Source organism: Manis pentadactyla, chromosome 2 (assembly GCF_030020395.1).
Source record: "Manis pentadactyla isolate mManPen7 chromosome 2, mManPen7.hap1, whole genome shotgun sequence".
NCBI classification, from domain to species: Eukaryota; Metazoa; Chordata; class Mammalia; order Pholidota; family Manidae; genus Manis; species Manis pentadactyla.
The window spans coordinates 32,656,503-32,728,591 of record NC_080020.1 but is presented as its reverse complement, the minus strand read 5'-3'; the positions used below and the strand labels follow the sequence as shown (position 1 = coordinate 32,728,591).

At 40.2% G+C, this 72,089-nt stretch overlaps 2 protein-coding genes across 4 annotated transcripts; both read right to left on the bottom strand.

The window, feature by feature from the left end:
* Positions 1-24,144: 24,144 nt before the first annotated feature.
* Positions 24,145-36,741, bottom strand: LSM11 (LSM11, U7 small nuclear RNA associated). 3 transcript variants are annotated; one of them, XM_036914493.2, is made up of 5 exons: positions 36,286-36,729; positions 31,063-31,202; positions 29,082-29,165; positions 28,351-28,689; positions 24,145-25,563 (listed from the first exon to the last, which is right to left on the bottom strand). In XM_036914493.2, the coding sequence occupies exons 1-5, from the start codon at positions 36,722-36,724 to the stop codon at positions 25,555-25,557; spliced, it is 1,011 nt and encodes a 336-aa protein (XP_036770388.2). In that variant the 5' UTR covers positions 36,725-36,729; the 3' UTR covers positions 24,145-25,554. The 3 variants fall into 3 exon arrangements, with proteins under 3 accessions (XP_036770388.2, XP_036770486.2, XP_036770297.2); XM_036914591.2 differs by having other exon boundaries at positions 28,431-28,689; XM_036914402.2 differs by having other exon boundaries at positions 24,145-28,689; positions 36,286-36,741.
* A 2,764-nt stretch (positions 36,742-39,505) lies between these two features.
* Positions 39,506-45,963, bottom strand: THG1L (tRNA-histidine guanylyltransferase 1 like). The gene is made up of 6 exons (XM_036914277.2): positions 45,744-45,963; positions 43,813-43,989; positions 43,131-43,300; positions 42,265-42,353; positions 40,986-41,093; positions 39,506-39,947 (listed from the first exon to the last, which is right to left on the bottom strand). Exons 1-6 carry the CDS (start codon positions 45,932-45,934, stop codon positions 39,786-39,788), a joined length of 897 nt encoding a protein of 298 aa, XP_036770172.2. The 5' UTR covers positions 45,935-45,963; the 3' UTR covers positions 39,506-39,785.
* Positions 45,964-72,089: the final 26,126 nt, after the last annotated feature.

Below are 72,089 nucleotides of genomic sequence, written 5' to 3'. Positions count from 1 at the left end.
TGTTGCTGTTGTGGACTCTGATTAAAATGTTCCACCTTTCCCACACAGGGACCATCGTGGAAGATTGAGGGCATGTAGATTCTGAGATGAGAATCCTGGAGGGGTGGTGTGTGGGGAAAATGTAAATTCCCATGGCCAGGATCCTCACCTGACCCTAATCTGCTTGATGATATAATTGGCCTACTATGAGTCTAATGCTTATACGCCCTTTGGCAATAAGCCAACATTGCCTGCGTAAAGAGCTCCACCCAGTGCTTGGAGCAGCGCAGAGCCTGGAGGAGAGAGCAAGCGGGAGCCAGGAGCAGAGGCAAGGGCTTGGAAGTGGTGGGGAGGCCCAGAGGCAGAGATTGGCTTGCTGCATGCAGACTGCCCCAAAGGCAGATGGGATTTTAGCAGTTGACCTGCCACCACCACCACAAAGCTTGGTATAATGCCCTTTTTTGACTAAATTCTATTGTTATTCAGTCTCATGAATCCAGAATGAACTTGCCTGGGGGCAATCTTCCTCAGGCAAAACAATGCCCTTAAAAATTGAGGACTCCGTGATTTCTCTCAGACTGTTCAAGTTCAGTTGGACAATATCCACCATGTCATAGATAAGTTTTCACAAATGCCTAAGGTGCCTAACTGGTTTTCTTGGTTTCACTGGAGATGGCTGGTAATTACAGATATGCTTTGGTTATGTAACTATACTCCTATTATGTTAATGTGTGTGCGCAATTTAAGTAGTAGCTTAAAACCTATTCATGCTGAAGTTACTCTACAAGAAGATATGTCAAAGAAATAATCAATCTTCCCATGTTTTCTTCCGCCTGCTACTTCTATAGCTTTTCTTCTTCCTTCCTAATTACAACCCTTAAATAGAATTCGTGCCTCATATCAAATTTACCAAGTATCATAATTCTTCCAAGTGGTAAAGATACCTCAAGACAAATGCTGGGCATAGAAGCCACAGGGCATAAATATGCAAAGAAGTAAAAAGCTAACCTTTTCAAACAATAAGGCTTCTCTCTCACTTACCAACTTCACATTTCCCTGTATGGCCCCGGAAGATGACTGGTTAGCCAGAGACGGGTAAGATTCCTCAAGGGAGGAACAACCTAAGACAGGCACAGTCGCAGGGGGGCCATCAGGTGAGAAATTGGGGATCAACAGAGGTGAGGCTTAGAACCTCACCCCCCCGCTCTGAGAGAAATCTTCTGCATCCGTGGATGTTTTATTGCCCTTGTCTAGCTTGGATTAACACATAGTCTACAGGCACACACCTGATCATCTACATTTGCTCTCTTACAACACTAAACTATGTTTTCTACCTTTATCTTGTATCTACCTACCACTTCAGCATTTTATTAAAAATAATAATAATAAAGAGAGAAATGTAGTATCCACACATAAATCAAGTATAAAAACCAAATGAGTATTCATATTTGAACTGACTGTTTAGAGTTCATAATGCATGAGCAAAACTGAAAGTTTCTGTGATGACTGCCCTTGTACTGTTCACTATGTAACTTATTCATTATGTAAGAATTTGTTCTCCATGTAAGAACTTGTTTGTTATGCCTCAGAAGATTGGAGACTGACGAAAATTAGGTTTGGGGTGGATTAATGATTGTGCATTGAGCATTGACTCCCCTATACAGAATTTTATTGTCGTTAACAATCATTTGATCAATAAATATGAGAGATGCCCTCACAAAAAAAAAAAAGGACAGACTTCCAATGGTAAAATAAATAAGTAACTGGGATGTAATGTATAGCATAAGGAATATAGTCAAGATAATGTAACAGCTTGGTAGGGTGATAGCTGGAACCTCGAATTATGTATATAAATGTTCTACCACTGTGTTGTACACTTGAAACTAATGTAATGTAATACTGTGCGTCAACTACCCTTCAATAAAAAATAATTAATAAAAAAAAAAATTGAGGACTCCAAAGAGCTATTATGTGGGCCATATCTATTGATATTTACTTTATTTGAAATAAAAACTGAGGAACTTCTAAAACATTAATTTACAGTAACATCTGTCAAATTAGAATTTTATTTTTAAAAAATTTCCAAAATAGTTTGTTAGAAGAGTGACATTGTTTTACATTTTGAAATTCTATTACCTGGCTTAATAGTATATAGCTGGATTCTTTTATCTGCTTCTGTACTCAGGCTGCTGTGCTATGTCTTGGTGGGAGTATATGGAAAAAGTCTAGTGCCAGGGAAACACAGCTGGACAGGGTGGGAATGTGCAGGTCCCCAGAATGGGTCTCAGGTCTCCCCAGCAGCCCATGGGCCACACTGCTAGACAGTGAGAATTAACAGATAACATTATTTCCTAGTAACTAGATATCCACTTGCTTGATCTACCAGGTTAATAAAGTGATGTGTTTGAAGTACAAAGACTTTGGTTTTGCCTTTCATTTCAGTCACAACCAAATACCTGTCACATGAAATTGCTCTCTGGATACTGGGTATTAAAAATTGGTGAAACCATAGCTTTTGCTGTTTTCCAGATTATTTTTTCTGGTAGTGTACATTTACTAGCTTCTATAATTCAAAAGAATTAAATTTCTTACCACTTTGGGTGTTTCAGAAAAGCTTGGGCTGAGAAACTGGCTGGTGCGCATCTGGTGAATTATAAACTTTCCAAACCTCCTTTTCCATACTTTGAGAAGAGAGTAAAAAAGCTCAAACCTGAAGGCCTCTGATTTAGTTGCAAGGGGGCCTGGTATCATGCTGTGGATAAAGTGAAGTTTCCTGTGGCCAGAATTCTCACCTGGTTCTGGTTGGCTAGCTCACTACACATGTGTGGGCAATATGTTGTTATTGACTCTATATAAAGAGCTCTGCCCAGTGTTCTTGGTGACACTGTGGCATGGCTGCTGCACAGCTGCAGGAGAGCAGAGACTGGGGTGGTGGCAGTGCCCAGGACAGAGACTGAGATGGCTGTGGGGACAGAGGGTCCCAGAGGCAGGGACCAGCTTGCTGCCTGCAGACTTGCTCTGAGTGGATGGGATTCTAGTGATTGACCCACCACTGTGGGAATAAAGTTGGGTATAAAACCTGTGGATAAAATGAGAATTGCTGTGTCCAGGATTCTCACCTGGCCCTGGTTGACTAGCTCACTGCACACCTGTGGGCAATACATGGCTGTTGACTCTATATAAAGAGCTCTGCTCAGTGCCCTGGGTGCAACATTGTGGCAGGGCTGCAAGGCTGCAGGAGAGCAGAGCAGAGACTGGAGTGGTGGCAGAGCCAAGGACAGAGGCCCAGAGGATGGCTGTGTGGGATGACTGTGCAGACAGAGGGGCCCAGAGGCAGAGACCGGCTTGTTGCATGCAGACTCGCTCTGAATGAATGGGACTTTAGTGACTGACTTGCCACCTGGAAATAAAGTTGGGTATAACCCTTTCACCCCAAGAACGTTTTGCTGTCCTTTTCTTTGGTCACACTGAATTCATAGCAAACTTACCCAGGGCTGAAACCCATTGGCAAGACAAACCCTTTCACCCCAAGAATGTTCCACTGTCATTTCTTTGGTCTCATTGAATCCATAGTGAACTTTCCCGGGACTGAAACCCATTGGCAAGATGCTTTCAGCTCCAAGCAAGCTCACTGTGGATTCAGTGAGACCAAGGAATGACAATGGACCATTCCTGAGGTGAAAGGGTTTATTACCTGGCTTGTTCTCCCAGCAATAGGTTGAGCACTACAATTACATCTGCAACCAACAGTCTGCAGGTCTGTAATCCTTCATCTCTACCTCTGCCCAGAGCACTGGGCAGAGCTCTTTATATAGTGACTCAGTCAATAATAGTTTATTGCCTACAGTTGTGTAAGCAATAGCCTAGCAGCAGGCCAGTTAGATCATCAAGTAGTTTAGGGTCAGGTGAGGATCCTGGCCATAGGAACCTTCACATTATCCATACCTGGCAACTTTGTATACTGTGTTCCCTGGCAAACACTTCACAGAACATGACTATAGAAATAGTGATCCTCATTGACAGTGTTCTTCTGAATTCTAGATAAATCTGATCCCAAAGATCAGAATTCAGCGAGGTTTCCATCCATTTCATGAAATGGCAGTAGTGAGCTCTGCTGGGCACTGTATATACGTCAGCTCTCTTCATTCTCACAGCCTGTGGAAGACTGATCTCCCCTCACAGGTACAGAACAAGCGTGTCAGAAAAGAAATAGCGAAGAGTAGCTTTGAAAATGTTGCGCAAGATCTCCAAAGCAGACAATCTGTTGATTTCCAGTAACTGATTACCAAGGTCAGCCTTCGGTCAGTATTTTTGGCAGAGTTTTACCATGCAGAAGGGAAGGAAATCCTAGATTGAATCCCCTCTCAGAAGAGCTTCATTTTGGAAACTAATGCATACGGTAGGCACAGAATCAACTTTGCTAATAAATGAAGATTGAAGATGTGATCTATTATGTCTGGTAATTTATGAATCAGTTTTATTAAACTGCATTTTCTAAAATGCAGCTCAAATATTAGGTCATGAAATGGGTCCTGATATTCCTAGATGTTTTTTTCATACTATTTTTACTTCTCAATCATTAAAAAAAAAACAATACCAAAGCCATCATGATAAAAATGCAGACAGTTCAAACTCTTCCTGCAATGTGGTAATGGGCCATTCAACAGCAGACCACTACCCATACTGTCTTCTCTGCATTTACTCATGCTTATTTTGTACCGACTGCCTGTACTACCTCAAATTATATTCTATAACTGCAATAGAAACTTACCCATAAGATCTCCACATGGCCATGTGGGCGTTAATTGCTCCCAAGGAGATATCAGGTTGCTGAAGAGGCCCAACAGAGAGGGGAGCTAAGAAGGCTTCTCTGAGAAGGGAGCTTTTATGCTGAGATCTGCATACGGCTGAGAAGGAGCCAACCATGTGAACCACACATATGAAGACTCCAAGTGGAAAAGCAGCCATCACAAGTTAGTGGGTGTGTCTGGAGCTCAGTGTAAAAGGTGGGATTGGGGAGGTAGGCAAGGACACGATAATCAATGGTGTTCAGCGTCCTGAAATAAGTAATTGCTTCATGCACCCCAGAAGTTCCTCAGAAGGGACTGTGGCCACCAGAGTCCATACATTCTGAAGGCCCCATTTGCTTGGGCTGCCATGGCTGTTAGAGCTCACTTTGAAAAACTTGACTTGGAATTTTAAAAACATGAGTGGAAAATTGTATGGCAATAGTTTGAGATTTACTGTCAAACTTGAAATTAATTAGCTCCTTTTTGTGTGAAACATGACTTCTTATATCTAACATGCCATTTATAAATACAAATTGGGTATTTTAAACAGTATAATGTGCATTTGCATATTATAGTTTACAGATTGGATTCACACTCATTTCTCCCCTGATCTTCACAATAACCTTAAGCTAAGAAGGGGAGACAATCATTACCCCTTTTTATAGATGAGGAAACAGGCTCCTAGAGAGCAAAATCATTAGTAAAGTGAGGTCTCCTCAGGCAGGGCTTTGGAACCCAACTCTGATTTCATTCCACTATTCCTCATTACTCCTCAAATAATTTGAAGATTGCACATCTGTTCAGATAAATTGTCAGCTTTTTCTTGCATATCCCTGATCGCTGGCCACATCGTCCCAAATGCCATGTAACATTTCCCACATACTAGACAGCTAGTAAATGGTTGTTAAATAATCTGTTTTTTAAATAAGCACTGAATGTTTACAAAATGTATTTGCATTTTCTAAAGGTCAACAGCAGGAGATGAGCCACAGAGCAAATAAAATATGATCTCTTCTGAAGAGTAAACCTTTTGTTTGTTTTGAAGAAATGGTGATATCTTAGCATAGGACATTAGCCAAAATTTGGAAGCAGAAACTTCTGGCAGGTCTGAAGTAGTATAATACAGAGGAGCCTCATGGGATTAGAGGATGCATCCAGAGCAAGCTGCAGTGAAGGTGGGTGGCCTTAGACTGCTTCTTTAAGGAATCCACTCCAAAAAGTGAATTGCAATGTTTTCTAAAGATAGTATGCTCTGGGCAATTTTTTATTTCCTCCTGTAATTCTTGCATTTGAGAAACAGAATTGAGATGCTCAGCCACAAAATAAAATGGAGTTTCTAGAATTAAGGTGTTTTTAAAGAATATTTGAATTGACCTCTTTAGAATAGGGGTTTAAAAGGGCATTTATAGAAATACCTGGTTGAATTATTTTTTGAAATAATTGAACAATTTATTTTTGATAGAGGAAAAAAATATTACCTTATTGGAAAATATAAAAGTAAGTTTCGGGTATAAGTTATCCAAACCTGAAATGTCTGAACGATTGAAAAATCATTTTTCAAGTCATCTTTTACAGGAGGTGATAATACTACATAAAGGAAATATTAAAGTACCTTTAATTTTAATTAATTCTCTAGGTTTATCAGTGTCCTTTGGACCTAATTCCTATAAAGAGCCAAGGAAAGGATATTTTGGCTGAAAATTTTTCAGTTGTTATGAATTCTTCACACATTTTTAATTCCTCCAACATGGAAGTATGTGTATGTCTCCACACATATAGTATCTGTTTCTAAATATATATAAAATTTGGCTCCTAAATAATGTCTCTTCACCAAAATTTTAAATGTCCCAAGAGTTCTCAGAGTTGAATGATAAAAAGGGGGCCATAAGGTACCACTTTAGTAATTAACTGGTTCTTTAATAAGGCCTCAATTACTTTGTTTCATGATAAGAAAAAAAAATATGTTTCAAGACAGAGTTACATTCGACATCTGGGAACCTCCTAACAGCTGGCTACCTAATGAATATGCATCTGCTTAAGAGGCTGTAGACTATTAATAAACCAATAGATATAAAACAGAAACAATCTTTGTCAGTTTCAAATGAGATTGGGTGCAATGTGCTGTGAAGTGTCACTATCACATTGAATGGAGTTTGGGAGGTTAACAATCAACTGTTAGCTCCTGTGTATTTGTAGCTCTATACTCACTCTAACACCCTTGTCAAACTGGTGGCCATATTTCTGATGTACAGCCCTTTCTCCTGATGGCCTGCTTTGAGGCTTATAATATCTGTGTTTGAAAATGTCTTCCATTTTGTGCTATTAAACCACATGCTCCCCAAGTATCTTTAAGATAAAGTAGTTATCTCCAGACAGGGAAGTTGGGGAATATCAGGATCAAATTGGTGCAAGATGTACTTTCAGTGAATTGGAATATCTTTAGAATGAAATCTCTGTGTGTCTGTAAGTCACTTTGCAACTACTGGACTCCCACTCCCCGTGCAGGCAGCAATGTAGGTGTTGATAACAGTGGTACACCCACCTCAGAGTTGTGGGATTAGGCCCACACTTGCCCAGTTTATTGGTTGAGATTTCTTGAGGGAAATATTCACAGAAGCCTTGTTTGAGATCACATCCTGGGTGAGGGGAGATTAGACCTAAAGAGCTCGCAGTTCCACAACCAGATGGGCACCCATGGCTCCCTTCTCAGCAAAGTGCTCAGTTATGTTTAAGGGAATATTAAGGGCAAGGAGGAAGACTGAAATTACAATGCTTATAAACACAACTACCTTTTCTATCTCACTTGGCTTATCTTTTTAATAAAAGTGTGGTAAAAAATATATATTTGTTATATGTATATAATGTAAATATGTGTATATATGTGGTAAAATAACAAAATATAACATTTAACTCAGAATGACTTCTCACAAATGTAACAGCCTCCCAGCTGGTTCTGTGTTCTAGCCTCTCCGTCATGCCAAATGTCTTGTCCATCTCTCCTCCGTTCATCAACTATCAGTGGCTCCCCATCCACAGTGGAACCAAGTGCCAGCACCCCAGGGCGCCTCACCACGGCCACCTCTTCAGGATGTTACCCCTGCTCCTCTCACATGTGCAACCAAAGGAAACTGCTTCCCAGTCCTGGACTCTCGGGGCCACTTTCTCCCCCCTGACACCATGGCAGACGGGTCCTGACGTCAGCTCCCTGGAGGCCTTCCCCGGGACTCAGGGCTGTCAGTTGAAGTACTCATTCCTTTTGAAGACTGGATAACCTCTGGGGCAGTGATCTCTCTCTCTCTGCTCTTTCCTTGAATAATTATATTAGTAATAACCACAGAGTAGGCACTTGTAGATGATAGTTTCCTCTCTAGATAGAAAACAACAATAATAAAATTATGATCATGGTCACATTAACCTTTATTATCAGTGCTGTGCCAGGCACATGCTGGGAAGTTTACATATATTCTCCCATTGACGTCTCACGATGACCTGTGAGCTGGTGTGAGAGTGAATTTACTGCTTCTGTGAGGGCTTGAGTGTAGAAGCTGGAATTTGGGCAGATGTTGGGTAGGGTCAGAATTGCCCTTGAAAATCCCTTAAATGGCACTTGGTTTATGTATATAAACCTAGACAACAATATATATGTCTAAATAAAATACATCTAAGTGGAGTATAATTGTATGGCACTGAGTCTTTAAACACCAGGACACACTCGAAGTTCACAGTAGGAGAGGCTGGTGGAAACTGAACCCATCCAAGGAAAGAGCAGGCTCAGTTTCCCATCATCTGCCCTGGGGCCATGCGTGCAAAGAGAAGAAGGGGCCACAGAAGAGCCTGTACTGTTCCCACGGCCACTGAAATGCTGTGCTGATCTGCAGCGTCGGCCCCATTTTACAGATGAAGAACAAACTGGGGCTCAGCAGAGTTGAAGAAAATGGCTCCCGGTGCTGGCAGCCCCTGCAGCTATCTCCAGAGCCCATGGGGTTAGCCAACCTGCTGAGGGCGCAGGCCGCGGCCCCTTCTGGCTGCGCCCAGTGGGCGCTCACCGCATGCCGCCTTCAGCTGCGGCTGACCCACTGGCCATTCCTCCACGACTGCAGGCCTGTGGAGCGCGCAGCCCCTGGTGCCTTGGCCGCCACAGCACGCAGGCAGGGCTGCAGAGGGAATGTGATGTCTGGGCAGCCAGAACATTCACACCCATCTAGGTGTTAACACAGATTGGTTTTTTTTTCATCACACAGCATATATCTTTCATCTCAAAAAAAGACCCTCTTCCACCCACCGTGATTCAGTTACTACATAGACAAAATAGTGTGTTAGTTTCTTTTCCAAAAGAAGAAACTGAGGTCCTTTAACTATTGATAGATCTGGAATGAACACTGGGACTAAATATTTCCAGAGAATATAAAACTATATTCTCAAATATTTAGCACCACTAACACCAAATAAGATCATTTTTCTTAACACAAAAAAGAAGCCTATGATGTGGCAAGAGAACCATCAGCATTTGACAGAGCTGAGAGTAACCGCGACTTCTCAGTGATTCTGACCAGGACAGAGCTGTGGCCCTGCTCCAAGCGGCGCCATCAGTCAGTGACAGGGTGAGGCCAGCACTGTGCCCTGCGAGCTGCACACCCAGCCTCCAAATGCACAAGAAAGCATACAATGGAGCTGAGGATAGAATCTGTTTCTTGATTACAGGTGTCAAGACAATCAGCAAAAACCATTAAGTGAAGATTTAAGTAGCCTAAGGCAGATTTCCCAGTGCGTGGTGCTTTGAGTTTTTTGCTTGTGTGGCTTAGTTTGGTGATTTTTGGTAGCACATGGAAGAACTTTGGAGGGGACATTTTTTTTTTATCAGTAAGAAAGAAGGACATTTATTTCCCATTTTAGAGTAAATTGCCAACATGATGCCTCATCACCTCTGAATTTTCTATTTTAAAAGAACATTCTTCCACATAACCACAATACAAACATTAAAATCAGGAAATTGCAGTTGATATCTGTTCAGTCTTGAGGGGACATTTTTAAAGGCTTCACCACCCCACCCCCAGCTTTATTGAGGGGTAGTTGGCAAATGCAATTGTAGGATATTTAAAGTGTACATTGTGGTGACTTGATAAACATATACATTGTGAAACGATTCCCTCATCTAATCCAAAAACACATCCATCACATCACATGTTCAAATCTTCTTTTTCTTTATGAGACCATTTAAGTTCTACCCTCACAGCAACTTTCAATTATATAATCCAGTGTTACTAACTATAGTCACCTTGTTATACATTAGATCCTCAGAACCTTATTCATTTTATAGCTGGAATTTTGTACTCTTTTACCACCTCTCCCTATTTCCCCTACCCTCTCCCCCTAGCAACCACTTTTCTACTCTCTCTGTGTAAGAGCCTGGCTTCTCTTGTTAGATTCCCCATGAAAGCAACACCATGAAGTATTTGTTTTTCTGCAACTGGCTTATTTCACTTGGCATAATGCTGTTAAGATCCATCGATACTGGTGTAAATGGCAGGATTTCCTTCTTTCTCATGGCTGATTAATATTCCTACATACATGTATATATCCCACATCTTTATCCATTCATTCATCCACTGATGGACACTCAGGTGGTTTCTGTACCTTGGTTATTGTGAACAATGCTGCAGTGAACATGGGAATGAAAATATCTCTTCAATATCTTCTTTAGATGTATACTAGAAGTGGGGTGCCTGGATCACATGGTAGTTCTATTCTTATTTTTTGAGAAACCTCCAGACTGTTTTCCACAGTGGCTGTACCAATTTATGTTCCTAACAACAGTGCACAGAGTTCACTTTTCTCCATGTCTTCATCAACACTTGTTAGCTTTCATCTTTTTGATGACAGCCGTTCTAACAGGTATGAAGTGACATTGCATTTTTTAAAAAAATTTAATGATTACTTAATTTTAAAATTTCTTTCTATTAACAGCAAGTAGGGTTGGCATTCCACTTACGGTAGTGATACAAAGGCTCTTTTTGAATATATTAATCTAAGTGAAAATGAGAAAACTTAATAATATTTCTTAAATAACAATACCATGGTACTCTGACAAGGCAAAAAACGTGATGATAATATGAGAAGGGAAGAACCTGGAAAAACACTGGCTTATGAAATGACTGCACAGCATTTGAAAGCTTTGACCAGTGATCCCAAGAGAAGCTCCAGGGAAGGCCAAAGAATGTTCGGTTTAAGGCATTTTTCCCCATCCAGACTTTTTCACAAGAAATGCCCAAAATGCTCTTAAGGTGCTCCTAGCAGTGAACCTGTTCCTTACTGACATGAGACACATTTCTACAAGAAACCATGTTACCTCAGGTTGCTCAATTGTCCAGTGCAGTGGTCTTCAAAGGTAGGTTCACACAGGCCTGGGAAGCTACCAGAGGATCCACCACAGTGTGACAGGATGGAATATGTATTTGTACTTATTTTATCTAAAATAAAGAAAAATAAATTTTAATGGTGATTATTGTAAGATTGACAACAGTGAAACAGCTATTTTATAATTAGACACATTTGGGAGTGGGACATTGAACTCTACTTTATGGATAGGATGTTAGGCCGCTCAATCCAAACGGTTTGGTCAGTGTGCAAAAGGAGCAGCTCAGGCCCAGGAGGTGCCCTGCTGGTGTGTGAGCAGACGGTTGCTCAGGTACGCATGCTCTCACTCACCCCCTCTGTCCCTGACAGAGGGCAGAAAACCTTGCAAATCCAAACCAGAGGTCACCCTCCCATGTGAAGGATCATAGGCTGTTTTTCACAGTCCCTTAGAGATATCAAAACATTCAACTCCAGTTCCAAATTTAAAAAGGAAAGAAGAGAATAAAATATCTAGGAATAAACCTAACCAAGGAAGTGAAAGAACTATACCCTGAAAACTACAAGACACTCATGAGAGAAATTAAAGAAGATACCAATAAATGGAAACACAGTCCGTGCTCATGGATAGGAAGAATTAATATTGTCAAAATGGCCATCCTGCCTAAAGCAATCTACAGATTTAATGCAATTCCTATCAAAATACCAACAGCATCAATGAACTACAGAAAATAGTTCTAAAATTCATATGGAACCACAAAAGACCCTGAATAGCCAAAGCAATCCTGAGAAGGAAGAATAAAGCAGGGGGGATTACACTCCCTGACTTCAAGCTCTACTACAAAGCCACAGTAATCAAGACAATTTATTACTGGCACAAGAACAGACCCATAGACCAGTGGAACAGACTAGAGAGCCCAGATATAAACCCAACCATAGATGGTCATTAATATATGATAAAGGAGCCACGGATATACAGTGGGGAAATGACAGCCTTTTCAACAGCTGGTGTTGGCAAAACTGGACAGCTATACGCAAGAGAATGAAACTAGATTATTGTCTAATCCCATACACAAAAGTAAACTCAAAATGGATCAAAGACCTGAATGTAAGTCATGAAATGATAAAACTCTTAGAAGAAAACATAGGCGAAAATCTCTTGAATATAAACATGAGCAACTTTTTCCTGAATACATCTCCTCAGGCAAGGGAAACAGAATAAAAAATGAACAAATGGGACTATATCATGCTCAAAACCTTCTGTACAGCTATCAGCAGAACAAAAAGGCATCCTACAGTTCTAGGAATAAACCTAACCAAGGAAGTGAGAATATATTTGTAAATGACATATCTGACAAGGGGTTAACATCCAAAATATATAAAGAACTCACATGCCTCAACACCCAAAAAGCAAATAACGCTATTAAAAAATGGGCAGATGATATGAACAGACACTTCTCAGAGAAGAAATTCAGATGGCCAACAGGCACATGAAAAGATGCTCCACATCACTAACTATCAGGGAAATGCAAACTAAAACCACAATGAGATATCACCTCATGCCAGTTAGGATGGCCAACATAAAAAAGAATAGGAACAACAAATGCTGGCAAGGATGCAGAGAAAGGGGAAGCCTCCTACACTGCTGGTGGGAATGTAAGCTAGTTCAACCATTGTGGAAAACAGTATGGAGGTTCCTCAAAAAACTCAAAATAGAAATGCCATTTGACCCAGGAATTCCACTCCTAGGAATTTGCCTTAAGAACACAGTTTCCCAGTCTCAAAAAGATAGATGCACCCCATGTTTATCACTGCACTATTTACAATAGCCAAGACATGGAAGCAACCTAAGTGTCCATCAGTAGATGAATGGATAAAGAAGATGTGGTACATATACACAATGGAATATTATTCAGCCGTAAGAAGAAAACAAATCCTACCATTTGCAACAACATGGATGGAGCTAGAGGGTATTATGCTCAGTGAAATAAGCCAGGAGGAGAAAGACAAATACCAGATGATTTCCCTCATCTGTGGAGCATAAGAACAAAGCAAAAACTGAAGGAACAAAACAGCAGCAGAATCACAGAACCCAAGAATGGACTACAGTTGGCAAAGGGAAAGGGACTGGGGAGGGTGGATAGAAAGGGGGGATAAGGGGAAAAAGGGGCATTATGATTAGCATGTATAATGTGGGGGGCACGGGGAGGGCTGTACAGCACAGAGAAGACAAGTAGTGACTCGATAGCTTCTTACTACACTGATGGACAGAGACTGTAATGGGGTTTGGGGGGGGACTTGATAATGGAAGGAATCTAGTAACCACAATGTTGCTCATGTAATTGTATATTAATGATATCAAAATAAAAATAATAAAATAAAGGAAAGAAGACCCATGTCACAGATGGACTCTGTTCCCAAATTTTCTTAGTATTCACTTATAACTCATTTATAGTTGTTCTATAAAATGGCTGGTAGTGATTCATTTTTTTAGAAAAGATCTATTTAATATTCAATATGGTAGAAATAGGCATTTGCAATGACAATTCACAGCTTATAATGCTGCTAGAATGCTAGTGATTAAAGGGAACAAAAACTGAGTAAGAATAGTTTATTTTGAACCATGTGGTGGTTAGAGAGAGACTTTTGTGAAGACTTTGAAAAGGTCTTCTAGTCTTCAAGGATATGAAAAAGGCAGAGAACTAGCTTTTTCTTGTTCAAGTTCATTTGCAAAATTCACAACTCTTCCTTCATACTGGGATATCACTAGTACCCTCCTTCACTGTGTTCATGATCAGGATCCATTTGGGCTGGTGAAGAGGGGAAGAACTATCCATGATTCTGATGGGACTTCATCCACCTAAGTGGTTCTTTATTAATGGAGGGATCTGCTTATAGTTCACCTTTTTTTGGTCTCATTTGAAAAGAATGAAGAATACTCTTAACACACCTCTTACAGAAAATTCAGCTAGGGCTGGAAGCTGGGTATATATTGGTCTCCTTGGGTGTAAAAAGAAGCCTCAGTGGCTACCAGATAAACAGCCCGGGGAGGGCACACTTTGCTGGAGTGCTGTGGACGTCACAATTGAGAGCATGTTGGGGGGCCCTTTCTGATGTTTCTTTCCCTTAGGGACCCAGGCAGAATGATATTTTCCCCACATGTTTGAGCAACACCAGCATCAGATTTATTGTTTGGACTGGTTTGCTCTTCCCGAAGAACTCAGCATCTGTGGGACAATGTGGAAATTTATGAATATTTTTAAATTCCATCAACACATCATGGAGGTGCTAAAACAGATTGGAAGTAAAGAAAACGTAGTTGTAACCACTTGCAGAGCATGACAGTGGCAGGAAGACATAAGGGATGAGAAACAGCTCTTTGTGCAGTTCTTTACCTCCCTGGTCAATATTCCCTAACATGCATGCTAACAACAAAATGCACACAAGTTCACATCAACATCTGATTGCCTGCACTTGCCAAACATTGGTAATGATAATGACAGCAACACAATAATGCTATCTTTCAGTTTCCTGCAGTCTCTCTGGTACCTGCCACTCTCACCCCTGTCCCACCTCCTTGTCTCTCTCCCCAGTTGCCTTCACTGGTCACTCCACTGATTTGAAAAGAACACAAAGCAGAAAACAGCTGGTGACACAGGAGAAAGAACAAAGCCAAGTCGTTCAAGACCCTTCTGTCCATTTGCGAATGTTACTTTCCTCTGAGTAGCCTTCCCTGTGACTCAGTCACAAGGAGCTGCCCAGCACTCACCATCACTCCGCTATTCTCCTGTTGGATTTTTTTCATGGAACTCTGCATTGTCTAAAGTTATTGTTTATATTTTGCTTCCCTGAGTTGTAGGATTCTTGTCTCTCTTCTCCAGTAAAATGTAAACACCACAAGAACAGAGAACTTGTATGTCCCGTTCATCCCAGTATCTCCAGTGCCAAGAACAGTGCCTGGTCCCAGAAAGGGCTTAGAAAATAAATGTTGACTAAATAAATACCCTAAAATATCCAAGAAGATGATACAAGCTAACATCACAGTGTCTAGTAAGTTGATAGTAAGCTCAATAAAGGGTGGTTATTATGCTTTTATTATTATGTGGTTGGTAGCCAGAAAAATGACCTGGCCTCTAGAATTTGACAATGTTCTTTCTCAGCCCTGATTTGGTTCCTCTTGCCTCACCCTCATCCCAGAAATAAAATTCTACTCTGAGCCTGAGAGCTGCCCCCTACCAAACCTTAGCCACAGTCCCATCTCTTTGTATTAGCTGTGCATGCTTGGTGCTACAATCCACAGTCTCCTTTGAGAATATTGGGTGAACAATCCCCACAGGTCCAGCTTCAGCTTTCTTTGTTCACATTGTTTGCTTTGAAGGCCATAACATGGTATTGAGAAATCAATATGCAGGGATGTTGCAGATGCTGTATTATGTCTCCTTCTGATTCTCCTTTGGGAAGCTCAGCTACTCCAATGCACTGATAAGCCATGAAATACCCAGCTCAGTCTTCAAATTAAGGCCCTTGTAAGTAATCAAGGACCACCAAGTTTAGCATGCTGTGGATTTTCCATCCTTAGTGTCATTAGATGAAGGGAAAGTACACATTACAGGTTTGTGTAATGAACAAGCCTCAAGTTAGGTTTGCTGTGATAGGTTTATTAGTCATTGCACAAATTAATTATTTAGGAAAACACTTTTTCCGGTGGGTTTTCATTTAAGTTTTTCCCCTTAATGTATGTGTATAAAAATGACTAATCCATCAAACACTGCTATTGTACTTGTACATCTATCACTATTGGGCCTTTTTTTCATAATTGGTTTATTAATTATAGCATCTTGAGGATCTGTTTAAAATAAATAAACCATTTGCACCATTTCAAAGGTATTTTGTGTGGCTCAGCTGATATTAAAATAGCACCAGCCTTATGTGCTTCTTCAGCAAGTGACCTAATTAGTTAATAAAGTAATTGAATATTAAAAAGGATGTTGCAAGTGATTAAAATTTAAGAGCCTTCAGAATGTTATTAAAGCTATAAATCATACATCACTGTTTTAATTTGCATAGCTACAGAATTACTAATGGTCCCACATGCACACGGGGCTTGACAATTAGTCCTTTAACAAAATGTTGGTGATGTTGAGGTACCAAATTCTTTCAAGCTCTTTTGATAGCTACATAGAAATCTGCTTTTGCCAGATTAAATCTCTAACTGTTGAAATTGCAGTTTGCTACTTTTGACAGGTATTGACATTCATTCACTCAACAAATATTTATTAATACCTACTGTTTCCAATAACTGTGTTGGGTGTTGAGTGTAATGGGGAGCAAAACAGACATGGTCCTAATGGAGTTTATACTTCTGGAGTTAGCTGGATAGAGATACTAGTCATGCAAGTTCCAAAATCCATTTGTAATTGCAAAAGGAGATAACAAGTTATAAAGGAAAAACCAAGTATTCTCTGAGAGAATTTTGCAGTGAAATCTGATCTCTTCTGCTAGATTAGGGACAAAATACTCACTTTCGGGTAAAGGGATTGGGACTTTACCCAGTAGGCTAAGGTTGCTAGTTCAAGCAGGATGTGTAAGGACTGGCTGAAATTACTGGTTGTCTACCCAATAGCCCTTGCTTTTTCCTGACTATCAGAACCCCAGTTCTGCTTGGTATAGTACTAGTATTATGCGTAGGGAGTGTAGGCCCAGGCCCAGGGACAAATGATTAAGTCTAAACCAATTATTGTAATCCCCTTGCCCCTAGCCTGTAATTGGTTTATAATGGATTTGTTCTGAGGAACTTTAAGAAACTTTCTAGAGGAATTTTCCTCTCTGATAAAAAGAGACACACAAGGAGAACACTCCTTTCCTCCATGTATTTTTATGTCATCATTAGTGGACATGATACTTTAAGCTATGGCAGCCATATTGAGACCATGAGGGGGAAGGCAAAGCAAAAAAAACACACCACCGCACACACTTCCTAAACCCGACAGCCCTGATCTTGTTGAGCTGATGAACCAACTCTAGAAACTTGGGATGTTTTAATGTATAAAAAGGTAAGTTTTAGTTGGATATTCTGTTACTTGCAGCTTAAAGCATCTTAATTGAACCAGATGGGTCAAAAATGAAGACACTGGAAAATAAAAGACAAATTAAGAGACTAATATAATTGTTCAGATGAGCAGTGATAAAATGCTAAATTATGGTGGGGTAGAATAGGAGGAAAGGAAAGTAAGGTCAAGAACAGATCTGAGGCATTGCGGACAGAGAATCAACAGAACCTGTCAACTTATTCATTATCCAAGGTGCCAGATAATAGTGACTACCATTCATTGAGTATTTTCTATGTTCCAGACATTGTTCTGAGCACTTTACATGCAGCATCTCATGTAAGCATTCCAAAATATCTGTGAAATACTATTAATTGTCACCATGTTTAAACTCTGTTTCATTCATGCCTTTATTTCCTCAAGTAAAATTCTAATAGCCTCACCGCAACCAGTGGATGAAAGCAGATGGGTTGCTTCAGACTTCTTGAGAGAGCTGCTGGCTAGACGACTGCTTCTAACACTTTTCACTTCATAGTACACATAGAAAATGATAAAAATTTTAGGTATACACTGGGTGAACTAGAGGGGACTTGAGGCATCTATATGGGGTGTGGCAAAACTCTTCATTGCTCTTCCTTTGTTATATAATTATAAGGAAGCAAAATTCAAAATTTAGGGGAGATAATAAGTACTGAAATTGCATAAAATTTCCAAAAAATAATTTCTTTAATTTTTAATGAGAAATTTGCATTTGCTTTTTATGAATATAGCTTTTTCATATCAGATTTTATGCTCGAAATAGCAATTGCTAATGAAGGCTTTTTAAATACAATCAAGACTTTTTAAATCATAGTCTCTTCAAAGTCTTGATAAGCATTACTAACCATAAACTTTGTTCACACAAGTGATATTTTTTTAAAAAGTGTTTTGAAAGCATTCCAAATTTTACAACACTTGAGACATTTTAAAAGACTCTTAACAGTCCTTCCTTTTCTTTCACTGATAATTGCACTGTTGAAATTCCTTGAGATTGTATAAATGGACTTCAAATCTCTGGGAACTTTCTCAAAGTATTTCAAAGTAACATTTGTAGACCACTCATGTAGTTAAAATAGTTACTAAGAACAGCCGACTTGGACACCACTGAAAGGGTATGTCAGTCATGGGGGAAGAACCCAGTACGCGTGAGGACAGATTCAGTGCCATGCCTGCTAAGACCCGCCCCACCCTTTCCTTGGTCCTGTTGAATTTCTGACTGGCTCCACTTTGGCTTGGTGCTGGGCTTCCTGCAGGGCTGACTTCACGGGGGTGTGGTCTGTGAAGCTGAATAGGGCCCCACACATAGATGAACTCCATGCATGGATTAATGCTCTGCTGTTGCCATCATGAAATGGGTTTTGAACAAGTGGCTCTGTATTTTCATTTTCCATTGGCCCTTGCAAATTCTGATGTTGGCATCTGGGCCACCTGAAATGTGGACTCCTTCAGTAGCTCCCCTGTGCCTTTGCCCTTGATGGGCAGCAGCATATGCCACCACCGGCTTTCAGATGTGAAGACAACTTCTTAGCTGCTGCTCTCAGCTCCTCATCATGGAGCATGACAACCTGGATGTCACCAGGCTTGTCGGGCTCGATGCTTATGTGACCATGAGCCATGCCTCTGTACCTTGCTCCATTCAGCTACCCTCAAGGGGCCCTGATGAAGCTCTTGATACTTGTGGCTGAAGGTGATGCCCAGAGCTTCCAGCTTCCCCAAGAACTGAGGCATCAATGATGCAACTCAAGATGCCATGGCTTATCACCTGAGCGGTGCTGTACAGGATGTGTCCCCAGGTAAGTGACTTTCTGGTAAGATCTCTGTGATCTGAAATAGGTCTACTAGGTCCTTGCTAATATTTTTCAATATGAACTGTTAGTATTAGATTTTGAATACCCATTTGGTGTTAGAGCCCCTAGATGTGAGCTATGATCACAGAGGGTTATATCCCAGGAGGACTGAACTGGAATGTGGATCTAGAAGGATACATTCAGAATCCTTCTGGGCTCTTCCCCTGGCAGTTTTTCCCACCATTTTGGAGTTGGAATCTCCATTTAAGTCTTGGTTTATGTCATAATGTTGGTCTCTCTATTAAATGACACACATATATTAATATATAAGGGTATCTAAATGTGGAGATGTTCGTGTATGTGTATATGTACATATGTATATATTAACTAAAGTAAGTAAAAACAGTTCCAAACCAGTCAGGACAGATGAGTCTAGCACAGGAAAGGGCAGTTTCTGCCAAAACCTTTTCATGGAGTGACAGATGTGCTCAGATGAACTCTGGTCTGGGGACAGGGGAGGAGAAGGGGGCAAGGACTTGCTGAGGCATAATTGGATCTGGCAAGGGTAGGGAAGAGGCCTTAGATTTCTCACACAGAATACCAAATGAACTAATTGCTTTCTGCCCTCAGAGGTGAAGATCACAGGTTTGTACTGGTCTTTGAACAAGGCCATACAAACAGAATCCTAATAGATTATTTTTACATAAGTGTTATTTTATACTGTTTTACATGAACACATACACAATTTCCCCAGTTACCATCTTGCGGTTTCAGCAAGAATCATGAATGAGAACTTTGTAGATGTTAACAGCATGGAGTCCCTTCCCTACTCTTTACGGTGTGTGTGTGTGTGTGTGTGTGCGCGCAGTCATTCAAAGTAGTTCCTGTAGTTAAAGTAGTCATCAGGTCCACATGCAATGGAAGAAAGCTGTAACTGCATTTCCGCTTAATATTTTGATTTTCTGATTTAAGTAAATCTTCTGGCACTTATAAAATGGTTCTGGCCCCCCTGCTACCAATTAATGGCTTTCCAAGAAGATAAGAAAACTGTCAAGCAGCACTGAAATAAGTGGTTGCAGCAAGAATCCACAAGGTAAGAGACACATGAGAAGGAACGTGAAAGCTATTTACTTTCTGGCCCATCTATAGCTGGGATGACTTTGTGTTTCCACATTGCTAAACTGTTGCACTCTGCCTTATGGTATATTGAACCCAAATCCCTATGTAAGTTGATTTTCCTGGCAGAACCCATCTCTGGACCTGGAGGTGGGGAGGGAGGCCCTTTGGACATCAGATGCATAGACCTCACATACAGACTGTGGCTTTACCTTCAAGTAAGGCTACAAACCCACTCACAGAGAGGTCTGAAAGCTGTTCATCATTCGACTTGAACTTTTAAAATATACCACATTTACAACTCTGATTTGACATTTCTTCATTTTTTTAATGTATTGGGAACCTCAAATAATGAAATAGGCCAGGCATTCTCTCAACCCTGAAGAGGCCCAAGTGTGTGTATGTGTTCGTGTTCGTGTGTGTGTGTGTGTGTGTGTCTTTTTATGTATCTGTCCTCCAGTGCGTTTTCTTAACTGGATTGGATGTAACATGCTCAATTCATAAAGAATACATTTTTATTACCAGCACCACTATTGGTTATAACTTGATCTCCATAAGGAACTGGCCAATGAGGGATATTAGCATGAACTGGCTCATGACTGCAGAGGAATAAAGACGTGGAGTCGACATATCTGCCTGGCATGTCTGTGCTTTGTTTATCATAAAATAGGCGATAATGATAAGGATGTGTAAGCAGCACAGTGTTAATGATAGTGCAGTGGAGAGTGCGAACAAAAGCCATGACTTTTGAGCAAAAGCTAGATGTAAATTATACCCTGGATTTGTTCAGTTTAGGTTTTATAGCTACACATTAATGGCTATTAGGAAGACCTTTGGTGCTGGAATTTCTGCAAGAATAATTTCATAGATTCAAGTGTGAAACTCCCCAGTCACTGATCCCAACTCTTCCCACTGAAGCAATTGCTTCATAACAGTTTGCTGATGTGAACAATTTATGACAGAGCAGTGCGTGTGTTATGTAACACATGCAGCTTATGTACATTCAACATTAATTAATATGTAGTGCCTTGATCACCTGTGGTCAGGTGTTTGCAGATGGTATGAAGACATTTTCATTTCAGTTGTGCATTTATTTTAATATGCACTTTAATTTTAGGGCAGATTTCCTTATTTTTCTTTAATGGTAGTAATGCACAGCTTCCTTTTAAGTGTAAACTAAAAAATGAGTCAATTTATAGAAAAATACCAAATAAGCAAAAATGCAGGGATGTGCTTTGGATAAAGCAAAAATTGTGAAGGTGCTCTGCAAATGATAAATTTGGAAACAATGGGTTATGTAATAATAAGAAAGATGTATGTTTTGGGTTGTGTTTCTGACAGTGATGATGGCCACAGTGAGCCATCCTGGTGACCAGTGCCACACACTTAAGGCTGCTGCCTGATGCTCGAGGAGCATGCTTTTCCACGTGACACTAATTGGCCCTCATAGGAGTGAAACCGTGACCCTTCCCTCATTAGCCACATGCTCAGACCAGCTGAGCTAGCTCACTCTGGGTCACTGGGGTCCCATGTAGGAAATTACCATTCCAGTGGCCTGTGGTCCTTTCGTAACCCCAACTAATGAATGTCCCGTGGAGTCTAACGTCACTCCTAGGGGAGCATACAGCTCTCCCAGCAGTGTGGAAGTTGATGATATTCTGAAGTTTTAACCCAGGGAGAGCCAAATGAGGAAGTGCACAGAACTCAGGAAACCTGGGAACAATCTTTCAGACACCTGTGTGCTAGAAAAAACTGATGACAATAGCATTCTGCTCTGTCCAATTGTCAGACCTGATCTCAGGATATGGAACACAAGCACTGGGAAGTGAAGGACAGTGCTGAGCAAAGCGGTGCCGAGCCTCACAAAGCAAGCTAAGTGCTTGCTGTCTGGGCCAGCACTTTCTGTCACCAAACTGATGCAGCGGGTGGTATTATCCTTATTTTGGAAATCAGGAAAATGAGGCTCAGAAGTAACTAGTGGAAGAGCTGTGGATAGTGGGCTCCCCCCAGGACTGCCATATTCTGGAAATTAACAGATCATTAAGCTGAAAGGAAATTCTACAAGATTGACAGACCGCTTGCCAAACCTTTCTGCTGTGCCCCCTTTTAGGTCTCAGAGGAAAGACTACAGGCCTTCAAGTAATCTTTATTTTTCTGTAGCTTTAGCACATCCCTAGTTTAGACTTACCAAGTTTCCTTAATAAGATGCATTTAGAGTTAAGGCCAAGAGAAAGCATTCTTCCCATGTGTTGGAGAACACTGGAAAGAAAGGCATGAGATAAAGCTATTAGAATCTCATTTTTAGTTATTCACTTAAAGACCGATATCTATTACTTCACATACTATATTTCTCTTCACCCTAGGCTGCTGGGAAATTATTTCTTAAGGTACAGGAGAGAAGGCCTTTGAAGGCCTTGACATGAAGTGCTAGGAATTACTAGCACTGCCTACCTACCCCTGCCACACCAGGTGCCTAGCCTAAACAACAGACTTTTCTGTGTCTTCTATAAATTTTCTTTCGATGCAAGAGCGGATTTGCTTGCAATCTGGAAATGCAGGCTCAGTTCTGGTCATGGAATCATAAGAGAGCTACCCTCTTTCTCACAACTGGGCTCTCAGGCATCAACATTGGGTTGAACTGAATTGTTTCCAAAAGTGGGACGGCTGTTATTAAAAACAGGGGCTTTAAGACAGTTTTCCTGGAGGAATCCTTAGGCAGCAGCTGCGAAGAGGCTGGGTGGAGCTGACCATATTCTGAGAAGAAATGAGGAACCCCATAATGTGAGAAGAGCGAGAGACTCCCTGACACAGTGGACACTGGGCGATCTCTGCTCACCACTGTTCCCCAAGCACATTCACTGGCAGATCGTCATCGGTTCACCTTAGGTAAATTCAATACTGTAAGAAACATTTATGTTGCCACTTGGGTTGATAATAGCTTGTTTTTCTTTGAATACTTCAATCTAGACTGGGAAGCATTTAACAATGAATCGTAGCAGTGATTGAAGATCTGGAGACTCAGGTCCTTCTAGAACCTCTGGTTAAGCAGTTCTCTTTAACCCACTGCCATCTAGTGTTAACTGGGGAGACTGAAAAACACTTCACTTAAATCCAAGACAATGTGGCTGAGCAAACCGGTCTTTTTTCCTTACCACACTCCTACCCAGGACGCATAGAGGAGTAATATGTGTATCTCATTCCACTGGTTTCCATCCCCCTGCCAATATTTAACTGTCACTGTACATTTTAAATGTCAAGCTAGCTGACTCTTCTGCCTTTATGTTGGTTAATGAGGACATTCTCATTTAATCAGAAGTCTGTAAGATACAAAACAAATAAGCAGGAGCCAGGACTGCAGCATGTGGATCTTGTCTCACATTCGTAATGTACAGTGGTTAGAAATTTCCTATATGTCAGATAAACCCAACTTAATGTATTCTTTCAAAGTGGGGAATTGGGTCTTGACAGTTAATTTGAGGCTTCACTCTCTAAGGATCAGTGTGATTTTTGTTTGTCTGCCTTATACAGGTAGCTCACACAGAAGAGATCAAGTAATGAATGTGGCTGGGCAGTTCAACTTCCTGTACATGCACAGAAGAAAGTTAGTGGCAGATTCAAACACTTCTGGAACCATGTGAGGATCAAGCGTGGTAAAATCCTCATAAGGGAACAGCATCAATGGTGATCTCAGCAGATTATGAAAAGTGGATTAATGCTGGTAAACTATGAGGTAGAATAAATTCACAGGGCAATTACCAATGCGTGGGGCATAGAAGACATAATTCACAATTTGGGCCAGGTTCCTTTTCTAAGCAAGAACTTCAAACAAACTTGCAAGAACAATGCTGTCTCAAGGACAGTGATCTAAATGTGTGGACCTTGGTAGAGAAAAGACACAAAGTTACAATAATGAGATTGAGGAAGGCTTGCAATGTTTTTAAGTTTCTAAATTGGTATCTTCACTTGGTTAACAGACTCCCCTGCATCCTCCCCTCCACTGCTCCCCAAAATCAGTGGAGACAAAGCAGTCAGTGCATTAGTACAATCATATTTATTATAGTTTCTAGACTCCCATATGACACATACTTAAAGCAGAACATTGCAAACTGACGTTATTAGCAGCAATCTTCCCTAAACAGGAAGGGTTTCTGTGAACTTAACAATTAGGAGTAATTTCAAGACAAGATTACAAGTCATGATTTTTTTTTAGCAGCTGGTATATGGATAGTGAGATTATAAGTACATAGAATCATCCAGGTTTAGCCTCGTGTAAAAGTAATAAGTCATAGGGAAAAGGGGTATTCCCCGGCTGTCAAACAGAAGGTTAATGTCTTTCAATGTCAGTATGAAATCAGCAAGTCACTTTTCATGTAAAGTCACTTACTATCTGCTTTACTGTTAGGACAATACAAAAAGAACTGGATAACTGCCCTAGAATCCAGCTCATACATAATTCAGTCAGATAATCATTGTTTAAATAATACCCTTCAGAATTTTTAGACATTTTTTCCCCCACAGCTCTAAAAACATAGCATCAGACATTTGTTCCAAACGACTAAAAATCAAAAGCAATTGCAATATATTGGGAATAGCTCTCATAGCTTTCCTGAGGGACAGTTCCCATCATTCCAGAGAGTGTTTTTAAAGCAGCACTAACTCTGGAAGCTTATCAAACTAGTTTTTATTCCAAATAAATAAAAGACCAGTTGAAAGTCTCAGGTGTATTTATTTCTTTTCACCTAGATCTCTGTACCCCAAAGTCATTTCCTGACAGAGTGCTTTCATTTTTATTAGAGGAGTGCAAGAGAACTTACAAACATTCAAAAAATACTCAAAACACTGAGAAGTAAAGGAGGCTCAACCCTTCCTCAGAGCCCAGGAAATCGTGACAGGAACTTCAAAGGCTCATCTTAAATCCATCTCCTCACATTGCCAGAAAGTAATGGCAGACGCCTTTGCAGCACAGGCTAACCGTCTCACAGACACTCACCTCTCCCATAAGATGGTCTCTGAAAGGAAGCATAAATGCTTCCCAAATACTGGAACAACCTAAAATGCAAATTCTCCCAGTGGTAGAACAGTAGAATCACTTTGATGAACAAAGAATGGCACATGAAGTCATTCTGGGTGTGAAAACATATCTTCCATTGCTCAATCCTTTGTTTTCATCTAGCAAAGCTGGACACTCCTGAGAAGTCCTCAACAAGTGCACAGGTAGGCCTGTGAATTGTCTTGGGAACATGTCCCTCTGTGTAGAGATTACTTTGAAGAACTAAAGTTGGATGTTCAAATAAGTACTATTCCTGCCAAGTGTCCCAAGCCCAAGTCCGTGGAGAATACTAGAAGCCAGTTCTGGGGCACTGCAGCTGCCGAGGGCGCCCCTCAGGTGTGCTGGCTGGAGGCCACCAGGACTCCACCGTTCTGGCCGTTACTCTCCTGTTTTCTTTATTTCTCCTGAGGAAGACTTCAGTTATTTCCATAGCAACTTATTATAATGTCCTAGATGATGACATTTTTTGACCGCACATAACATTATTAGGACCTATTTTTTCTTACTTTTGAAACATTTCTCCTATAATAAAGAAAGGCAATAATTTTTCTAAAACCTGACATCTCTCAAAATCATTATCATGCTTTGTACAAAATAACACATATTCTAGATAGTACTCATTCTAGAATCACTGTCCAAACCAAATAAATGGGGGCATATGGGCACATAAGGCAGTTTTAAAATAATTTTCAATTTTAAATACAATTTAAAAATAATATTCAGAATCAGAATTGTTGAGTTGGGCAGAAAAGTACAAAATCAGTCCATCTATGGATAATTGAAAATCATATGCAAACATGAAACCCAGCATACGTTTAAAATAAATCAGGTTAATCGGGCACTAGAATTAATGGAAACTGATATTCCTCTTAATTCCAAATTTTTTACTTTATTGTGAAAATTTAGTGTCCATTCCAGCATCTAGCTTGAAGGACAGGAGGGCAAACAGATGGGGAGAGTCAAACCGGGAGGTTGGTAAAGAGGCAGAGGCAGTGTGCCTGATGATTAAACAATACAATTATTAATTGGGGAACTGAGATTTTAGACACACTATTTAGAACGGCAGATTCTAAAGATAACTACTTGAGTCTGTAATCTGAAACCTCTCTAATATTCAATGGATCTGATCTGGCTCTAATAAGTATATTTAAAATGTACTTTAAAATAAAAACAAATAAACAATATAGAACAGCCCCAAAAGCCCCCTTTGGGGGTATGCCATTTGTAGATGCACATTCTCCCTCTGGTACTGCCAAGTAAACCCCTTGAACAGTTCCAGGGATATTTTCTGAAAATGACCAGAAAAGGGTTCTGGGGCTGGGACATGGGGGAAGCAGCAATGTTACTCTTCTTTTACTGAAGATATTCTTCTGAGAACTTCCACTGTCCCTTAGGAGAAAGGAAGAGAATACGGAAAACAGTTCCTGAAGCTATCACTGCCTTCTGATGACAACAAGATCATAATTCTGACACTCACAGAGATTATTTTCTTATGTAGTACTTGCCTTGCTCATAAGACATAGAACTCTAACCAAGCTGTGATACAGAGTTTGTAACAATTACTCATGGCACTTTAAATACATTTACAGACTTCTAAATGTCTTCCTAAAATTCTTTGTCTCAGTGCCCCTGTGAGGTAGGTGTCTGCTGGGGAAAACCTGAAGCACAGAGAAGTTAAGCCTGCTCTCCTTTCACTGTGTCATGAGCCAGTAGCCCCGCCGAAGGATGAGGTGCCCTAGCTTCCTAAACTCTGTTCACCCTACTTCTCGACAGGCTTAGCTGAGTTACACAACAAACACAGCAGAGGAAGGTCTTCTTTTCAAATGTTTTAACTAGTTAGCTATTTCTTATTCTCACTTTGAACATAAGGCATCCAAAATAAAACAAATATAAACGAAACAAAAAATCAATATTGCCTAACAGTCTGTGTCAAGATGTAGCACCTATTCTGCACTGCTAATTGAAAAAGCATATAATATGATTCAAGTATAAGTATTAAAGGGTGCTATGATGTCTTGTCACTCAAATCAGAATGTGAGTTAAGTGTTCTTTATATATACAAGTACTTTGTGAGAACCTCTGTGGCTTGACACAGGGGAATAAAAGTACCACCCCTTTTTCATGGCAAAACCATTCTGAAAGCTATTCTATACAGGCCAGCCATGCCTGGAAAGGACTCTCAGACATGTGACGCATTTATATTATTAAGTTCAAGCAGAAATCTTTGAAGCCAGACATCAAGGTCACAGTCTCCTGCCATAACATTCATAGAACAGGTCACACTACATAAAGAGGGACAATACACAGGGCACATGCATTACCATCAGGCCATGGAAGTGACAGAAAAGGACGAGAGGCCACCACGTGAGCACCTTATAGTCCCATGTGGTGAGCCATTCTCAGAAGCTACCTCTGGTAAGGGGAAGACTGATGAGGCCCCACAGAACTTTCCATAATAAGGTGAGGGATAAAACAGAGCATTCATTGCTGGCTGCTTTGACAGTACCACCTACCTAAATACACTCTTACATAATCTGGTAGCTTTCTTAGTCTTACAGATATTCAAAGATAATAAATTATATTTCTTGAACAAGAGAGAATGGTGTAGAGCAAAATTCAAAGGTCAGTTACAAGCTGTGGGTGCAGGCTCTGGCACAATTTATGCTGCTACTCTTAGAATCAAATTCATGAGTACTTGGAACACTAGCTTTTAGAAATGAGATCATTCTTTTTTGAGGTGTTTTTCCCTCATCCTATAAGTCTCTATGGAGTGAATTCAGTTCATGAACTCAATCAGTTCACCATGACTCCTAATTCAAATGGAAGATCTTATATTTGGTTTGAGTGTCCGAAGTAGATAGGCCATGATACCAAGTCAGATGCCTATACCTCTGCACAGCTTTTGCCTGGATATTAAGGCAACATCTACCCTCCCAAGGCCTATGTCCCCTTGAGGGAGCTCATCTCCCCAAGGGCCCGAGCCTGGCTCTATGCTCTGCACATGCAGGACCAGAGGGACACATTCCAACTCAGAGTTTTCCTGGGATACTAGGATACAGTATAGCAGCGATTCATGCATTTTATTTCTAAAAACCAATGCTCAAGTGAGGCAGAGATGGTCACTGTGCAAGATGAACCAGCAGGACATTCTCGCCTCGAATGAAAATCTGATTTATATGTCGAGTGAATACCTGCTGGTAATCGACTTTGGGCCTTCGCTTTTTTCTGCAGGGCTGTCCCCTGGAAAGGGTGGTAGCCCTGGAAAAGGTACCTCCAGCACTTGACCCTTCTGTCCGTGTCGTCCTCCCTGACAGCTCTGACTTGGACTCCTCCCTTGCAGATGCCTGCAGGGAAGACGGGACGGAACGGGAACGCTTGCGGGAGCCCCGGTCAGTGTCTCCTCTTCCCCACACTGAGGCCACCTTCCAAGTGGATGTCTGGGAGTATCTGGACAGAGTGGAGTCTTCAACTGCAGACTTTGAATCTGTTTCCTTCTTGGAGGAATCCTGAAGCTTTAGTCGGTCAAATAGCTATAGGCAAAGTAATGACAAATATTAGCTTTCTCTTTAGCCTTCAGCAACCCCTTTCTAATATACAGAGAAAGTACAAGAGTCCTTAATTATGCTCTGTGGACTCCTTGCTTTGCAATTTAAAAAAGTTATAGTGAATTTTCTATTTCTATGGTGTATAACAGAAAAAGTTCTAAAGACTTAAAAGAGGTAACCTGTTGCTCAAATAATATGCAGGTCAGAAGCACAGACTCTCAGCAATTAGCTGGATGCATGAGACATTGGTCCAGGCACACACGGTTGAGAGCAAGAGGGCTTTCCCACTAGGAAGCCCTGGTCACCAGGCTCAGTGACCTCCATGCCTAAGCTTGGAAGCATGCTGGGTTCTTAGTATGTCAGGGGGAACGGTCTACCTTAGTAAGAGTCAATGAAGAATCCCGTTCGTATGCTTTGCCTAAAACAGGTTTTCGGTAGGTCTCATCCACATCAGTAAGTGCCTAGAGGAACAGCCCAAAGGGAAGCAGTAAGGCAGAATTAAAAATACAGCTTTTTACAGCTTTCAGGGAGAAATTTAAAAAGCAGAATACTATCTAATTGTAGCAAAACTAAACAGGTGACTCAGCTCTTGGACAGAAAAAACGGTAATACTTGGCACCCTTTGAGTAGGATTTCCAACCTGCTACCACCCTATAGGATGGGTTTCTTTTATAATAAGGGGCTTTTACAAATACATGGTAGAGGTTCTTAAATTTCAGTGTGCATATATATCTAGGAGGCTCATTAAAATATAAATCCACAGCTACTTCCTTGAGATTCTGCCTCAGTAGGTTTGGGATGATGCCCAGCTACCTTCTGTTTAACCAGAAACCCCATGACTCTGGGGCAATATGTCTTTAGACCGTATCTGAGAAACACTACCCTACTTCTTTCCCTTCCTCAGGAAGTGTTTTATGTTTTATGATAGCAAATAATAGGTATTAACCAGGGTTACACGAGAATTACTGGTGAACTCCTGTCACTAAGAGATCAACCTAGGATAGCCATTGGGAACAAATAAGGTTGTGTATCAAATTAGTTTGAAAAGTGTAAATCACCCTACAAATATAAGCTGACAGCATTATTATTATCACACCGTAATCAAATATGTTCTCCTAAATTCATTTCATTCAAAGGTAAAATTATAATAGCAAAATATTTTTTCCTACATTTTAGAGATGAAAAAACTGAGCCTTAGAGAAATTACCTTACCTAGAGTCACACAGCTCCCAAGAGGTAAAGCTAGGATTGAAATCTGGGTCTTCTGATTCCATAATGATGGGAATTCTATAATGTGGTCTGAGGAGTCAGAGAGACCTGAAAACCCGCACGAAGCTCTAGTGCTCTGCTAGCTGACTGTGTGTCTGGGGCCAGACTTCAACATCTCGTCCCAGTTTCTTCATTTGTGAAATGGAACAGCTCATTCATTGAGATAATATATATAAAGCTCTTATATATATATATGAGCTTAGTATAGTATATGGCACATAGTAAGTGCTTAATAAATGTTAGCAACTATTATTATTATCCAGGAAAATGTATTGACGGGGGTAAAACACAGAGGAAAGAAAAGTTTGAGATGGAAGACATATGCAGAAGAAACACTATAAGGCCTTGGTGTTCCTATTTTAACTGCCTTAAATTATAATTGTGTTATAATATGTCCCTTCTCTCCTACAAGTGTCTAGTAAACAGACAATAAGCCTCTAGAAGGGGGGACATGTAGTACAGCCTTCATAAGGAACACTGTGCAAAGTGCCCACTTCTCCATTATCCTTATCTATCTTCCCAACTACTGGAGAATGTGAGTTCTTTTCTGAAATTTCTGTACCTAGCACTGTGCCAGCCAAAGTGGGAAGTCAACAATATTTTTCAATGAATGAAAGAATGGCTGGTAGAAAATCATATGAAATTATGAAACAGATGAAATAATTATTTGTCAGGGCTGGGTTTCCCAACCATAGCACTCATGACATTGTGGACTAGATAATTCTTTCTTGTTGGAAGGCTGTCCTGTGTATTGTAGGATGTGCAGCAGCATCTCTGGCTTCTACCCAGTAGGTACCAGTAGCACCCTGTCCCACAGCTGTAACAGTCAAAAAATGACCCCAGACATTGCCAAGTGTCCCTGGCAGGGAGGGGAGGGCAAAATCACCCTTTGTGAAAACCACTGCCTTAAGGAAAAGGAAGCAATAAAAATAACTTTTTTGTTGTTGGCCAAGAGAATGCAATAATTCTAGTACTTTAGGGAAGTTATTCTGCAGGTTTTTCTAAATAAGGGTTACCCAGGTCATTTAGACATATAAAAAGATTTAATTCCTAGGAGGTTCTCCAGTCCCTTGAGAAAGGCTTAATTACCATATTCCAGAACTTGTCAAATGCAACGAGGAAGCCTGTACATACACCCCGAAGTCCCTTGAAAGTTCGGATGTGAACATTCACTTTCACTCCTTCCCGGATGCAACGATGGAGTTCACCTAGAGGGCTGCCTTCATGCACTGAAACAAGAGAAGAAGTCAGTGTGACATGAATACATGCTCTCATTCCCAGAATCAACAACCGAGACCACCCAACCATCTCCAGCAACACAAGGCAACACAGCATAGCGGCAACCTTGCTGTGCAACAGGAGGGTCCAATGGGCAATGTAGCTAATCAAGGCAACACACTGAGATGAAATAAGACCCCACCAGAATGTGGATAAGCCATGTGTGTGGCTATCATCCATATGCTTCACTATTTGCATATCCTATATTCTATGATATCATTGATTTTAAGGTGCCATTTATTTAAAAACTTTCTGGGGCAAAAAAAAAAGCACATTAAATGTACACATTAACAGCTAGATTCTTCTCAGTTCTGCACCTTGTTAAGACAACCCTTTACAAGATAATTCTCAGGTGCCACATATTCAGCTCTAGTCTTCCAAAATAGCAAAAACTTTGTTCATATGTTAAAAAGAAACAAACTGTGTAACACAATTGCCCTGAAACATGTGCAATACTCTAGGAAAGAATATCCTTTTGGCCCCCACAGTCTAAAGTACTCCACGCACAAGCTCTCTGGGGCCATGAGTGTTTCATGTACATCATCTTTACACCAGGAGGAAGAGGTCTGGTGGTATTCCAAGCCTTGATGGTATAGAGGAACCTGATGAGCATCTGGCTCCTATGAGACTACTGATAAGCATCACGTAAAAAGAGCATATGATGATTCATGAGAAGAATGCTTAGACTATAAACTGCAGCTTTTACTGTGGTGGACTTTTTTTTTTTCAAAGCTTGGGAGCAGGGATGAATTTTATTTTTATTATTTCATGTCAATTTAGCCTTCAGAATATGAAGACTATACTATATAAAACCTCCCAAAGGAACATCATACACACTCTCACATTCATGAATAAGGAGTCTCAGTCTTTTCCCTCCCAAGTTTGCAAGGTAAAATTCTTTGGAGGTTATTACCACTGATAGTAAACAAACAAAAAATCTGTTTTGTTTCCAGTGGTATAAAAGAGAAAAACAGCCCTGCAATTCAGTTTGGAAAACTATGCTGGTTACTCTTGACCTCCTTATCCCTCACTCATGGGTTGGCTTATAAATGATGTCATTGACAAATTAATAAAAGAAAATACTCTTGGAACAAAATGACTTAGCAGATGAGAAGTAGGAGCCTATGTCAGACTGAAGATTCAGCAAGAAGGCACAGTTGGAGGCCACATGGCAGAAACAGTGGCTTTGGAAAGGAACATGAGAATCTTGGTCTGACTTTCATCACTTGCCCTTCCTCCAGCAAAAACTTAGAATTCTTTGAACCTTTAAGTAACTTGTTCTCTACAAGTCCAAGTTCCCTCATTCATAAAATGAGGTTAGACTAGTTAACTTAGATTCATTTCAGGAAAAAGTTTTTGTAATTCAATTTCTTAGAAACTGATCATGAGGCCTGAATTAATCCCTTTGTTTATACACAGTCACTGTCGCCAGCCCCCATATATGTGTTTACACAAACAGTGGAAAGACCATTTTTTTTTCTAACTTGAAAAATAGAGGGTTACAACTTCTCCCCCTGCACCTTCAAAGTAGAGAGGAAGGACAAGCAAGCATCTTAACAAAAGTGTCTTATTCTAGTTAAATAAATGGCAAACTCAGGTCTTTCAACTCTCACATCTGTACCTTTCTCTTTAATTTTTTTTTTCTTCCAAAGATTTAATAAGGTATGATTCTAGGAAGAATTTCTTTCCTTGAATGATCAAAAATACAACACTAGCACCACCTATCAGAGCAAACTGTTAAGGCAAAAATGAGCTCCATATTCTGAATCAGAATACACATTCTGAATCCTGGCTGCCTCTGTGACAAACTCCAAATGATATGTAAGCCAGGCTTCTAAACTTAATATGATGAGAAAAAAAAAAAGCCAAAAGCCAAATCCCCTTCTCCATTGCCATTATTCCTGGGTCACACCCTTCCAAATCCAGGCCTTTTAAACTCCACTCTCACTTCTCCCTGCTACGGCCATCACTAAGTTCACATAGAACATTCTCAGTAAATAGGACCTGCCCTTTCCTTTCTCTTTCTGCAACCAACAGCCCAATCCAAAGCCTTATCTGGTGACTGGTTTACTCGGTAGTCTCCCACTTTCCCCTCTCACATCAACAATACCATCATCATCATCACATCATCAGTTACTGAGCCCTCACTATGAGCCCAGCCTTGTCATACGTTTAACTTTATGTTCATAAATTTTTAAATCCTTACAACTCTAACACATAGGTGCTATTATTTCACCCCATCTTATAGATGAGAAAACTGAGGTTCAGAAAGGTTTAAATAATTTGCTCAAGGTTATTTGCCTAGTAAACAGTTCAGCCAACATTCAATACAGTCCGTGACCTGGGGCTTTTAATTATGACAGCCTAAAAATAATAAAGCATAACAACTTATAACAATAAGTGACATTCAACCTTCACTGAGAATTTCCCTATGTGCTAGGGAACTTAAATGTTGTTAATGCTTTGCATGGGTTAACTAAGTTAAACCTCACAACTGTAGGTAGATACTACTATTGTCCTCACTTTACAGATGAAACAGACTCCAAAGACTTTAAGTAACCTGCCTAAAGTAAAACAGCTAGAAAGTGGAGGAGGCGGTGTTTAAAACAAAAATAGGCCAGTGGGCGAACCCCTGAACCTGTGTTGTACTCTACCTCCTTATTTATAATTTACTGCTAGAGATTTAGCTATTAGAAACATTTGCCTGGAAGTGCTTTATCTGAAGAATATACACCAGGGTTTCTAGTCTCTGCCATAACAAAGTCAAACAGAAAATCTCTGATTGGGTCTTCAAAGCATTCTAATAAATCCCTCTCTGGACTCAAGTTCAGTTCTCATTGCTCTAGACACACCCTCTGCCTCACATATGTGGCACCCTCCACCCACCAAAAAAAAAAAAAAGCAAGCAACATTAGAATGTATCATATCTCCTCCTCCCTCTCTGACAAGCACAATAGTTAAGCACATAGGCCCTGTAGCTGGTAAACCCAGCATTAAGTGTGAGTTGCAAACTAGCTAGCTGTGTGACCATGGGCAAGTTCCTTACCTCAATAAGACTGTTTCCTCATTTATAAAGCAGTGCCTAAGGGTAAAATGAGGTATAATGCATCTAAAAAGCTTAGCAAACTGTACAACACACACTTAATAATAGTACTTACAATTAGCAACAATAAAACTATCACTTACTTACAAAGGGGCATGAGGAAACTTTGGGGTGATGGATTTTTTTCGGTATCTTGACTGGTGATTCCACAACTATAAATTTGTTAAAACTCATTTAAAAAGGGTGAGTGTTTGTTATATGTAAACTATACCTCAATAGACTGATTTTAAATTAAATTACTATTATCCTTAACCATGCCCTTCCTACATTTTAAGACCTAAATTTAGTTGACCTCTTGTAGAAACTTTCTTGAATAAAATTAATCATCACCTGTCCTTCTGTACTTTTTTTGCTTTCTGAAGGTCATCAACTCTTTGTGATGTCTACTCATCTCTATCACGTACACCAACTGTTTACAGTGGCATGATTAAAATTTTCAGTGCATAGGGCTTATTCTGAGGCCCTGATTCCAGATACGTATTTAATTGTGGGAAGCCAACAAAGCTGGTAGCAAAGCACTCCATAGGTAAAGCTAAAACCCCACCACCACACAGAACTACGTCTCCACCATCTTGGTATCAAGCAGTAACTGGCAAAACAGAAATAAATGTTACAATCTGAGACTCTGGGTACATTTCAAAGATCTGATAATGGCAAAAAGCCCTGGTAAAATAAGGTCCTCCAAACTGCTCTTTAGGAACATGCATACTCTCTTTGTATCATAGATGGGCAGGCACTCTGGGGTGCACCCAAGTGGGCAGGGATGCTCTAGCACAGTAAGTCATCTGACAAAGGCACCCCTAATAACACACAGCTTTTCAGGATGTTTCTCTCTTAATAAACACATTTCTAGGAAAGAAACAAAATATCCCCTTGCTTAGCACAATCCTCCATTCCAAAGGTAGTAATTTAATAATGTTATAATTTAGCTATCAGGGTACAGATGCTTTGAACGGCTAAGTAGGTCATTATGTTCACAGGGCAGATGTCAGAGCTGCTTGCCAGATAACAAAAGATATGACCCTGGGCTGTTTTTATTTCATTTGTAGAAGGCCTAACTCACACATTAGCAACCTCTGCTGGTTACAGCTTTACTTTAAGGATCTGTTAGGAGGCTCCAAGAAAATCCCTTGAGCCATTTACACCTTCAGAACTTAAAACAACCTGTGCATATGATAATATGAGCCTGACAGACACAGTCCTGCACCTATCCTGGCAGAGGCTGTAAACCAGTGTCTGTGTTTCAGTGGCATTTTGTGCCTGCTGCATTCCAGCACTTGTGATTTGGTAATGTGAACATATGTGTATCAAGACCCTGTGGCACTTCTGTTTCTAGCACCTGAGAATGAGAATGAGGTACTGCAGGGGCTATTAAAGTACGCCCCCTGTGCTGTCTGACCAAATCTCCCCACAATCTATTCCAACATCCCCAAATATTAACCAAATACTCTCCTTTCCCTAATAGTGTCTGTGACCCTCCCTTCTGTCTCTGGTCCCCAACACGTCTCATCACCTCTTGCAGACACTCCATATCATGTCCCGTTTCCAAGACTCCCCACCTCTCCAGACGCCCCGTCACTCCTGCACATCCTCTCTGCAGGCTTAGCAGCTCTGCAGTCGCTTCCACGGACCCCATTAGCTTTGCAGACCTCCTACACCCGTTCCCCATGCAGACGCTCCCCGTGGCTCCTGACAGCTGTCCCTCTACAGCCTTGCCACTCTTCCCCAACTACCACTCAGGCCCTTCACTGCTTGAGACGACCCTCCTCACATCCCTTTACAACTCTGACGGTCGCCGATTATCTCGCACCGTTTACCAAGACCTTTCCCCTGATACGCTCCTAGCCCCGGTCACCCTGCAAACGCCCCCCGGCCGGCACCTTCCGGACAGCCGCCCTATCCCGGTCCCTCGCCCCTCCTGCAGGACTCACGGGGCATTCGCGTGAGCACGTTGCGCGGTGCCTTCCTGCTCCGACCCGGACCCCGCCGGCGCGCCTCGGCGTCCCCGTCCCCTTCCTCTTTGGCTACCATGAGGCGGCGGAGGCGCTGGATGCGCTCGGGGTCCGGGGCGGACGCGTCTGGGCGGCGGCGGGTCCTGCCGGAGGGCCGCGCGGCCGCGGCAGGGGTCCCCGCGCCAGCGCCCCGCGCGCGGCCGCGCCCGCCGCCCCGGACCCCGGTCCTGAGGAAGCTCTCGTACTCGGCCAGGTTGTTGAAGCAGGGAGCGTTGGGGTAGGGGATGGGAGGCAGGCGCGGCGCGTACAGGGCCAGCAGCGGGTCGAAGCTGTCAGAACTGACGTCCAGCCGTGGGCTGGGCGGGCGCGCCGGGCTGCCGGCGCGAGCCGACCTCGCCCCCTGCTCCCGCTCCTCCATGTTTGAAAGGCCCGCAAGCCGAGGCCGATGGGAAGAAGGAGCGGTGCCGCCAGAGGGCGGCACTGCGCAGCCGCAACCGGGGTCGCACTGCGCCGGCGCGGCCGCCGGAGGGCAGCATCTGCCCAAGCTCAGCACAGCCCCAGGGCGCGGCGCGCTGCTGCGACCCGTCGGGCGCCCCATCGCCTCAGCGCTTAGGTGTCAGGTTAATCTACTCGAATGCAGTGTTTCCCCATCTATATCATTATCACTTAAGGAGTTTGCTAATTCTCCAGATTCCCCGGGGATGGAGTCCGGGCCCGGCATTTTGACAAGCTCTCCAGGCGGCTCTCTGCTCTCGGGCATTTCGGTCCGCTAGCTTGAGCTGGTGGGAAGGGGCGGGGGAAGAGGGCGACGAAGGCGCCAACCTGCTTTCCTGTTGAGTACCACTAGGACAGCCTATCTGGGCTCAAATTATTTAGCTTCTCTGGATCTTTACATTCTCATCTGAAATATGATAGAAATAGTTCCTACCTCATAAAATTGTCCAAAGAATGAACTGATATTTCATATAGAGTATGTAAGTGCTCTATGAATATTAGCCAAAACCGATTAAGTGGACAAGGACACTACGAAGGTTGATTCCATGTCCTCCATTTCCTACACCGTGTGCAAAAAGCAATTTGCACCAACACCAGAGACTTTAGTATCCTTATTTAGTATTTAAGAATATTCGTTATATCACTGATTTTCCAAGCATTGCATAAACATTTGGAGGAAACCAGGATGAAGGATTTGTAAGACCCGACTGTACCACTTGCTACTTTATAGCTTCTGTTCAAAACTTTTTTGCCTTTTGATATTAAAGTGATCACCTACACCAAAGACCCAGATATTACCCCTCTATCCAGCAGAGCCTAGATGTTTCCAGGCATCTAAAGGCCACACAAATCTCGTTAACAGCCACCACTCTCCCAAACTGCTCTCAACTATTATTAATGCTATACTAGCTGCTTTTGTGTATAATCTAGTTTTTTTCAGCTTTAGAGAGGAAGCCAAAGAGAATACTATTCTCTTAGCAAGATGAAAATATACAACTATGAAATATATATTGGAATGAACACATGCTGCAAAAAAGATAGCAAAACCATCAAACAGGAGTTTCTAAAAGCACTACAGGTTTAGTTACTGCACGAATATTAAACCCAGGAATAGTCCTTTGCTCCAACCTCCCTGCCAGAACAAAAAAAAGCTGCAAATTGCTGGCAACTCAATGAGTAAGTGCTTGTCCCCGTATCTTATGACAAAGTTGAATGATTGCCTTTGTAGTATCACATAGCACCTACAGAATGGACATTTCTTTGGGTGGTGGGGTCTTGAAAACCTTTTAAGAATTACTTTTGTAATTTTATATAATGGAAACTTTTAATGTGTTATATTTGACATAATAGGCAATAAATTTACTTACCATTAAGTTCCATTTGCCGATCAAGAGCCACATTATCTTACCGACTTACATAAAGCATCATGTATCATCTAACATAGGCATCAGAAGCCTTGAGTTAAAATCAGATTACCCAACCCTAAATCTTCAATGGGGACAGGGGGAGGAATTTTGGAATGGGCTTTGGAATGCCTAAAACAAGCATTCCAAGCAATTTTTTTTTAACTAGAAGTCTGTGAACCACTGTGTGATAAAGGTATGTGTATCCTGGCTGATGTGAAGACATACGCAGTTTGATTCACATGCTGCACTTGTATAAGAAAAATAAATGAAAGATTAGGTCAAGGGAGTGAAACTTTTTTTTCAAAAAGATTTTACTAATTACCAAATGTGAGCCATTATCTTCTATTCCTGTGGAATGAAAACAGGAAGAGGAAAAAATTATTCCAACAGATGGGTTGTCAATTAGGGATGAACCAGCAGTCATCCTTTCAAAAACACATTTTCTTGACTGTAAATTCTGCAATGCAAGACCATGCACTGAAATGTGGGCTTTTAAATTCTTAATAGAGGTAAATCATCTTTTTTCTTTAAAACATGAAATGAGGACAAGAGGCAATGTGAATTTTCTTACCACCTACCCCCGACCTCTCCATTTCAGAAACCAGTAGCTTGTAGTTACCGTTGCTGTTTCCCACCGCTCACAGATCTCCAATGCCCATCAGCAGGTAGACTACCAGAACTCCTTCAGCACCTGCTCATTGTGAGCCCAAGGGCAGTGTTGACCCCTCTGCTCTCCAACTCAAATGTTAGTGTTCTAATTGTACACAGGCTACATGAGAATCTTTTTCTGAAAGTCCACCAGGATGGTGACTTCAAAACTGAACTAACTAGAAGACAGGAAGTAAATGTTTCCCCCTCCTTCTTCATTCTCATGTCTCCTTTCTCTCATATATACACAATGCTCTTTAGAAAGAGATAAGTGACCTTGAAAATAATGCCTCTTGTAGATGATGATCATGCTGACAACTCCACAAAATCTACAGACATCCCAAGGACATCCAAACCACTAATCATTTGTTCAGCCAAAGTTGCCAACTTGGAGATTAGGACAAAGCCCTGAGTTTTCCCTGAAATTCCTGAATCTAGAGGAACCATGCAGTCATCAACCCATATTTACCTCTAGGTCAAAGATGAAGGCAAGTACATGGGTGGAAAGGTGAGCTTTTCAAGGGTAGTCTATAGTTAAGAACAGGTGGGTGACGGCAAAGTTTGTCCTCCTCTTCTATCATAGATGAAAAGAGCTTGAGAGGTTTTTATAAGACTTATGCCACAATCTAAAAATGATTCATTCTACAAGGTATAAAATACTTCTTGCTTTATAAAAATAGCACAATTTTTTAAAAATGCACTTCTATTGAAGGAACTATGTTCCAACATTGCAACAAAAGGTGTTCTACTTAAAAGCAGAACAAAATACACCACTCCCATCCATCCCTTCCTTCCCCATTCCCCTCCCAGCCAGAGTCATGTCACTCCCGACACACTGTACTGGGTGGTTAGGGATGCTAGGGCCACCTGAGGCCAGAAGACTTGGGGAATCTTGCATGGTTAAGCATGCCAGGAACGAAAAGCAAAGGGTCAGCTGTCTTCCTCTAGGATCTCTGGATGTTCCTTCCAGAAGGCATCCCCGATGATATCACAGTACAAGGGCACTGGTTTAGACTTGGTCCGGGTCACTGCAACCTTTTTTCCTTCCATTTCTGCTGGCAGCTTAACTTCTTTTGTTGTGACGTCACCCACCTATAGGTACAAGTTAAAATATTGACATTGTTAGCTGGAGAGTGGGTTTGGGAGAGAAGAGAGAGATGTGAGGCAAGTTTACTTCTTCATTTACTTCTGATTGATATTTATCAGGTAGACATACAGACACACACATCTATCAACATACATGAATTCAACAATGAAAAATCCTTTTTAAAAAGATATGATGCTATATTCTGAAAGACTTTAGGAACAAAAGGAGAGATTCCACATTCCATGTTTGCAATAACAGTAGCATTAAAGATATTTTTGCTCTGCCATCTGCGTTTAGCAGAATCCAAGTCTGTTCCAAAGAACAGATGTGTTTTAAAAATACTAACAAAAGTTGCCAGTGGGTGACTAGTTCTCAAGGTACCCCTTAGTGCCTAAAAACATTCATTTCAAAAAAAACTACTTTACATGGAAGGAAATGAATTTAGGAGAATTATGCTCAGGAGCTGGTACTGAGAGAAAATATTCACAGAAAAATGCAGGTGAATGTACAAACTTATTACAGAATATTAAGGTAATTATGAATGTCTGGAGCAACCGGGGAATTCCAAGAACACTCTGGAAGTGAAAGAAGCCTCATCTACAACATCTCTTGGTGCCTCATGTTGTATTTGTCATGGGATGGATGGACTATGTAATGGTTTATCCTGTATGAGAGAAAGTATTATTTAGCTGCTCTATTGATGCAAAACCCTTTATCTGCACTGTAGATAATCCTTTAACAGGGATTTGATTCAGGGAGAGCTTATGATACAAAAATAAGTGAACTAATTCTAAAATTCCATGATTCTACTTACAGAAGGGGAAATGCCAGACCATAAAGTTCACTGACAAACTGACAAAATGAGCACTGACTGACCAAAAAAGCATTCATAGTAACCCTTAGCATCTCATTTTGGAAAGGATCTAATTCATGTTGGTAACTTGAGTCACATCACCCTACAGGCAGCAGGCAGGACAAAGCTTGGGATGGGCAAAAGTTCTCTTATTTGTGACCTCCAGTTTTCTGTCACACAACAGCATTACCTTCTGCCATATCAACACAGTCCCCTTCCTGTACATCAGTGGTTCATTATTGTAGTTGATGCTGAATTCAGAAAATAAAATCTCATTCTTGTCTGCTGCAAGAGTTCCCTAAGGAAATAAAAACAGAAATAAAGCTTTTTATGTCTTCTCCCTCCCATAATCCTCTTCCACCCTCTACTTAAACTTCCACAAAGAAATCAAGTAGCAGAAGGGTTTTTTCCATGCATCTTTTGATATTAACAAATTTGTATTATAAGAGCAGTTCAAATCTTATTTAGATGTCTAAATTCTTAAAATTCTCTTTTGTAGTGCACAACAGGCTTCACAAGTCAAAACTATGATAGTGTCACAGGAACTAATAGTAACACTACCTATTCGGTACTAGATACTTTATTTGACCCTCATAACCATCTTCATTTTAGAGATGAGAACTCCGAAGCTTAGCAAGATTAAAGAAACTGCACAAGACTAAAGGTTGCTCTTATTCTTGTAAGAATTAAATCTAAACTTGGCTCTTCCAAACTATGGATAGATCTACCAGTATTCCTATGCTATATATAAATCTTCATTATTATTGTTAATAATGAACAACCATTTACTGAGTAATTAAAATGTGCCAGGCATTGTATTAGGTAGAACTGTTACATCATTTCACTTCAGAATTAGTCATCCTACAAGTAGTACTGCTATCTAATAACAAAGACCAGTATTTATTAAGTACTTAAAATATGCTTTGTACTATCCTATGTGTTTTACATGCATTATAGCATTTCTCACCATAAACCTATGAGGTAGAGATGGTTATTTTCCACATTTTACCTATAAAGAACTAAGGCAGAGGGTTAAGATTAAACAGAGGCACCTGAGTACAATTATTTGGCTCCCAGAGCCTAGACTCTCAAGAATACACGTGGGTCATAAACCTGAGAAATTACAGGCCCCTAGCAGGCAATGGCAATGATGAGGAGGCCAGGTAGGACTGACAAAAAGGAAAGCACATGCTCTGTTTAAAGAGGACAGCCAACACATACCTTCAGACAAGAATCACCACAGGGCAATGTACAGCCAGTGTCATTAATTCCATATCTACCATGCTCAAGGAGAAGTAGTTAACTCATCCAGGATCACAGAGAAAGCAAGCAGCAGAGCTGCTACTAATATGATCTTTATATCCCTTCAAAACAAGCTATAAACACAACTGAACAAGAATGCAAAATGTCACAGGAGAGCATATAGAAAATTGCCCTAGTTAAGTATTAACACAGTAAGATCTTTATACCTGTAATCTCCCTTGGGCTTGTACTGGTGTTAGTCCAGACTGTTGTACAAGTGCCCAGAAAACTGTATTATAAAGATTATTGATATGACCTGTGAAGAGAATAGAGTAGCACAATTTATACATACATAATTTTTATTCAATATTCACACTTCATGAATACTTGAACCCACACCACTCCCCTCTTCCAAGTAAACAGAGCACACAGCCTTTTAGTGATTTGCCTAAAACCAAACATGGAACACAGGGCTATGTAGTCAGGCAGAAACAAACATTTCCTATCAGTTTTATTCTATCATTTCAGCTAGGTTTTATACAAATCTGTTAACTTGTGCATTAAGCTTAGGAATATTTTCCAAGTTACTTCATTTACATTATTCCTACCTCTTCTCCCATTCTTCTGGCGAAATCAAGATATACCAAGTGAGTTAAGTCTCACAAACATGTCATAATAGTCAAGTAAGGCAGGGATGACGACTCAAATACTCACTAAGGCCACCATGAACATAATAGTGTAAAGCAGAGTAGATGACCCCCTAAGGAAGGACAGGGAATGGTAGAGGTGGGGGCATCCTGGTCCTGTGTGCATGCATACGTGTAAAGGCAGCAGTCACTGCACAGGTTCTGTCCAGTACTCAGTGGGAATGTAGACCCAGTACTGCCAGGTCTTTTGATTTTTCAAAAAAAAAAAAAAGAGCTGGAAATAGGAAGTATTTACATAAAACCTCCCAATTTTTCAATTGTTTTCAACTAATTTAAAAAGTTGAAATAATGCATTCCATACAAAATACTTATAAGCCAAACCTGTACCAGATTACCAGGTATGGAATTGGTGGCTTAACTACCTCTGTTTATTTGGTTTCACTTACAATCTGCTTGTCGCCAACTGAGGTAGTCCTTTAAGGTCTGGTTGCTAGGATACACCACGACTCTTCCATCAAAGCCTGGGGGATACAGAAGAGGCTGGTCCTCAAAGAAATCCCGCCAGTAAAAGACGTAGCTGGAGGCAAACTGGGAGGCCACATGAGTCATGAACTTACTTGCAAATATAAGGCAGATTGGGTGGAGCAAGAAAAGAGAAAATACATGATATTAATTCAAAACCATGATAGGGCCTGTGGGTGCGACAGAGAGATTACACAAACCGTCTAGCAAGTCGAGATAAAATGAAAGCAATTTTAGTATTTCAGTTATGAATTTGAAATGCAGCCTGCCCTTCCTTCCAGCCCCATAAGTAATTTACTAATAACAAATTTTTCTCTGTAGGATGTGATGCAAAGTTATGAATCAAGAGGGTTTTTTTTTTCTTGTCTTGGAAGGAAGGAAACCATTATTTTTAAAACGTACCAATTCATTATATGATTTGTTTCCTGTGAGAGTTTCAATACACTGCCAAATCAAATAACAAGAACAGTATAAACATGAAAAATACATACACTTTGCAGTTACAAATACTGCAGACACTATCTGCAGTCTGCAAGTATGCAGTTAAGAAAGCAGAAGCCAAATGCTGGAAGGAAATATTCTGAAGGAGTTAGGCCATGGAATTACCTGGCTCTTCTTTTAAACCAATTGCTTTTTCGCTTGAACACAAAGCTGTACTCATCACTCTGTCCGTATGCAATCACAATATCCTCCAGTTCTTCCATTACAGTCTGGGCACATTTGGTCATTAGGTGGAGAGCACGGCTGTCATTAGGTTTTGCAAAGTTGTGCTTCTCAGCAAACCTTCATGGGGAACAAGAGAGAGAAAAGGGCGTGGATGGAAGAGAGCTTGTCATTAACACTACAGATCAAAGAGGTTGTTCAAAGAGGTAAATACTGCAATTGTGCTGTGAATACAAACATTCTACCAGCTACAAGCCAATCCATTTCCTTAGGAACGCTAGTTTTTCTTGCTAGGACCAACTGAGAAAGACAGACAATAATTGCTAAGCCTACATTCCCTTATCTGTAAAATAGGGATAAAGTGTATTTACTTCACTGAAGACTCGAGGGAGATAAAAGTAACTGTGTTTCATGAAAAGATGCTCCACATCACTTGTCATCAGAGAAATGCAAATTAAAACTACAATGAAATATCACCTCACACCAGTAAGGATCGCCATCATCGAAAAGACAAACAACAACAAATGTTGGCGAGGTTGTGGAGAAAGGGGACCCCTCCTACACTGCTGGTGGGAATGTAAATTAGTTCAACCATTGTAAAAAGCAGTATGGAGGTTCCTCAGAACGCTCAAAATAGAAGTACCATTTGACCCAGGAATTTCACTTCTAGGAATCTACCCTAAGAATGCAGCACTCCAGTTTGAAAAAGACAGATGCACCCCTATGTTTATTGTTGCACTATTTACAATAGCCAAGATATGGAAGCAACCTAAATGTCCATCAGTAGATGAATGGATAAAGAAGATGTGGTACATATACACAATGGAATATTACTCAGTCATAAGAAAAAAACAGATCCTACCATTTGCAACAACATGGATGGAGCTAGAGGGTATTATGCTCAGTGAAATAAGCCAGGCAGAGAAAGACAAGTACCAAATGATTTCACTCACATGTGGAGTATAAGAACAAAGGAAAACTGAAGGAACAAAACAGCAGCAGAATCACAGAACCCAAGAATGGACTATTAGTTACCAAAGGGAAAGGGACTGGGGAGGATGGGTGGGAAGGGAGGGTTAAGGGTGGGGAAGAAAGGGGGCATTACGATTAGCATGTATAGTGTGTGGGGGGCACAGGGAGGGCTGTAAAACACAGAGAAGACAAGTAGTGATTTTATAGCATCTTACTACGTTGATGAACAGTGACTGTGAAGGGGTATGCAGGGGGTCTTGGTGAAGGGGGGAGCCTAGTAAACATAATGTTCTTCATGTAATTGTAGATTAATGATATCGAAATAAAAAAAAATAATGAAAAAAAAGTAACTGACTTCTTCGAAGGGCTCAATAAATGTTAATTAACAATAATCATTACTAAAGTAGCACTTTTTAAAGAATTAAATTTCCATTTTTCTGTTATTATTCTTTCTCCTTCTTTTCTGACTTTTTTCCCTCCTGAATCGAGTCCATGTGGTCAGTTAACGATAATGAGAAAACATACTGTAAAGTGTTGCCCACAGCGAGGCCTAAATAGGCGTCTTAAAAGCCAGTCCTCAAAGATACTAACAAAATAGCTGGGCAAATAACAGAAGAGCTGAAATACTGAGCCAAGAGTGACTTTTCCTACCAGGGTCTTGTTAGCAAGTCTCTGCCCATCGGCGCCCAAAGCCAGCTTCTCCGCAGGAGGTCACCCCGCCCCACTTAACTACAACAGACCAGCTCGCGTTCTATTGAGTGGCAGCCAGCACGGAGGGTGATGCCCAACGCCGCGCGCTCATTGGCTGTCACGTTACCCGGTACCCAAGCGGCCTGTGACAAAAAGTGTTAGCGTCTCCGGAAGCGCCGGCGCATTATGCGCCCCGTGCCGAACTCGCTCACCGATGGAAATTCCGGCCGTCCAGCCGCACCACCACCCAGCAGTGGGCCAGGCAGGTATCGTCAGCCTCGAAGTCCCGCACGTACTCGAACTTGCTTTTTGCCATAGTCGCCCCCAATTTCAGGCACCGTCTCAGAGAGACGGAAGTGGCGACCAAGCAATCGCGAACCTTCACGTTGCAAACTGCCCACATTAGCCCCGCGGAAGTGAAGGAACCAGGGAGCCACGCCCCGGAAGTTCCTCTCTTGTTCTGGCCGCTCTAGCCGTAGGGGAGGTTGGCATCTCACATTTCCTTGTGGTCCTTAATCCACTTCCGGGCCTGGGGGGCGGCGATCCGTTTTTCCGTTCCCGGTACCCGCGGTGGCTCTGTTCGCTCTTCCCGTCATACAACAAATCACTCTGAAGAAGCTTTAAAAAATTATTTTCTGACCAACTTTGAAGGTTTAATCAGGATTTTTTTTCTTACTAAATAGCATTTATTAATTTGTGGAAAATGTGGAATATACGGAGAAATACATTAAAATTAATACTTCCAATCTCCCCTTTTCCCCTTCAGAGCACTGTGGAGGATTCCTTCAAGTCTCTTTTCTCTTTGTACATTTACACGGGGAACACACAAAATTTTAATCATATACCTACACAATTTTAATTTTTCCACTCATCTCGAATATTTTCCTGTCATAAAATATTCCCAACTGTGATTTAAAAAATAAAAATGGGCTCTTATTCCAACATTTGGATGTACTAAATTAACTTATTCAACTTTCCACAATTAAGCAAAGACCCCGTGTTTGACTTCTTGTTGCTGGTAAGTAAGAGTAACAGTAAAACCTTAATATTTGTATGATGTTTTATGATTTAGAAATCCATTTTGAGTTCATTACCTACTTATATTATTTTTTTATCCTCAAGAAAATGACTCAAACAATATAAAAGGATTTACGTAGTGCAAACTAAGTTGCTCACTTATTCCTAACTCTATTTCAGGCAATCACTATTACCAGTTTCTTGTGTATCCATCCAGGGATGCATAGAAACATCTATCTATATATGTCTGTATCTTCTGTATCTATACCTCAAAATAGTTCCAAGGCAACAGGAAGAAAGGAAGGATAGGAATATCACGGGTCTATGCCCTGGTTCTGCCTTATTGGCTGTGTGACCTTACCTAAGTTCTTTTTTCTCTTTGAGCCTCAGATTTCACCTTTGTTAAGTGGAAACACCAATTCCTCCCTTGCTTCCCTATTTGAAGTTATTGTGAGCATCAAAAGATACGATGGCTCTTATTTATGGTATGGTGATAATACATACATACTGGCATAATCTTTCAAGGTGATGTTAATATGCAGCCAAGATCAATAAGCACTTAGAGGAAAAGTTAAAACACACTAAGAGAAAATAATAAGACAAATTAACAACGTGAGATGTTATATAAGATTACTAACATGATTTCTTAAAAAGAAAATTTCATTAAGAAAAAGGAAAAGAAAAGGTAGGGTACTGTTGCAGAATAAAAGATATTTATTTAAGAGATGTAATAACCAAATACAATGTGAAATCTGGATTGCAAACCAGCCTGAAAAGTATTTAAAAATAGTCTAAATTCAGTAGGAAAGCCTGCAATTACAAACAGCCCTAAAATTTAGTGGCTTACAAAACAAAGATTTATTTCTTGCTCAAGTCACTCACAGGCTCCTGGTTGGCTGAAGCTATGCTCCAGACAGCTGTTCTTATCAGTATATTGTCTCATTCCAAAACCCAGGCAATGACTCAAAAAGCTTCTACACTGTAGGGTACATCTTGCTGCTCACATAATGTTTATTAAAGCAATATAATATAATCAAGTAAGAATTTATACGGCAGGGACATATTATCCTCTTACAGGGAAAGAGTAAGTGAATAATCTTGAACAATATTGCAATCTACTGCAATTGTTGATTAGTTGATATTAGGGAATTATTGTTAATTTTACTGGCATAACTGTCCATGTGGTCATGTAGGAGAATAACTTTAATCTTAGGAGACACATGAAGAAAAAGTGGCAAACTGTTAACAATTACTGAATGTAGTGGTGGTTATATGGGTATTTATTATATTACTTTTTCAACTTTTCTCCTTGTTATGGGTTGATTGTTTCCCTCAATAAGATATGTTGAAATCCTAACCCGAGGTAACTATAATGTAACTTGGAAATAGGGCCTTAGCAGATGTAGTCAGTTAAGATGAGGTGATTAAGGTGGGTCTTTAATCCAGTATGACTGGTGTCCTTCTGAAAAGAGAAAACAGATGCACACACATACATACACAGACAAGGAGAACACCAGAAAGGAGGCAGAGATATGAGTGATGCATCTAGTAGCCAAAGAAGACCATGGATTCCCAGCCAGAGCAGGGAGAAAGGCATGGAAATTTGTACTATTATTATTCCCATTTTACAGATGTGGAAATTGAGTGGAAAGAGATAAAGTAACTTGTTTATGGTCAGAGAGGCAGCAGGTGATGGAGCAAGGATTCCAATCCAGGCATTTTCACTGCAGAGCTTATGTTCTTAGCCACTCCTCAGTTCCACTCTTTCTCTCTTCTGTTTTTCTTTTCTAGCTATACAAGAGTTTCTGCTTGTGCCAATCCTTTAACATCTCAAATCAAACCAAGAGGTACATGAGTCATCCAATCCGTTAATGCCCAAATGTAATTTATTTATAGCCATTATGAATTTTGTCATATCCGTGTACTACTTGTATTATTCCTTCTTATGTCACTCTTCTTTTTAATCTTTTTATCAGAAATGAAAATATTAAAGTACACAAAACATGATAAAACCAGCACCCAATCAAGAAAGAGAACATTCCCAGTTCCCAGAAGTCCATCTCAATTATTACTCACTTCCTTTCCAAAGGTAATGACCTTCTTAATATCTGTAACTTACTTATATTCATTTTATTAATTTTATATAAATTGAATCTTGCAGTATGTATTATTTGGCGGTATCATCTCTTTGGATCAACATTATGTCTGAGAGATTCATCCAGGATGCAGAATGTAAATGTAATTCATTGGTCTTCACTCTTCTGTCATACTCATTAGATGACTATACCAGTTTATCCATTGTATTGTTGAATAGACATTGGGATTGTTTCCAGTTGGAGGTGATTATGAAAAATGCTACTTTGACCATTCTTATACATGTCTCTTAGGGTGCACACACCTGAGTTTATGTTGGGTGTATGCCGAAGACAAGAATTTCTATGTCATGGAGAAAATATCTGTTCACTTTTGGTAAACAATGCCATACTTTTTCTGAAGTGTTTTTACCAATTTACATTCCAAAAAACAGTCTATGAATTGCTCCAAATCCTCAAAAACACTTGATATTGTTAGTTTTTTTTTTAAGTTATGCTGCGAGACTTCCAGAAAAAGATAGCATAGTAGGAAGGCAAGGTAGAAACCTCCTCCCAAAAACACAGAAAAGAAGAATATATAGCAAATACAACAAATTGCTATAAATAAACCTGAATATGACCTGAAGACTGCAGAACAGACCACCTACACCTGAGGAAGAAGAGAAGACCACACAGAAAAGGGTAAAGTGGCTGAGCCAAGACTGAGCAGGACCCAAACCCTCTCCCAACCCTAGGCTACAGGTGGGAGAAAGAGGAATGGAGCGGAGAGGGGGTAGGAGCTGAGAAGCATGGCACACCTGGCCCTGGATATCTGCTCTGGGACCACGAGCCCACATTACATTGGGTTCTAGTGATTGGCAGGGCTGGACACCAGGGACAGGTGGAACACTCTGAGCAGCTGAGACTCCAGCCAGTGTGGAGGGCAGGCATGCTCCCCTAGTCCTGAGACAAAGCAGAGAGGTGGCAGTTTGAAAGAGTTGCCAGCAGTGGGAGGGGTGCCAGAGGGGTGAAGGTTGGACGGAACTGTCTCCTCAGGAGAAAGGGCAGGTGGAGGATACTTCCCCAGCCCTTCCTCAGCCCAACAGATCAGGAACTCTTGGGAGCCCCAGACACTCAATCCCCCTTGCTGGATAAAGAGCCCTGAGGTTCTTCCCTGTGTGCATTGCTGCAAGCCAACCCACTTGGCACAGTGGCAGCGTCAGACTTTGCTGCCTGGCAGGCAAATGTAGACTCTCCCAGCTTCCTTGACTCTGTTACAGCCCAACTGGGGAGGTGCTTGCAGGAGACAGACACAAGAATTCCTTCCTCTCTGCAGGTGTCCAAGCTCAGTGCTGGGCATCCAGCCTGTGCAGAACTGCACATCAGCCTGCCCACCCCTACATCCCTGCAGCCGCCATTGCTGCAGGCTGTGCAGAGGGAAGCCCCACCCACAGCAAGCTCAACAGAGACGCCTGAGCTGATCACAAAGGCAGCTGCTGAAGCAAACTGCCAACACAGACAGAAAGATGCCCTGCCCTCTGCATGCCAACATCTGAGGCCCCCACAAAATAGAATCAGGCACTAGAGGGTAAAGAATATTGAGCTTTTGGGCACCATAGGACACCTTCTTTATAAAGCTATTACTCTATAGGCCAGAAGCATAGCAAAACCATCAAATACAAAGGAAGAAATACAGAAACTCTTTCTACTTATCTCTGTCAAAATGAGTAAACAGAGGAATATGATCCAAACCAAACAACAACAAGCTAGAACCCCAGGAAAAAAGGACTAAATGAAATGGAGATCACCAATCTTCTTGACAAAGATTTCAAAATAAAAGTTATAAACATGTTTGTGATTTATAGAAAAGTGTTCAAGATCTCAGGGAGAATTTCCAACAGAGATAGAAGAACTTAAATAGAGTCATTCAGAGATGAAGAACATAGTAACTGAAATGAAACATACAATGGAGGGATTTAAGAGTATGTTAGAGCAGGGAGAGGAGATGGCAAATGAATTGAAATTAGATAACAAGAAAACAAAGAAGCTGAGGGACAGAGAAAAAAAGATCTCTAGGAAGGAAAGAATGGTAAGAGGGCTTTGTAACCAGTCCAAATGGAATAATATCTACATAATAGGGGTATCAGAAGGAGAAGAGAAAGAAAAAGAAATAAAAAGTCTCCTTAAAGAAATAGTTGTTGAAAACTTCCCCAGTCTGGAGAAGGACATAGACACTCAGGTTATGGAAGTGTAGAGATTCCCTACCAAAAGGAAACCCAGGAAGACAACACCAAGACATATAATAATTAAAGTGGCAAAGATCAAGGATAAGGAGAGAGTGTTGAAGAGAGCCAGAAAGAGAAAAAAGATTACTTATAAAGGAAATCCCATCAGGCTATCAGCAGACTTCTCAGCAGAAACTCTACAGGCCCGAAGGGAGTGGCATGATATATTTAATGTACAGAAACAGGACCTCCAACCAAGAATCCTCTCCCCAGCAAGATTACCATTTAAATTTGGAGCAGATATTAAACAATTTCCAGAAAACAAAACTTGAAGGAATTCACCACCACTAAGCCAGCCTTATAGGACATGTTAAAGGGACTGCTGTAGATGGAAATGTCCCAAAGGCTAAATAACTTTCACCAGTGAAAATAACCCCATAGTAAAGGTAGTACCAACTAATTACCAAACATGTACAAAATTAAGAAGCAAAATCAGTTATACACAAAAACACACAAAATTGCAGGGATACACAAAAAAGTGCAGATTATGATATCTAATACAAAAATGGGGAGAAGGAAGAAGAAAAAGCAAAAGTACCTTTAGATTGTGTTTGAAATAGACTAATTAGCAATTTAAGATAGGCTATTATATAGTAAGGAAGCATCTTGAACTTCTGGTAACCAAAAACTAAAGCCTGAAATAAACACACACATGCACAAACACACACACAGAAATAAACAGAGAAATCCAATTACAAAACCAAAGAAAACCATCAATAAAAATAGAAGTGTATAAGAGAGGAAGAAAGGAACAGAGAGGAGAGGAGAGAGAGAGGAGAGGAGAACAGCCAGAAAACAATAAAATGGCAATAAGTACATATCTATCAATAATCCTCTTAAAAGTAAATAGACTGAATGCACCAATCAAAAGACATAGAGTGGCAGAATGGATAAAGAAACAAGACCTATCTATATGCTGCCTACAAGAAGACTCATTTCAGACCCACACACATACACTGACTAAAAGTGAAGGCATGGAAAAAGACATTCTATGCAAATAATAGGGAGAAAAAAGCAGCAGTTGCAGTACTTACATCAGATAAAATTAATTTGAAGACAAAGAAGTAACAAGAGACAAAGAAGGACATTACATAATGATAAAGGGATCAGTCCAAAAAGAGGATATAACCATTATAAATACCTATATACCTAACATAGGAGCACCTAAATATGTAAAACAAATATTAACAGAAATAAAGAGGGAATAGATTGTAACACATTCATTTTAGGAGACTTTAACATACCACTCACATCAATAGACAGGTCAACCAGACAAAAGTAAGGAAACAGAGGTACTGAACATACATAGATCAAAAGGATTTAACAGATATCTAGAGAACACTCCACCCAAAAGCAGCAGGATACACATTTGTCTCAAGTGTACATGGGATGGTCTCCAGAATAGATCACATACTAGGCCACAAGAAGAGCCTCAATAAATTTAAACAGATTGAAATTGTAGCAAGCAGCTTCTCAAACCACAATGAAACTATAAATAAATTACACAAAGAAAACAAGCCTACAGGAGGCACTCACAATGACAGCATGAGGAGGGCAGTGGAAATCTCCTCCCAAAACCATATATATTTTTGAAAATACAGCAAATACAACTATTCCTAAAAGAGAGACCAGAAGATACAGTGCAACAGCCAGGCTATATCTACATCTGCAAGAACTCAGCATCTCAAGAAAAGGGTAAGAAACAAAGCTGTGACCCGGCAGGACACGAGCACTCCCCCAACCCCAGCTCAGTGGTGGAAGGAAAGGAGTCGGAGTGGGGAGGGAGTGGAAGCACAGGACTGCTAAATAACCAGCCCTAGTAATCTGCACTGGGAGCACAGACACACATCACATGGTGTACTGGATATTAGAGAAATGGAAAAGTAAGATCTGAGATGGAGACTGTGGGCAGGTCCCCACAGCCGGCTCCCCTGGGATGAAAGAAAATCTGGCACTTTAAAAGTCTTAAAGGGGCAAGGGTTTAACAGGTGGACAAATCTTGAGGATGGGAATCTTGAGGAACTTCAGGAACCCTAACCCCATGGGTGACAACACAGCTCCGAAGCTCCTCACAGTGATAAGCAGCCTGCAGTTTGGTTCATTACCTCCACTGGCACTGCAAACAAATGGCTTACCTGCCACTGCTTCAGAGCAGCTGGGGAGCAGCCCTGCCCACAGCAAATACACAGTCTTTTTCCCAGGGCACAGCTAACCGGGACAGACCCAGAGGCTGCCACCAGCATGCAGCTTCCCCACACAGGCAGAGGAAGCTGGCACAAGATCCGGAAGGCACAAAGGTGCACTGTTCTTGCAGGAGAACACACCCAGCATGTCTGCAACCCCCTGCAGTGCCCTAGGCTATCCCGAGGGCTGCCTTGCCCACAGCAGCTCAGGGGATTAACTCAGAGACTACTCCTTGTGTGTAACAAGCAGAGGCAGCGGAGAAGGGCAAGGTGACCAGCAAGCAGGAAGTGACTCTGTTCTCCCAGCTGACACATGTGCCACCTGCCAGTGATCACTTCTATTGCCATAAAAAGGCAGAAGAATCTGGTCCATTCAAAAATCACTCAATCCCAGAAAGAGGGCCTGGTGAGATAGATATAACCAATCTTCCTGAAAAAGAATTCAAAGTAAAAGTCACAACCATGCTGATGGACCTGCAGAGAAATATGCAAGAGCTAAGGGATGAAGTCCGCAGAGAGATAACAGAAGTGAAACAATCCATAGAAGGACTCAAGAGCAGACCAGATGAGGTGCAAGAGACTGTTAATGGAATAGAAATCAGAGAGCAGGAATACAGAGAAGCTGAGGCAGAGAGAGATAAAAGGATCTCTAAGAATGAAAGAATATTGAGAGAACTGTGTGACCAATCTAAATGGAACAATATTCGCATTATAGGGGTACCAAAAGAAGAAGAGAGAGAAAAAGGGATAGAAAGAGTATTTGAAGAAATAATTGCTGAAAACTTCTGCAAGCTGGGGAAGGAAATAGTCTCTCAGATCATGGAAGCCCACAGATCTCCCAACACAAGGGACCCAAAGAGGACAATATCAAGACACATAATAATTAAAATGGCAAAGATCAAAGACAAGGACAGGGTATTAAAAGCAGCCAGAGAGAGAGAAAATATCACCTACAAAGGAAAACCCATCAGGTTATCATCAGACATCTCAACAGAAACCTTACAGGCCAGAAGAAAATGGCATGATATATTTAATGTAATGAAATAGAAGGGCCTTGGACCAAGAACACTCTACCCAGCAAGATTATCATTTAAATTTGAAGGGGGGATTAAACAATTTACAGATAAGCAAAAGTTGAGGGAATCTGCCTCCCATAAACCACCTCTACAGGGTATATTAAAGGGACTGCTCTAGATGGAAGTACTCCTAAGGCTAAATAGATGTCACCAGAGAAAATAAAATCACAGCAAAAAATGCAGACCAACCAAACACTAACTGAAAGCAAAAAATAAAATCAGCTATCCACAAACACAGTCAGTGGAAACACAAAAGAGTAGAGAATAAAACACCTAACATATAAAGAGTAGAGGAGGAAGAATAAGAAAGGAGAGAAAAAAAGAATCATCAGACTGTTTATAATAGCATAATAAGTGAGTTAAAGTTGGATGGTTAGATAGTAAAGAAGCTACCCTTGAACCTTTGGTAACCATGAATCCAAAGCCTGCAATGACAATAAGTACATATCTATTGATAATCACCCTAAATGTAAATGGACTGAATGCACCAATCAAAAGACACAGAGTAATAGAATGGATAAAAAATCAAGACCCGCTAGGAAGAATTAATATCGTCAAAATGGCCATCCTGCCCAAAGCAATATACAGATTTGATGCAATCCCTATGAAACTACCAGCAACATTCTTCAATGAACTGGAACAAATAATTCAAAAATTCATATGGAAACACCAAAGACCCCGAATAGCCAAAGCAATCCTGAGAAAGAAGAATAAAGTAGGGGGGATCTCACTCCCCAACTTCAAGCTCTACTATAAAGCCATAGTAATCAAGACAATTTGGTACTGGCACAAGAGCAGAGCCACAGACCAATGGAACAGACTAGAGAATCCAGACATTAACCCAGACATATATGGTCAATTAATATTTGATAAAGGAGCCATGGACATACAATGGCAAAATGACAGTCTCTTCAACAGGTGGTGCTGGCAAAACTGGACAGCTACATGTAGGAGAATGAAACTGGACCATTGTCTAACCCCATATACAAAAGTAAACTCCAAATGGATCAAAGACCTGAATGTAAGTCATGAAACCATTAAACTCTTGGAAGAAAACATAGGCAAAAACCTCTTAGACATAAACATGAGTGACCTCTTCTTGAACATATCTCCCCGGGCAAGGAAAACAACAGCAAAAATGAATAAGTGGGACTATATTAAGCTGAAAAACTTCTGTACAGCAAAAGACACCATCAATAGAACAAAAAGGAACCCTACAGTATGAGAGAATATATTTGAAAATGACACATCCGATAAAGGCTTGACGTCCAGAATATATAAAGAGTTCACACGCCTCAACAAACAAAAAACAAATAACCCAATTAAAAAATGGGCAGAGGAACTGAACAGACAGTTCTCCAAAAAAGAAATACAGATGGCCAACAGACACATGAAAAGATGCTCCACATCGCTAATTATCAGAGAAATGCAAATTAAAACTACAATGAGGTATCACCTCACACCAGTAAGGATGGCTGCCATCCAAAAGACAACAACAAATGTTGGCGAGGCTGTGGAGAAAGGGGAACCCTCCTACACTGCTGGTGGGAATGTAAGTTAGTTCAACCATTGTGGAAAGCAGTATGGAGGTACATCAAAATGCTCAAAACAGACTTACCATTTGACCCAGGAATTGCACTCCTAGGAATTTACCCTAAGAATGCAGCAATCAAGTATGAGAAAGATCAGTGCACCCCTATGTTTATCGCAGCACTATTTACAAAAGCCAAGAATTGGAAGCAACCTAAATGTCCATCGATAGATGAATGGATAAAGAAGAGGTGGTACATATACACAATGGAATACTACTCAGCCATAAGAAAAGGGCAAATCCAATCATTTGCAGCAACATGGATGGAGCTGGAGGGTATTATGCTCAGTGAAACAAGCCAAGTGGAGAAAGAGAAATACCAAATGATTTCACTTATCTGTGGAATATAAGAACAAAGGAAAAACTGAAAGAATAAAACAGCAGCAGAATCACAGAACTCAAGAACGGACTAACAGGTACCAAAGGGAAAGGGACTGGGGAGGATGGGTGGGTAGGGAGGGATAAGGGGGGGGAGAAGTAGGGGGGTATTAAGATTAGCATGCATGGGGGGGTAGGAGAAAAGGGAGGGCTGTACAACACAGAGAAGGCAAGTAGTGATTCTACAACATTTTGCTATGCTGCTGGACAGTGACTGTAAAGGGGTTTATAGGGGAGACCTGGTATAGGGGAGAGCCTAGTAAACATAATATTCGTCATGTAAGTGTAGATTAGTTATACCAAAAACAAAGCAAAAAAAAAAAAAGGGCAGTTCCTGTGTGGTAACCTCCAACGAGTTCTACACAAGGGTATAAAGGGCATATAAAAGTGTAGGCAAAGGGTCTGTTTGTGTTTATACAGAAGATCAAAGCCTAATTGGGCCACCCCAAAAATGAACTAAGATACGATATGAAAAAGAACTTCCAACATCAGCACTCTCTGGAAGACTCATGCCAGAAGATGATCATCAAAAAACCCCAACAAAGATCCACGCACTGCAACAGCTGTAGATGCACTCATCCCATCAACTCCTGGACTTGCCATGGGAATGAAGAAGGAGATATCTAAGCTGGCCTGTGCGTACAGTTAAACAACAAATTTGACTGGATCTATACTGTTGGAACTCAATCAAGAATTAGGAGAAGTGCAAATTGTAGCGCTCCAAAATCTTACAACTACAGACTATTTACTGTTAAAAGAACATAAGGGATGTGAACATTCCCCAGGAATGGGTTGTTTTAATTTTTATGATTTCTCTCAGACTGTTCAAATTCAGTGGACAATATCCACCATATCATAGATAAGTTCTCACAAATGCCTAAGGTGCCTAACTGGTTTTCTTGGTTTCACTGGAGATGGCTGGTAATTACAGGTATGCTTTGCTTATGTAACTATACTCCTATTATGCTAATGTGTGTGCGCAATTTAAGTAGTAGCTTAAAACCTATACATGCTGAAGTCACTCTACAAGAAGATATGTCAAAGAAATGATCAATCTTCCCATGTTTTCTTCCACCTGCTACTTCTATAGCTTTTCTTCTTCCTTCCTAATTACAACCCTTAAATAGAATTCGTGCCTCATATCAAATTTACCGAGTATCATAATTCTTCCAAGTGGTAAAGATAACTCAAGACAAATGCTGGGCATAGAAGCTACAGGCCATAAATATGCAAAGAAATAAAAAGCTAACCATTTCAAACAATAAGGCTTCTCTCTCACTTACCAACTTTACATTTCCCTGTATGGCCCCGGAAGATGACTGGTTAGCCAGAGACGGGTAAGATTCCTCAAGGGAGGAACAACCTAAGACAGGCACAGTCGCAGGGGGGTCATCAGGTGAGAAATTGGGGATCAACAGAGGTGAGGCTTAGAACCTCACCCCCCCTGTTCTGAGAGAAATCTTCTGCATACGTGGATGTTTTATTGCCCTTGTCTAGCTTGGATTAACACATAGTCTACAGGCACACACCTGATCATCTACAGTTGCTCTCTTACAACACTAAACTATGTTTTCTACCTTGATCTTGTATCTACCTCCCACTTCAGCATTTTATTAAAAATAATAATAATAAAGAGAGAAATTTTGTATTCACATATAAATCAAGTATAAAAATCAAATGAATTTTCATATTTGAACTGACTGTTTATAGTTCATAATGCATGAGCAAAACCGAAAGTTTCTGTGATGACTGCCCTTGTACTGTTCACCATGTAAGAACTTATTCACTATGTAAGAATTTGTTCTCCATGTAAGAACTTGTTTGTTATGCCTCAGAAGATTGGAGACTGACAAAAATTAGGCTTGGGGTGGATTAATGATTGTGCATTGAGCATTGACTCCCCTATACAGAATTTTATTGTTGTTAACAACCATTTGATCAATAAATATGAGAGATGCCCTCACAAACAAACAAAAAAAAAGTACACACTTCCAATTGTAAAATAAATAAGTAACCGGGATGTAATGTATAGCATAAGGAATATAGTCAAAATATTGTAACAACTTGGTATGGTGATAGCTTGTACCTAGAATTATCATGTATATAAATGTTGAATCACTATGTTGTACACCTGAAACTAATGTAATGTAATACTGTGTGTCAACTACCCTTCAATAAAAAATAATTATCTACAAAAAAATAAAAAAATAAAGAATAGATTATAAGTAAAAAAAAAAAAATCAAGACCCATCTATATGCAGCTTACAAGAGGCTCACCTAAAACCCAAAGACATGCACAGACTAAGAGTGAAGGGATGGAAAAAGATATTTCATGCAAACAATAGAAAAAATCAGGTGTTGCGGTACTTGTATCAGACAAAATAGACTTCAAAACAAAGAAAGTAACAAGAGATAAGGACATTACATAATGATAAAGGGGTCAGTCCAACAAGGGGATATAACCATTATAAATATATATGCACCCAACACAGGAGCACTGACATATGTGAAACAATACTAACAGAATTAAAGGAGGAAATAGAATGCAATGCATTCATTATTGGAGACTTCAACACACAACTCACTCCAAAGGACAGATCAACCAGACAGAAAATAAGTAAGGACACAGAGGCACTGAACAACACACTAGGACAGAAGGACCTAACAGACATCTACAGAACTCTACACCCAAAAACAATAGGATACACATTCTTCTCAAGTGCACATGGAACATTTTTCAGAATCAACCACATAATAGGCCACATAAAGAGCCTCAGTAAATTCAAAAAGATTGAAATTCTACCAACCAACTTCTCAGATCACAAAGGTATAAAACTAGAAATAAATTGTTCAAAGAAAACAAAAAGGCTCACAAACACATGGAGGCTTAACAACATGCTCCTAAATAATCAATGGATCAATGACCAAATTAAAACAGAGATCAAGCAATAATATATGGAAACAAATGACAATGCCACCACAATGCTCCAACTTCTGTGGGACACAGCAAAGGCAGTTCTAAGAGGAAAGTATATAGCAATCAAGGCCTATTTAAAGAAGAGAAAACAATCACAAATGAATAGTCTAAAGTCACAATTATTGAAACTGGAGAAAGAAGTACAAATGAGGCCCAAATTCAGCAGAAGGAGGGACGTAATAAAGATCCAAAAATAAATAAAATTGAGAAGAATAAAACAATAGAAAAAGTCCATGAAATCAAGAGCTGGTTCTTTGAGAAAATAAACAAAATACATAAATTCCTACCCAGACTTATTAAGAGAAAAAGAATCTGCACACATAAACAGAATCAGAAATGAGAAAGGAAAAATCACGACGGACCCCACAGAAATACAAAGAATTATAAGAGAATACTATGAAAATCTATATGCTAAGAACCTGGATAACCTAGACAAAAAGGACAACTTTATGGAAAAATACAACCTTGCAAGACTGACCAAGGAAGAAACAGAAAATCTAAATAGACCAATTACCAGCAATGAAAATGAATCAGTAATCAAAAAACTACTCAAGAACAAAATCCCTGGTCCAGATGGATTCACTGCTGAATTTTATCAGACATACAGAGAAGACATAATACCCATTCTCCTTTAAGTTTTCCAAAAAATAGAAGAGGAGGGAATACTTCCAAACTCATTCTATGAAGCCAGCACCACTGTAATGCCAAAACCAGGCAAAGACACCAAAAAAAAAAAAGAAAAGAAAATTACAGACCAATATCCCTGATGAACGTAGATGCAAAAATACTCAACAAAATATTAGCAAACTGAATTCAAAAATACATCAAAGGGATCATACACCATGACCAAGTGGGATTCATCCCAGGCATGCAACGATGATTCAACATTTGAAAATCCATCAACATCATCCACCACATCAACAGAAAGAAGGACAAAAACCACATAATCATCTCCATAGATGCTGAGAAAACATTCAACAACATTCAACATCCATTCATGACAAAAAACTCTCAACAATATGGGTATAGAGGGTAAGTACCTCAACCTAATAAAGGCCATATATGACAAACCCACAGCCAACATCATACTTAACAATGACAAGCTGAAGGCTTATCACCTAAGATCAGGAACAAGACAAGGATACCCAGTCTCCCCACTTTGATTCACATAGTACTGGAGGTCCTAGCCATGGCAATCAGAAAAACAAAGAAGTACAAGGCATCCAGACTGGTAAAGAAGAAGTCAAATTGTCACTATTTGCAGATGACATGATATTGTACATAAAAAACTCTAAAGACCCCACTCCAAAACTACTAGAACTAATATCTGAATTCAGCAAAGTTTCAGGATACAAAATGAATACACAGAAATTTCTTCCTTTCCTATACACTAATGTTGAACTAGCAGAAAGAGAAATCAGGAAAACAATTCCATTCACAATTGCATCAAAAAGAATAAAATACCTAGGAATAAATCTAACCAAGGAAGTGAAAGACCTATACCCTGAAAACTACAAGACACTTGTAAGAGAAATTAAAGAGGACACTAGCAAATGGAAATCCATCCAATGCTCTTGAGTAGGAAAAATTAATATTGTCAAAATGGCCATCCTGCCTAAAGCAATCTACAGATTCAGTGCAATCCCTGTCAAAATATTGACAGCATCCCTCAAGGAACTGGAGAAAATAGTTCTAAAATTCATATGGAACTACAAAAGACCCTGCATAGCCAAAGCAATCCTGAGAAGGAAGAGTAAAGCAGGGGGATCTTGCTTCCCAACTTCAAGCTCTACTACAAAGCCACAGTAATCAAGACAATTTAGTACTGGCACAAGAACAGATCCACAGACCAGTGGAACAGAATTGAGATGCCAGATATTAACCCAAACATATATGATCAACTAATATACAATAAAAGAGCCATGGATATACAATGGGGGAAATGATAGCCTCTTTAACAGCTGGTGTTGGCAAAACTGGACAGCTACATGTAAGAGAATGAAACTGGATCATTGTCTAACCCCATACATAAAAGTAAATCCAAAATGGATCAAAGACCTGAATGTAAGTCATGAGACCATAAAACTCTTAGAAAAAACATAGGGAAAAATCTCCTGGACATAAACATGAGCAACTTCTTTATGAACATATCTCCCTGGGCAAGGGAAACAAAAGCAAAAATGAACAAGTGGGACTATATCCATCTGAAAAGCTTCTGTACATCAAAGGACACCATCAATAGAACAAAAAGGCATCCTACAGTATGGGAGAATGTATTCATAAATGACATATCCAATAAAGGGTTGACATCCAAAATATATAAAGAGCTCACACACCTCAACAAACAAAAAGCAAATAATCCAATTAAAAAATGGGCAGAGGAGCTGAACAGACACTTCTCCAAAGAAGAAATTCAGTTGACCAACAGGCACATGCAAAGATGCTCCACATCGCTAATCATCAGATAAATGCAAATTAAAACCACAATGAAATATCACCTCACACCAGTTAGGATGGCCACCATCCAAAAGATAGAGAACAACAAATGCTGGCGAGGATATGGAGAAAGGGGAACCCTCCTACACTGCTGGTGGGAATGTAAATTAGTTTAACCATTGTGGAAAGCAATATGGAGGTTCCTCAAAAAACTCAAAATAGAAATACAATTTGACCCAGGAATTTACCCTAAGAATGCAGCAGCCCCATTTGAAAAAGACATATGCACCCCTGTATTTATTGTAGCACTATTTACAATAGCCAAGAAATGGAAGCAACCTAAGTGTCCATCAGTAAATGAATGGATAAAAAAGATGTGGTACATATACACAATGGAATATTATTCAGCCATAAGAAAAAAACAAATCCTACCATTTGCAACAATGTAGATGGAGCTAGAGGGTGATATGCTCAGTGAAATAAGCCAGGCAGAAAAGGATAAGTATCAAATGATTTCACTCATCTGTGGAGTATAAGAACAAAAAAACCCTGAAGGAACAAAACAGCAGCAGACTCACAGAACCCAAGAATGGACTATTAGTTACCAAAGGGAAAGGGACTGGGGAGGGTGGGTGGGAAGGGAGGGATAAGTGGGAAAAAGGGGCATTATGATTAGCAGCCATAATGTAAGGGGGCCGGCATGGGGAAGGCTGTACAACACAGAGAAGACAAGTAGTGATTCTATAGCATCTTACTACGCTGATGGACAGTGACTGTAATGGGTTATGTGGTGGGGACTTGATAATGGGGGAAGTCTAGTAATGTTGCTCATGTAATTGTAGATTAATAATACCAAAAAAAAAAAAGAAAAAGAAAGAAAACAAGCCTACAAACACATGGAGGGTAAACAACAGCTTCTGAATAATCAATGGATCTATGAACAAATTAAACAGAAATCAAGCAATACATGGAGACAAATGAAAGCAAAAACAGATCAGCTCAAAATCTGTGGGAGGTGGCAAAGGTGGTTCTAAGAGAAAAGTACATAGCAGTATACAGGCTTACCTTAAGAAACAAAAACAATCCCAAATAAACAGTCTAAAATCACAATTAATGAAACTAGAAAAAGAAGAATAAATGAAACCCAAATTCAGTAAAAGGAGAAACATGCTAAAGATCAGAACAGAAATAAATAAAATGGAGAAGAATAAAACAGTAGAAAAATCAGTAAAACCAGGAGCTCATTCTTTGACAAAATAAACAAAATAGATAAACCCCTAGCCAGAGTTAGGGATTTAGAAAAAAAGAGAATGCACACACATAAATAGAATCAGAAACAAAAAAGGAATAATCATAATGGATACCACAGAAATACAATGAATTATTAGAGAATACTATGAAAACATATGCCAGTAAACTGGACAACCTAGAAGAAATAGAAAACTTCCTAGAAAAATACAGCCTTCCAAGACTGACACAGGAAGAAACAGAAAATCTGAATAGACCAATTACCAGCAGTGAAATTGAATTGGTAATCAGAAAACTCCCAAGAAAAAAATGGTGCAGATGGCTTCACAGCTGAATTCTACCAGACACTTAAAGAAAAGCTATTACCCATCCTTCTTAAAGCATTCCAAAAAGTAGAAGAGGAGGGAATAGTTCCAAACTCATTCTATGAGGCCAGCATCACTCTAACACCAAAACCAGACACCACACAAAAAAAGAAAATTACAGACCAGTATTCCTGAGGAACATAGATGCAAAAATACTCAACAAAATATTAACAAACCTAATTCAAAGATACATCAAAAAGATCATCCATCATGACCAAGTGGGATTTATTTTCCCGGATGCAAGGATGGTATAATATTCAAAAATCAATTGATGTCATATACTACATTAACAAAAAGAAGGATAAAATCCACATGATCGTCTGAATAGATGCTGAAAAAACATTTGACAAAATTCAATGTTCAACATCCATTCATGATAAAAACTCTCAACAAAATGGGTATAGGGTGTATGTACTTCAACATAATAAAGGTCATTTATGACAAACCCATAGACAATATCATATTTAATAGCAAAAAGCTAAAAGCTTTTCCTCTAAGATCAGGACCAAGACAAGGATGCCCACCCTCGACACTTTTACTCAACATAGTACTGGAGCTCCTAGCTATGGCAATCAGACAACACAAAGAGACAAAAGGCATCCAAATTGGTAAGGAAGAAATTAAACTGTCACTATTTATAGATGAAATATTATTTATAGAAAACCCTAAAGAATCCACCAAAAACATTACTAGAACTAATAATCGAATTCAGCAACATTGCAGGATACAAAATTAATACCTGGAAATCTGTTGCATTCCTATATACTAACAATGAACTAGCAGAAAGACACATCAGGAAAAGAACTCCATTTACAATTGCATCAAAAAGAATAAAATACCCAGGAATAAACCTAAACAAGGAGGTGAAAGACCTAAACTCTAAAAACTACAAAACACTCATAAGAGAAATTAAGGAAGATACCAGCAAATAGAAATGCATCCCATGCTCATGGATAGGAAGAATTAATATTGTCAAAATGGCCATCCTGCCCAAAGCAATATACAGATTCAGTGCAATCCCTATCAAAATACCAACAGCATTCTTCAATGAACTAGAACAAATGTTCTAAAATTCATATGGAGCCACAAAAGTCCCCAAAAGCAATCCTGAGAAAGAAGAACAAAACTGGGGGGATTATACTCCATAACTTCAAGCTCTACTACAAAGCCACAGTAATCAAGACAATTTGTTACTGGCAGAAGAACAGACCCATAGATCAATGGAACAGCATAGAGAGCCCATATGTAAACCCATACACATATGGTCAATTAATATATGATAAAGGAGCCATTAATATATAATGGAGGAAAGACAGCCTCTTCAACAGCTCATGTTGGCAAAACTGGGCAGTTACATGTAAGAGAATGAAACTGGATTCTTGTGTAACTCCATACACAGAAGTAAACTCAGAATGGATCAAAGACCATAAAACTCTTAGAAGAAAACCATAAAACAATAAAAGTCTTAGAAGAAAACATAGGCAAAAATCTCTTGAATATAAATATGAGTAATTTTTCATGGACACATCTCCTCAGGCACAGGAAACAAAATATTAACAAGTAGGACTGTAAGACAGATCAAACTTAAAAGCTTCAGTACAGCAAAGGACACTGAACAAAAAGGCATCCTACAGTATGGGAGAATATATTCATGAACAACTCATCTCATAAGGGGTTAGCATCCAAAGTATATAAAAGAACTCATATGCCTCAACACCCAAAAAACAAATAACCCTATTAAAAATTAGTGGAGGACCTGAACAGACACTTCTCCAAAGAAGACATACAAATGACCAGCAGGCACATGAGAAGATGCTCCACATCACTAATCATCAGGGAAATGCAGATTAAAAATCACAATGAGATATCGCCTCACACCAGTTAGAATGGCTGCTATCCAAGAGACAAGAAACAACAAATGCTGGTGAAGATGTGGACAAATAGGAACCATCCTACACTGTTAGTGGTACAGTTAAGTGGTACAGTAGCTGTGGGAACAATATTGACGTCCCTCAAAAAACAAAAACAAACCATTTTTGACTCAGTAATATCACTTGTAGGAGTTTACTCAAAAGAAAACAAAATCTCTGATTCGAAAAGATATATGCACCCTTATGTTTATCACCGCACTATTTGTAGAAGCAAGATATGGAAGCAACCTAAGTGTCCCTCAATAGATGAATGGATAAAAAAAGATGTGGTATATATACACACTGGAATATTATTCAGCCATAAGAGAAAAGAAGTCCTGCCATTTGTAACAACATGGATGGATCCAGAGGGTATTATGCTCAGTGAAATAAGCCAGGCAGAGAAAGGAAAATACCATATGATTTCACTTATTTGTGGAATATTAAAACAGAGCAAAACAAGGAACAAAACAGCATTAGACTCATAGACACTGAGAAATGACTAGTGGTTGCCAAGGAGGAGAGGTTGGGTCAGGTGTTGGGGATGGGAGAAAGGGAGAGGGATAAAGCGGCACAATAGTTCACAAGCACAATATAAGTTGATCGTGGGGGCTGTTGAACCACTGTGATGTACATTTGAAACCTATGTAAGACTGTATATTAATGATACTTTAATTAAAAAAGAGAAATATGTATTAGAATGTTCAAAGAACCATTTTATATAAACATGAAAATGGGAAATCAACTCAATGTCTATCAACAACAATAAATAGGTTAATTTTAAAAAGTTATGCTGCATCATTCTGGTCTGTAGTAGATCTTTTATGGAGTACATTTCTATGATGACTAACAACATTGAACATCTTTTCTTGTATTTATTGGCCACTTGGGAATCCTTTATTGTGAAGTATGTGTTCAAGTTTCTTGCTCATTTTTTCACTCAGTACTTAATATTTTGGTGAATTTACTTGTATGGGAAACTATGTCATTACCATAAATGGAAAATCAGTATCACATGCCAAGAATAGAGGGTGACTATTAAGATAAATGAAATTCCAGTGTAATGCTCTTGCTTTGTGGTAAGATAGATTTGTGTTTTCTTCTTCGTTTTTCCAACAAAGGAAAGGGGGTACTGAACGTTACGAGACTTGCTCAAAGTCATGCAAGAAGTCAGTGGCAGAACTAGATCTTGCTCAGAGTTCCCTTTCCCTTCCAATGACATAAAAATGTGGGGAGAAGTGGCAGGTCCAAAGCCAAAGCAACTCTCCTGAGCTCTTCCCTAGGTTCAGTGGTTAATAGCAGGGGCGATTCATTAAACATCTAAGGCCCTGTACTAGTCACCATACGTAAGCCATCTCATTTATTCAGCACAGCTGCCTAATTTTGTCATGTGGCTTCTGTCCTTGGTGGCTGGAGTTCCAGCCATTGCAACTGTGTTGTAGGAGGGAAGAAGGGGGATGGGGAAGAGAGCAAAAGTTCATACCTGCAAGCTAATCATCTCTCTTAATCAGGCTTCTACTAAAATTGCACACCTTCTGCACACATATTGTGGGCCGTCCCTATTTGTAGGGGAGCCTGGGAAATGTAGCTCTTTTACCTGGGCACTTGGCCATCTTGAATAAGATAGGATTTTTTGAGAAAGAATGGAGAATGCTGTTGCATGGACAAGTAGAAGTTTCTGCCACAGAAGCCAACAAAGGTTACAAAGGGGCAGCCTAACAGGTCCTGTTTGAACTCCCACTCACCCAGCCTGCCCTCTCCCATGTCCCCTCAGCCAGTCTATAAAAGCAGAAGTGAGGAAGGAAAAGAAGGGAACAGTTTGAGAATCCCAGGTTAGATGTTACATCGTTCCCTCCTCATACTTCTCTCCACTACCACCACCACCACCACGACCACCAGGTCAGGTAGCAGCAGGTGGGGAGAGGCTTCAAGGAAAGGCAAGAAGGGAGGACTACTTCCTCACTTTCTGGCTGGGGATCTGCAGAGTTTTTCTGGTGCTGTGATTGTAGGAGGGCACTAGGAGAGTCACTGGGAGATCCTGATAGGTGTCCTCTCTCTTGCTTTCCTTGAGTTTGGGGGTGTATGTGAATGTAGAGACCATTAACTACATCACAGTTAAAGGTTTCTGGATCAGCCTAGGCCAGCAGATGAGAAGGAGCAGCTATGTGGTGCGCCTGAGGACAGGATGGGGATACCTCACTGCAGTGTCCCTCAGCATTTAGGGCCTGGAAAAGTCATCACTGGTGCCACAGATGGAGCTCAGAGGTTGAGGAGAGTGAACAGGAGCTTGGAGTTGCCTCTGGGGCCACTTGGCAAGTAAAGTTACCTCTCCTAGCGAGGTTTTGGAGACACAGAGAGCTAGCAGCATTAACAGGAGCCGCAGCTGCTGCCCTCCAAGGGATCCTCAGATAATTAGGCTAGAACTAAAAATAGCCGCAGGACAACCACACACCAAGTCAATGCAGGAAGAGACTTGCTACCACAGGTTGAAGGCCACATACATAAGGAGACCTCTGCCTTACCTACACCCCAGGCCAGTCCTCAGTAGGAATTAAGCCTTGAAAAGAGAGGGGTGATGCAGAGGATCTCAGAGCCAGACTGTGCTCCTACCTCCATCCCACGTTGTTGGAGTGGGAGCAGAGTGAGAGAGCAGATTCAGGCCCCCCCACTCCAAGCCCCTGGGGGTTGGGGGGTATGCTTGTCACAAAAACACAAATATTGTATAATTCTGGAAACTCAATGAGGTGCTTAGAGTAGTCAAATTCATAGACAGAAAGTAGAATGATGGTTGCTAGGGGAAAAGGGGAGTTGGGAAGGCAACTTGTTTAATGAATATAGAATTTTGATTTTGTAAGATGTAAAGAGTTCTGGAGATGATTGCACAACAGTGTGAATAGACTTTACACTACTGAGCTGTACAGCTGAGAATGGTTAAGGTGGTACAATTTATTTTATGTGTATTTTACCACAGTTAAACATTAAAAAAATCTTGAACACAACAAATATTTGTGACCTTACTAGACATTGACCACTATTTAAAATTTTTTTCTATTATTTATAAGACCCCTTGCTCACTGAAGCTGTCAGAAAGGACAAACATTGCCTTTGATATGGAAGTCATATTTTAGTTTGTCTTCCCTGATGCTGACTCATTTCATTTCTACTAAGAGCTGCATTATGTAAATGAAATTCAGGGTGGATATGGGTAAGAAGGAAAAATTTGTCTTTAAAGTCTCCTTTCTGGCTCCAATCCACTCTAATCAAATTTCTGGCTGGGAGTCATCTATATGCTTCCAGGAATGAACTGCTAATAGTCTGTTGTGGCTTAGAGGCAGATAGAAGCATTAGGACATACCAGGATATACATGGGTATAAAATTTAGAACGGTTATTCTAGAATAAATTAATGATTACAGGGCCTTGAAACTGCTATATTTGTTCTGCATCTTTTGAGACATAGCTTGCACAGGTCAGAATGAATGGATTCTATTTCTAAATAGTCATTTATTATGTGTCCTTAAATGGACATGTTCAGTAAAATACCCATTCTTTGCTTAGAAGAAGTTCCAAATATCATGAGAATGTCATTGGAGGGCTTGGTAAAAGACATCAGGAGAACAGAAGAGAAAATTAGATGCCTGTTTCCTAGTCCACTTGACCTCGTTCCACTTAATCCCAAGAATTTATTCATTCATTGGACAAATATTTCTTATTTTCCTATTATTGCCCTTACAACAGGATGCAACAGCAAACAATACAGCCATGGTGCCTGCACAAGGAGTTCATGTCTAGTTGCAGAAGACAGACATTAAACAAAGCCTTTTACAAGTAACAGTTGGACTAGAACTGTGTTGTGAAACTGATTGGAGCCCCTGCCCTGAATGGATGGTGGGGGATGGTCCATAAAGTTTTCCGTGAGGAAGCAGTACTTAAATTGAGAACTGAATGATGAGGTCAGAAGATGGCTTGCTTCATATGTTCCCGGAATCATTGAATTTTAATGTTGAACGTTTTGCCAAAGCATTGTATAAAATTTTGGAAAAGCACCCAGAGTAATATGAGTTTCCATATTATGGATCAGTCAGTCAATAATAAACACCTTCAATGTGTAAGGGGACTGGGCAACGTACTCACTAGGAGGATATTAGTATTATTATTAATAACAATAATACCCTCTTCCAGGTATAAGGAACTTAGTTTCCAAATCATATTCTCATTATCTCATTTTTTCCTCTTCAGTGAATCTGCGGTGGAGGCAGAATGATAATTCCATGTTACATGAAAGGAATGAGCTGCCCAATGTCCTACGGCTTTCAGAACTAGGATTAGAACTCAGTCCTCCTGAGACCAAGTCCAAGTCCTCTCCTCTCTACCACCTTCCTTTCTAATAAGGAATGAAGTGGATAGCTGGTGTTTTTGCTTGCCCAGCATCCCTTTCTCTGCCTTCTGGCAGTGGCACCCCAGCTGTTCTTTCCCCCTCAGATGATTTGTTTCTTCTGGGGATAACCCCATCTCTCCTTTGCTCCAGGGTAAGCACATGACCAAGACCATTGCAGTGTCTCAGTGTGAATTAGAAAAAGACATAGTTGTACACCAGGTAAAGGCTTGGTAAGTATACCCTGCACTGGATTTCTGCTCCTGCTTGTCCTCTTTGCAGTGAAAAAGCTGCACAAGTATTTCTAGTAGTCTCACAATACCCAGACCTGGGTGGTCAGGTTCAGAGGTGTCTACCTGACCCCAAGCCATGTCAATGAGACAGTCTGACAGAATGACTGGAAAAAACAGACTCTCTTCCTTTTAGAATTGCTATACTGGTGGCTACATTGTCTTCAAGAGGGGAAGAGCCTGCCCACAGATTAGGCTTATGCAAAGGAAAAAAATCTGAGAGATGGAGAAAAAAATGTCTGATGGCACTAAGCATTATGCTCGGAGCCAACACTAATTCTAGACCCTAACAAGTTCCGGGGGGGTGGGGGTGCAGGGACCTTGCTTACTATTTTGCCAGGCTGTAGGCCCTGTGTTTACGACACTGCCTGGCACATGGGAAGCAGTCATAAATATTTCCTGATAGATTAAGCCAGTAAATTCCTTTTTTGTATATGAAATTGGAAATATTTCGTATGTGAATTTAGAAGTAATCAGTTCATGGGGGCAGCATTAATAATAATATCATTCTTCCCAATAACTGCTCTTTCATGTTCTTTCATGCTGGTTAGCAATTCCCTTTAAGAATTTTGGCCAGATCCCACAACTTCCCAGTTAGTAATAAATGTTAGTGTTGGTATTTAAATATTGGTCAAGAGCACTGTGCTCCCCGGTGCAGGCAACTTTCTCCCCTTCAATCTTATTCCTCTATTAACTCAGGTGGTTGATACATAAAACATGGTTCTGGCCTCTCTCAACAAGCCCTTCAGAAAGGTAGCTAGACCCAAACTACTAGTGGCTTAGTAGGGGATCTTTGGATTTAGAAGCAGATTACCTCACATCTTATATTCTCAGTTTTGGGCCTTTGGTATAAATTCAGAGCAATAGGAAAAAATCCCACTCAATATCTTGCCTATCAGGTTTGAGATGAATAAAAAGCAATTCATATGAACAAATTGGTGGTTCCCATAAGGGAGGGGTGTGAGGAGATGGGTAAAGTAGGTGAAGGGGAAAAAGAGGGACAAGTTTCCAATTATAAAATAAGTCACGGGGAAGGAAAGTACTGCATGGAGAATATATTCAATAATATTCTAATATCTTCATATGGTGACAGTTGGTAACTACACTTACGGTGGGCATTTCATAATGCATATAATTGTTGAATCATCATGTTGTCCACCTGAAACCAATGTAATATTGTATATCAACTATACTTCAATAAAAAAAGTAATTCATACTGATGAGATGAACTTGAAAGAGAACAGGATGACATTTGGATAAATTCAGGAGTATGAGTAATATATGCAAGGGAGATTGAGGGCCATGTAGAGATCCTCAAAGGGATAGAAAGTAGGGAGTAAGAGGAAAACTATAAGAGACAAAATCGGACTAGAGTATATTAAGTTCAAGGTAAGGACTTTGACCTTGATCTATCTAATGGTGTTTTAGGAAAATTAATCTGGCTATGGTATGAAGGGTAAATGAGAATGAGGAAAACCCAGAGGCAGCTAGGCCAACTGCAAATCTATTTCAATATTTTAGATATGCAGTGCTGACTAAAAGGAAGAGAAGGATTGAAAAAAAAGAATCTGGTGTTAATAAAATGTTCAGAGGTCCTAATTCACAAAGGGCTTTAATCCTTTTCAGAAAAGACAAGTCAATAAGATATCTTGAAATAATGTAGATATTATTGATACAGAGACAGAGTCATGTTCAATGAAGTGTAAATTCCAACACATAACTAGGAGTTATGTATAGAGTTACTTATTGAGTGCCCCATAGTAATTTGGTACTGAATGGACCATAAATTGGTAGCAAGTTTGATACAGGTAGATATATTTCAATTTTATTAATTTTTTTCAATGGCTGGACTGAAGAAAAGACTTTGAAATCTTCATGCCCATCTAAAAGTGGGATCTGGAATGTGAGTTGATTTTCTATTTAGCTCATATTGTTACTCATTCCTAAGCAATGGAAATTAAAGGAAAAAGTTGCTGATGTTTATATTCAAAAGATTTTTGCCTGTGTTTTCTTCTAAGAGTTTTATGGTTTCATGACTTACATTCAGGTGTTTGATCCATTTCAAGTTTACTTTTGTGTATGGGGTTAAACAATAATCCAGTCCATTCTCTTGCATGTAGCTGTCCAGTTTTGCCAACACCAGTTGTTGAAGAGGCTGTCATTTCCCCATTGTGAGTCCATGGCTCCTTTACCATATGTTAATTGGCTGTACATGTGTGGATCTATATCTGGGCTCTCTAGTCTGTTCCATTGATCTATGGTTCTGTTCTTGTGCCAGTAACAAATTGTCTTGATTACTGTGGCTTTGTAGTAGAGCTTGAAGTTGGGCAGCGTAATTCCCCCTGCTTTATTCTTC

Excerpts from the sequence above, each read along its gene's own strand:
- LSM11 (XM_036914402.2), bottom strand. The coding sequence starts at position 36,724 with ATGGAGGAGCGGGAGCAGGGGGCGAGGTCGGCTCGCGCCGGCAGCCCG. Across the intron at positions 31,203-36,285 it reads CGTGCTCACGCGAATGCCCC|TGCATGAAGGCAGCCCTCTA; the intron begins GTGAGTCCTGCA and ends CTCTTGTTTCAG. Across the intron at positions 28,690-29,081 it reads CTTCATTGACTCTTACTAAG|CTATTTGACCGACTAAAGCT; the intron begins GTAGACCGTTCC and ends CTTTGCCTATAG.
- THG1L (XM_036914277.2), bottom strand. The coding sequence starts at position 45,934 with ATGTGGGCAGTTTGCAACGTGAAGGTTCGCGATTGCTTGGTCGCCACT. Across the intron at positions 43,990-45,743 it reads GACGGCCGGAATTTCCATCG|GTTTGCTGAGAAGCACAACT; the intron begins GTGAGCGAGTTC and ends TTCCCCATGAAG. Across the intron at positions 39,948-40,985 it reads CTGTGTTGATATGGCAGAAG|GTGGGTGACGTCACAACAAA; the intron begins GTAATGCTGTTG and ends TTGTACCTATAG.